General features: G+C 37.8%; 3 protein-coding genes and 1 long non-coding RNA gene across 5 annotated transcripts in view; 2 read left to right on the plus strand and 2 right to left on the minus strand.

Annotated features, from left to right (window-relative positions):
* LOC5571076 (KAT8 regulatory NSL complex subunit 3) overlaps positions 1 to 12,669 on the plus strand; it is a 19,621-nt gene extending 6,952 nt beyond the window's left edge. The window contains exons 3-5 of the mRNA XM_001659467.2: positions 6,039 to 6,863; positions 7,315 to 7,879; positions 11,150 to 12,669. Of these exons, the coding sequence (XP_001659517.1) occupies positions 6,039 to 6,863; positions 7,315 to 7,879; positions 11,150 to 12,580 (2,821 nt within the window). The 3' untranslated portion in view covers positions 12,581 to 12,669. The remainder of the gene's footprint in view (positions 1 to 6,038; positions 6,864 to 7,314; positions 7,880 to 11,149) is intronic.
* A 14,363-nt stretch (positions 12,670 to 27,032) lies between these two features.
* Positions 27,033 to 27,915, minus strand: LOC5571075 (ATP synthase subunit s, mitochondrial). Of its 2 annotated transcripts, none has more exons than XM_021848507.1 (2): positions 27,839 to 27,915; positions 27,033 to 27,737 (listed from the first exon to the last, which is right to left on the minus strand). In XM_021848507.1, the coding sequence occupies exon 2, from the start codon at positions 27,721 to 27,723 to the stop codon at positions 27,121 to 27,123; it is 603 nt and encodes a 200-aa protein (XP_021704199.1). In that variant the 5' UTR covers positions 27,724 to 27,737; positions 27,839 to 27,915; the 3' UTR covers positions 27,033 to 27,120. The 2 variants fall into 2 exon arrangements, with proteins under 2 accessions (XP_021704199.1, XP_001659515.1); XM_001659465.2 differs by having other exon boundaries at positions 27,793 to 27,897.
* A 93-nt stretch (positions 27,916 to 28,008) lies between these two features.
* Positions 28,009 to 53,307, plus strand: LOC5571074 (polyphosphoinositide phosphatase). The gene is made up of 4 exons (XM_001659464.2): positions 28,009 to 28,234; positions 50,240 to 51,836; positions 52,223 to 52,814; positions 52,878 to 53,307. The coding sequence occupies exons 1-4, from the start codon at positions 28,163 to 28,165 to the stop codon at positions 53,197 to 53,199; spliced, it is 2,583 nt and encodes an 860-aa protein (XP_001659514.1). The 5' UTR covers positions 28,009 to 28,162; the 3' UTR covers positions 53,200 to 53,307.
* Positions 47,938 to 48,835, minus strand: LOC110677642. The gene is made up of 3 exons (XR_002501092.1): positions 48,526 to 48,835; positions 48,362 to 48,463; positions 47,938 to 48,300 (listed from the first exon to the last, which is right to left on the minus strand). It is a non-coding gene; the product is annotated as an uncharacterized LOC110677642 (long non-coding RNA).
* Positions 53,308 to 72,089: the final 18,782 nt, after the last annotated feature.

A 72,089-nucleotide genomic window follows, 5' to 3' on the forward strand; every position in this document is an offset into this window, starting at 1 on the left:
TTTGAAATGGTCACAAAATTGTGATAGCTGTTCCTTTTTCTAATTTGGCCGTAACGAAAATGGTATTCGAGTATGCCAATTTTATGTTTGGTAGCGGTAAACGCGTAGCTTTTTAGCAACATCAAGCTGAGGAGCATGCATTCGAATCTCATCGGTCTAGGATCTTTTTGGATTGGAAATGTACTCGACTTATCAGGGCATAGAGTTCAACCCTAGATTAAGTAAACCTATGCATAATTTCTCGAAAGTATTACTGAAGGAATATTTCTTTAGTTGTTATTCTGAAATGACAATTATTTACTGAAGATATCAGTACAACAGAAAGATTTTTTTCAAGAAATCCTGAAAGAATTTCTAGGATAATTAGAGGAGTAATCTTATTGTTGAACTGGTGAACGATTTCCAGTTGCAAATTCTGTAGAAATACCTTTCAACATAGCTTGAGGTATCATTGAAAAATTTTCAAACGGAATCAAACTCACGGTGCTCCCCTGACCGTTATTATCAGAAAAAAATCTCCATCAAATCTGTGCTCATCAGTCGTTTTCTATAGCTTAGTTACATGTCAGGGCAAAATTTAAAAAAAATCGTAGGGCCCGTTTTGAAATTACGCCCTTTTGATTGTATAAGTCTACTAATTCAAAGCAAATCTGAGATATTTAAACGTATTTTTTAACCCTGATTATCAGAAGAAATATAACATCAAAAGTAGTTTCAAAGTTGGTTTGTTTAGTTGGTTGTAACCACCTTGTGGAGTTTCGAATGAGAAAATAGACGAAATTTGGAGTTACGCCCTTTTTGAGGTGTATCCATTGAATACACTAATTTCAAATAGATTAATTAGGCATTATAATACCGATAAGGATGTTCAAATAATTTCAATGACACATTGCACTTATATGTCGCCAAAATATTTCACAATTGATTTTTTTTCATATGCTCAAGCGCTGTAATGCATTACGGAGCCATTTTATGTGACATTATTATTATTCAAAATATATTATTACTAGCTATGAATTATAAAATATTCGTACCCGTCTAAAGGCGGGGTTGGGTATTAGAGGGTTAAGAGAAGTAAGAAAAATGTGTTATTATTTGGTTTCATTAATTTTAAAATATAACACTTGCAGAGCTTAATGTTACATGTTTTCCTTAAGTATCTGAACTCTCTTCCAAAACCCTGATTTTTTTAAAAAGCTCCCTTTTTAAGTAATTAACCGAACTTCAGTTAACATAAAGTTCAATTAAGTGCTTAAATGTAAAGATATTTACCATAAAGTCGAGAAAAAGTTTGATTCGATCTTGTTCTGAACTTTCTAGTTGTTTATAAGTGTATGAGTTACTTTCTGGTGAATCAAGTTCTGTTAGTATCTGTTGTGTTTTCTTAATCAGCAATATAGTTCAATTGGAACTCAAAATCTACTAGAAGTGAACTTTTGAGTTCACTGCTTAAGTAAAATCCGAACTATTTGTTGCTTGGGTTGTCTCGAATATATTATTACCTCGAATGACATTGTCCCGTAATAATGGAATTCGAAGTAATACCATTCTTGGAACTGGAACTCGCGCTGATAGTCTTCAGTTATTCCGTGTTATGCAATTCAAAGTTAAGGTGTATAATTTTAAAAGATACATTAAATATGATAAACAGAGTTGTTCATGGATTAGGTAGAATTCCAGTTTTGGTTACCAGAAAATCGTAAATTGTTTTTCCTTGTTGATTACCTGCTGGTCTACCTACCATAATATGGATTGAATCCTACACAAACTGAAGATTTATATGCTTCGCTTCGATATACTTCTTCTTCTTTCTGGCGTTACGTCCCCACTGGGACAGAGCCTGCTTCTCAGCTTAGTGTTCTTATGAGCACTTCCACAGTTATTAACTGAGAGCTTACTATGCCAATGACCATTTTTGCATGCGTATTTCGTATGGCAGGTACGAAGATACTCTATGCCCTGGGAAGTCGAGAAAATTTCCAACCCGAAAAGATCCTCGACCGGTGGGATTCGAACCCACGACCCTCAGCTTGATCTTGCTGAATAGCTGCGCGTTTACCGCTACGGCTATCTGGGCCCCTTCGATATACAACAGGTCTCGCTTCGATATACAACAGGTATCAATCAGTAGCATGTTAAATAATCTGAATCGTGAGTACATGGGTTCACCAACCTAGCCAGAATATTGTGCTACAAGAACTAATTTGGTTACATGATGAAATTAGCTTCGTAACGCCTTAAAGCTCTTGAGCCTATGAAAAATCAGTTGATAGTGAAAGACTTTTGTAGCATGTAAGTGCAATGTGTCATTGAAAACATTTGAACATGCTCAACGGTATTAGAATGCTCAATTGATCTATTTAAAATTAGTGTTTTCAATGATTACATCTTAAAAAGGGCGTAACTCCAAATTTTGTCTATTTTTTCATTCTTAACTCCCCCAAGAGGTTACAGGTAACTAAACAAACCAACTTTGAACCTAATTTTGCTGTAATATTTCTTCTGATAATCGGGGCTAATGAAAATCCGTTTAAATTTCTCAGATTTCCTTTGAATTAGTAGACTTATACCATCAAAAGGGCGTAACTTCAAAACGGGCCCTACGATTTTTTTTTAAATTTTACCCAGACATGCTACTAAGCTATAGAAAACAACTGGTGAGCACAGATTTGATGGAGATTTTTTTCTGATAAAAACGGTCAGGGGAGCACCGTGAAACTGCATCCCTGAAAAAAAACTAGAGAAATCTTTATAGTAAAATTACTGAAGGGATCTCTAGGAAAGACTTTGAATGTATTCTTGAAGAAAGCTCTAGAATTGCTAAAGCTTTTCCATGATGAATCTATAAACCTATGGAATAGTCGCATAGTAATCTTTGGAGTACAAACATCCATTTTAAACGGCTTGGAAATCAGTTTGATATGGAATATGGCTCACAATAGAAATGTTTCCAAAGCAGCTCAGGCTCAAGTTAGGGAGGGCCCTCGGATGTTTGATGATTTACAGAATAATGTCCCCAATGGGCCCAACACATTACCTGTTCAGTTCACCATGATTTCGGAAACATGACCCCCAAAACCCCCCCTTGGTTGCGCCACTGTATGTATTGTATGTCACTCAAAAAAATCCAAACGTCATTGCTACGTGAAAAATCACGTAGATCATTCCAAATTCATTTTACCTCCACTTCACCTGACTAAGATAAAGATCACTAAACCATTCATAACCACCAAATAGTGACACGGTAATGTTTACTGAGGTTACCTATCGCGCTTACGTGGAATTCACGTAGGTGCCTGAGTTCATTTTGACATTTGCATAGTGTACGTACATTCGGTGTTGAGCTCAGATCCTAAGATGGCGCCCGCCTGATTTTTGAAGAACTTCAGAAGCTGCTGCTGCTGTGTAAGATTGATTTCAAGGTAAATATTCTTTGAATACCGAAGAATCCCTGCATTAATTCATATTTTATTCGTGATTTATAACCTCTATCAATTATAGCACGCGAAGGCTACAACAAGACAGACCAAACTCACAAAATTGGGAAAACAGGATTCAAAATGCTCAGATTGACAATAAAAATATCACAATTTTTTTAAGTTTGTTTACATTTTCCAATTGGGAATTAGTTTTCTTCCAAAGCCTATTGAAAATAAGATTGGTCTTTATTACAGTTAAATTTAATGCAAAACCATCTAGGTCCTATTGAAACGCTTCGTAAAGGCTACCGGAAAATCCACGTAGCTCTTACGTTTAGCGACGGTCGAATGGACGAAGTTCAAAAGTTCATGAGTTCATTCTGGGCTACCTATGATTAACGTAAGAGCTACGTGGAAAGTGCGATGGAAAAAAATCACGTATGTTTTCACGTAACAATGACGTTTGGATTATTTTGAGTGTACCTTCAAAGACACATGGATTACTACAGTCAACTCTTCCTTACTAGAAATTCGGTATCGATATCGAGTCAGAGAACCGCTCTAAAACTTGGATTTCATGGTCACCTCGATAGTCCCGAGGATCGCATTCTCACTAGTTATGTATTCTGTAACTCGATACCTCGCTAATTCGATGGCCCCTTCAATAGAGAGTTATAAAAAAATTAACAGTATAACCGATTGAACGATTTCCTTGGGTTTTCCATAGTAATTTCCATAAAAACTTTGGAAAGCTCGATAATAAATCTTTGAGCTGTTTAGTGGAATACCTATAAGTAGATGAAATATTGACTGTTTAACGATAAACTTGCGACGATCGACCCGCCACCATATTTCATATAACGGAGGGTATTAGAACTAACTTGGAGGTGATGATTTGGAGGTTATTTGGCAAGTTGGAGGTTAAAATCACCTCCAAACACTAGCGATTTTGCGGTGAGATGTTGACGTTTGATCACGAATAGTACTACACCATTTAATTCCACTACAGTTTGTGTCCTTTGACAGATACGCGTAATTCGACCTCAACTGTAAGGCCGTCTTCAGTGTCGTGTACTAGACTCGACTTGGTCGAAATAAGCAGTGTGAGCTTGAGCTTGAGCTTGAGCTTGATTGGCCGCCCGTGGATGCTACACTCAAAAAAATCCAAACGTCATTGCTACGTGAAAAATCACGTAGATCATTCCAAATTCATTTTGCCTCCACTTTACCTGACTAAGATAAAGATCACTAAGCCATTCATAACCATCAAATAGTGAATCGGTAATTGTTACTGAGGTTACCTATCGCACTTACGTGAAATTCACGTAGGTGCCTAAGTTCATTTTGACATCTGCATGTTGTACGCACATTCGGTGTTGAGCGCAAATCCTAAGATGGCGCCCGCTTGATTTTTGAGGAACTTCAAAAGCTGCTGAACTTTAAACCCTGTGTTAGATTGATTTCAAGGTAATTATGCTTTGAATACCGAAGAATCCCTGCATTACTTCATATTTTATAGCTGATTTATCAATTATAGCACGCGAAGACGAACGCTACAACAAGACAGAACCAACTCACAACATTTGGGAAACAGGATTTACAATGCTCAGATTGAATATAAAAATATCACAATCTTTTATGTCTGTTTACATTTTCCAATTGGAAATTAGCTTTCTTCCAAAGCCTATTAGAGATAAGGTTGGTCTTTATTCCAGTTAAATTTAATGCAAAACCATCTAGGTCCTATTGAAACGCTTCGTAAAGGCTACCGGAAAATCCACGTAGCTCTTACGTGTAGCGCCGGTGGAATGGACGAAGTTCAAAAGTTCATGCGTTCATTCTGGGCTACCTATGATTAACGTAAGAGCTACGTGGAAAGTGCGATGGAAAAAAAACCACGTATGTTTTCACGTAACAATGACGTTTGGATTATTTTGAGTGTACTCCAGTATCGCCAGATCAGTTGCACTTACACAAGGAATCAACCGAATGACTGCTTGGGACTAACAGGCATCCTCAGTGTATAAGTGCTGGTGATCTATTTTTAGCGACAATGGTGCCTGCCACGTCAGAATGCAGACCAATGTAGGGAAGGGGGAGGAATTGATGATGCATTATACTGGCTCCCACGTAGACCGTATATACCACTGCATCTAAGCCAGTACATGCGGGAGTGTATGGATTAGAAAGGCATGGCAGAGAGGTTTGCTTTTGTGGTTAGCAGACTGCCTATGTATCAGGCGTAAGGAAAGGCATGCGCGTGGAAGAATGGAAGCGTTAGGGAAACGGTTTCTTGTCCGTCTCTGGTTCTAGCGTTTGCTATGAACGAATAGTTTGAGTGTGATAGATGGAGAATGGAAGTGAGAGATATACAACTACAAAGTACGAGGAAAGGGACGGGCCTGGGATTGAACCCATGACCTTCTGCTTATGAAGCAGAAGCGGTAGCCATCAGACCACCAACCCCGTCTTCTTGGTCGAAATAAGCAGTGTGGAGCAAAAACGGTACTTTGAACCACTTTAGTGTTAACCCTTTTGTGATTCAGCTGTAGTAAACTCGATGATACTTGATAGTAAAAAGAATCTCAGAAATCCTAACATGAAATTTACTCTTTTCAGACCTGGTTGGTCCGTCCAGCAGATTCGATTGTTCAGTAAAATAACCAAGTTGTTGGACATGGATAGATTGGCCCGGTTGACCATCGCCGACAAACAGCACGAACCGGTCCACCGTCGAATGGTCATCGACAAATCCGTTGGGCGTCTTCGACAAGCTCTGGCCAGCGTGTCATGGGAGCCTCGGCTGACCCAGTGGATTCACGGATTGCTGATGGAGAGCTTACCCCCGAGTTATCTGGCCGCCTATCTCGACATTTTGCAGACCTTGAAGGCAAAGCTACCCAATCTGGTGGACAAAATGATCTTTGGAAGAACGCTAAACATCAGCCAAGAACTGCTCGGACCGGTACTCAAGAAGCCTTGGGAGCCAATAGTGGCGCACAAGAACAGAAAACTTCCTGGTCAACCATATATTGTGGTTGTTCCATCCGGACCGAACATGACTTCACCCAGTACCCGGCTGCAAAAGTGGTTTTCGCTGTTCGCCACGATGGCTTCCGTCATTCCGATCACCATGCCTTCACAAGGGAACGCCGTGATGAAACAGTCAATCCAGAACGTTTCGGAGCAAATGGTCGCAGTGACGAGGGCCAAGATCCAAGAAGTCCGCCAGGAAGCGCCCAATCGGCCAATCATTCTGGTGGGATTCAATGCGGGAGCAGCACTAGCTGTTCAAATCGGTCTGGTCGAAGCGGTCAGCTGTATTGTGTGCTTGGGATTCGCCTACAATACAGTGAATGGGCCTAGAGGCGCACCGGATGATCACATCACGGACATTACGGCGCCTGTGCTGTTCGTTATCGGTCAGATGTCGGCGAGATCGAGGTAAGTATCGACAAATTTCAGCTTCACCCGTAAATTTCTACCCAGGACGATTTTACTTTGGTAAAAATGCTATAACTTGGTAGTTTCTCCACATTTTCTAGTACATTTTTTTTTACACCAAGCATATTAGTTCAAGTTGTGCTAATAAATGTATTTTGATATCAATGTGAGTTATGGCTAGGAGTCGGTCCAGTTTTTTAAGATCATTTTTTTGAAAATGGAGCAAAAAAAAATTCAAAAACAAAAAAGTTATGACGATTTAAACATCTTCAAGTCTATTTGAACGGTTTAAATACCTTTACAACTAATTTCATTGATGCCAAAGAAAATTGTATCTAAAATATAAGAAAGACACCAAGTTAAAGCATTCTTATCAAAGTAATCGTTCAAAGTATTCATGAGCCAAAACCTTCAATGTTCTATATGTGAATTTCTATTCTCCACATTACAGCCAAGAAGAAATCGAACTGCTTCGTGAAAGGATGATCGCACAAACTTCGCTGGTGGTGGTCGGTTCCGCAGACGATTGCTTGCGAGTGTGTAAATCCAAGCGTAAGATCGAGGGTGTAACCCAATCCATGGTGGACAACATGGTCATGGATGAGGTGGCCGAATTCGCCACCAACTGTCTGCTAAACCCCCCGAGACCTAAGCAAACCATCAAAGACCCCAACGGACAAAAATCCAACCTATTGTTGTCCAACAATAGCAGCAACTTGGCGGCCACCGGAGGACCCCCTCCGATTCCGGTTGGTACAACTGGCGCGACTCCTACTCATCCACCTCCTCCAATGCCCGGTGCGTACAATCGTAAACGCAAAATGAGCCCATCTGCAGACGCCAACGATCCGTCGAAAGCAGCCCGACCCAACAGACCGCCGCCGCCACCACCACAGGCGGTTCAGAGAAAACCTACCAAGTCTCAGAAACAATCGCGAGCGGAGAAGATGCTTCTGCAACAGAATCAACAGGCACTGGATGCGGCCATTCAGAGCATTCTTCCGTCAACGGGCAAGGTAAATGAAATGTTTTATAGCTCTTTGCCCTCTAATATAAACTTTATAATTTATATTAGTTAACTCATTACGCGTGGTAAAGATGGATAAGTTAAGAGTGAATTTATGAAAAAATTCACGTGCTCAGTGGGATTCGAACCCACGACTCTTGTATGCTTGACGAGTGCTTTGTTAAAAAAGATCAAATAACTCAGAAGGTTACACGTTTCGAATTCAAATCCAAACAGTTCATAAAGACCCTGCTCATAACACATATCCATCCATCTCATGTATACACACACGCGCCGAGTATTCTAACAACTAAACCAGGTCCGTTCACCTTTGCAATTCTTTCATAATTTTCTCTGGGATTCTTTCAGGAATATTTCTTATATTCTTCCAGAAATCCCTCTGGCGTTTATTCAAAAATCTTTCTGGAATTCATCCGAAATTCTTTAGGAAGTCTTCTGGAACATGACATTAAGATTCTTTTAGAATCACTTCTAATAATCTTACGAATCTCCCCTCTAAGGTTCTCCAAAAATCACTGTGATTCTGTCAAATATCTCACATGGATCCTTCCGCAAATATCTCTGGAATGCTTCCGAAAATCCTGCTTAAATTCTTCGAGATTTTACGCGGATTCTTTCGGAAGTTCTTCTGGAATAATCTTAGAGGGAAAATGCAGTAAATAATCTCGAAAGAATTCGAGGAGTTTCCTGAAAAAATCAGAAAAAAATGGAAGTATTCTAGACGAATTTTTCGAAAAATTTCAGGAAGATTTCCGGAAAAAAGGGGGCGAGTCTCAAATGTATATCATTAAGAATCCCAGAGGAATATCTGAAATAATCTTCGGAAGATTTCCTTAACAATTCCAGGAGGATTTCTAAAACAGTTCCAGAAAAAATCCATAAGGATTTCAGAAGATTGTTTCTTGCAAGAATTCCTGAGGAATTTCTGGAAGAATTCCAAAGACATTTCCGGAACTACCTCTGAGAGATTTTTAAAAGAATTCTTTGGGAGATGAACTTCAGAATTACAGAGAAATTTCTGGAAGAATACCAGAGTGATTTTCACAATAATCTCAGAAGTTGTTTTGGAAGAATCCTCGAGGGTTTCTTAGAAAAATCCTAAAAAGAATTCCCTAACAATTCTAGAAATAAATTGACGCTTATATTGAGTTGTTCGGTAACCTAATCCGCATGGTTATTAAATTAATTAACTCATTACGCGTGGTAAAGATGGACAAATTATGGGTGAAATTATGAAAAAATCCACGTGCTCGGCTGGGATTTGAACCCGGGATCCTTGTATGCTAGACGAGCGCTTTACCGACTAAGCTACCGAGCCACTTGGTGACCCAATAACTGAGTTGGTTACAAGTTTAGAATTCGAATCCATACAGACCACGCGGACCCCTTTCATAACCCATATCCATCCATCTAATTTTACTACACACGCGGAAAGAGTTAATTAATTTAATAACCATGCGGATTGGATTACCGAACAGCAAATGCGTGGTCTGTTGGGATTTGAATTCTAAACTTATAACCAACTCAGTTATTGGGTCACCAAGTGGTTCGGTAGCTAAGACTTCTTCAAGGGTTCAGGTGCACTGTCAGAGACCCCCGCTGGAGTTCATAAGGAAGAACTGCAAATTTTATCATATATTTCCTTCAGAAATATCACCATGATTTTGTCAAGTATTTCTTCAACAATTTCTGATATTTTTTACTGATTATTCCTTGAAGACATCCCTTGAAGAGTTTTCCCGGATAAATGTATCGGAGACTTTTTAAAAGAAAAATAGTCAAAGTAATTGCTAAAAATATCTTCTTATTCTTCTTTTTGGCATTACGTCCCCACTGGGATAGAGCACTCCTAAAGATATTAACTTAGAACGTTCTTTGTCAAAGTTGGCATTTTCGCTTTCGTGTCAGGTACGATGATACTATATGCCCAGGGAAGTCAAAGAAAGTTCCATTGTGAAAAGATTCTGGACCGACTAGCAATCGAACCCAGACACCTTCAGCATGGCTTTGTTTGGTAGTCGTGGACTTTACCACTAGGCTAAGGGAAGCTTCAAGATAAATCCTGAAGGTATCCTTAGAGGTATACCTCGTTGATGTCTTGTCGCAATGTCGAAAAGCTCCTACAAAAATTTTGGACGAAATCTAATAACTCCATGGAGTTACTGTACTGTACTGTACTGCCCATAACTGCAAAACAGTCACATTCGACATTTTTGACAAATTGGAGTTAATACCATGGAGAGTCATCAAATGATAAATACTTTCGATCAACTTACTAAAATCTGTGAGATTGTTCTAGAAAATTCGAAAAAAATACCAAGTTGTTTTGTCACATTGGTAATTATAACCGCATAACAGTCACATTGAGATTATAAATGAGCTTCGTGATGTAATAGCAATGAAATTTCTATCAGAATTATTTTCTGACAATTCACCCAGTATGCGATATGAGTTGTACAAAATATCAGCGTCAAATAAGCACTTTTGTGTTCCTGGTAATTTTTGGAAATTTTGGTTTCCTCCCATACTGCCATAAAATGCAAACTTTGTATTCCATTTACTCAATGCCTACTTTTGTCGAATGTTACAAATATGCAGTTATGGGCAGTGTACTGTTGTACTAAATCGAAATCTTGGAAGAAATAGTAGGGAAGTCGAAGAAAAAATAACTTGATAAATTTATCAATGGCAAGACTTTCTTGAGTAATTTCTGAATGAATCTGATAAAAAAACCCTGATTGGATCTCTGGAGTTATCCTTTAAAAAATCCAGGTTGAATTCTTGAAGGTATCTTAACGAAAACCGCGGAGGAATATCTTAGGAAAAAACACTGTATGAAATATTTGGAGTTATATCTCAAGGGAAGCATTAGCAAATATCTGAATTAAGTTCGGATTCTCCTGGAGAAATTTATGATTGAAATACATACAATAACACGAGCAGTAATACTTGCCATAATGTTACGAGGTGTTCCAGTTTTCAGGAAATATCCTTAGAAAAATGACTGCTCTGGTTATTTATGGAGTGCTTACCTAAAACTCTTATCCCCTGGTAAATGTTCCTGTCAAGCATGAGGTCTCTATAGGAACTTTAGGAGACACTCAGTCGCTACCAACCCTGATAAGTACAGTAAACTCTGTAAATTTACCCTCTCTGTCAGCTCTTCACCAACCTTTACTGAGACAGATCAGCCATGGGCTGAAAGTCTCACAAATAAAATAAGTAATAATAATAAACTTGATAACTACTTTCGTTTTAGCCATCTCCTGTGCCCATCGTAAGCAAACCACAGCCACAGATGACAAACTATCAGATTACCAGTGGCAATAATCTGGAAATTCGCCATTCGTCTGGATCTCAAGTGGTATCCGGTGTGGGCAGCTCTCCTATTGTATTGCCCATGATAAAACGAGATACCACAAACCAACCACTATCGACAATTCAGTCTGCTACGCCTTCGACACCTTCTACCCCCGACATTAAGGTGATACCGGCGAATCAGTTCATTCAACTGAAACCTTCGGGATCGACGCAGAAGTTCGTCACTCTCAAATCATCGCCAAAACCAGTCGTGTCGGTAATTCCAAAGCAACCCATTTCGTCAACTCCCAGTCCTTTGGCGAAGCAAACGATGGTACAATCACCAATCCTTCCCCAACATCAGTCCTTCAGTCCTACCAAATTCACTATTGTTCGCACGTCCACTGGTCTTTCAGGACATTCTACACCCTCATCAACTTCCCCTATAAAAACCATGAGGTCCCCTCCAACTCCAGACCTTTCAAACACAAGCATCTTCGATATGCCCATCGTATTTGCCGATAGTGATGGCAACATCCCTGAGGGTTCTCCACAAAAACACATCGACATAACTTCAAAACCTCCCCCTAACATTATAACCATCGGTCCTGCTGTAACCAGCCATCCCATGCTGAAAACGGAACCCATGAACCGCATCATCACGCTCCAGCCCTCAATGAAGCCCAACAAAGTGGTCGTCATCAACAAGAGCAACATGAAACAAGTCCCACCCAACGTCTTGTCTTCGGTGACCCTCAACAAATCGACCTCGATCACCCCGACCGGCGTAAAATACGCCAAAGTGGTCATCTCCAACCCACTGAACAAGGCGACTACTTCTACAGCTTCCGCTCCCACCATAATCCCCAAGAACCTCACTCAAGTCCTTTCCAACCAAAAAATCGAAATCCTCAACAACACGGTTGTGAAGCAAGCACCCATGCCCTCCACATCCCACCAGCAGCAGAAATTCCAACCCGTCATCATCAACGTGGACCCCAGCAAAACAACCACGATGAAGAACTTCGTGCGCGTAGGGGAAACCCAAATCCGGCCAATAGGCAGCAGCCCATCCACCATGACCATCCCGACGAAGGTGGCCTCGCCGGCCACAGTCGTAGCTTCGAGTGGGTCCGGGCAAGCCGCCCAATTGGCCCCCGGTATCCCTGGGACGAACACCATCCTGATTAAGACGAACTCCCTGTCCCAGCTGGCCAGCCGGAAGCCGGCCATTCTGAACCGCAACATCACGGTTCGCAAGGTGAACATTGTGCCACAGTCGCAGGCCGGTAGCGTTGCAAGCACCGTTGTGATGTCCTCGGTACCCAACAAGACGACGACGTCGACCATCAACGTGCAACAGCAACAGCAGCGCCACCAGCAGCAGTAATCGAAGGCACCGTAGTTTTACTGTATGAAATTAATCGATTTCTATTGGAAATAAATCACGTAGTATAACTAGTTCGGTAAGTACACAAACATTTCGTGTAATATATTGATTGTCGAAGTGAACAGCATTCTTTGTAGAGAAATCAAAAATTGTCTAGATTGACTAGAAAATCGTCTAAAAACTCAAACTCCAGTGACAATACGGGGCAGGAACCCATGGTTGAATGCACACGATCGTTTTGTTTGCTTAACCCTCTAATACCCAAATTTTTATTTTCGATTTAAGTATTATTTTTCGTTATCTAAAATCGTTCTAAACACATTCTGGGCAATTTTTTTTTTATTCGTGAATTTTTGAATTTTGGTTTTTGATTTTTATAATTTTTATTTTTGAACATCCCTAGCTTTTTACATTTTTTCTTGAAACCTTTTATGGTTGTTGATTTTTGGCAATAATAAAAATTTAAATTTTTGCGGTACTTTTAAAAATATTAAATTTTCAATTTTTTTTCGGAGCGTATTTTATTTTCCGTGTAACTAACGGAAAAACAGGTTTGAAATTATTTTGATACCATCAGGCTCTTCTTTTGTGATAGGTCGATCATAGAAAAATATAAAAGGTATGATTTTTTATATTACACGTTAAATTAACCCCGGGCATTTATAGGTTATATGAGAATACAATTTTTCAAACAATTTTCAAAAATACAAAAAAGTTTCAAAATTCATAAAAAACTTTTCTTACATGCGTGTTATGAGTCAAGGTTTAAGCCAAAAATAAAATAATTTTGATTTCCGAGCTACGAAAAAATATACAAACATCCAAAGTGTACCCCGTCTAAAGGCGGGGTTGGGTATTAGAGGGTTAAGTAAATTTTGTGTCTGTAGATGTATCAAGGATCATTCTCCTTTGGGGTTGTCTATAATCCACGTGGTGTTTTTTTACGGATTTTCAGTACTACCCCCCTCACAAGGGGTTGTAGTCTATTGTTCTCACAACAATGGTTTTTAGACAAACTTTTCCTCCTGCCATGAATGGTGGAAACATGTTTTTCGAAGTGATAGATGTATTTTTTTTTTATCGGAGATTATATCTGAAGATGTCTTGTGAAGTTTTGTTTTTTACTTTTATTTAATTTGCTTGCGTTTTGCTCGAGAGTGTTCTGTAATGGCACCATCAATTGAATTCGTTTCGCGTGACTTGTTTTTTTTTTCTTTTTTTTTGTCTCGTGCGTGTTGATTCAAAAATTGAATGGTTCGTGGATGCTCGATTCGGGATGGATTAAGAACTGTAGTGCGTGCATTTGAGAGGAGCTACAGATTGCAGCGGATTTTCGAAAAAGGAACTTGGAGAGTTTGTTCTGATCAGCAGCGCATGATCACAATGCGTAAATATTAACTGTTTGTCGGCCAGAACGTCTACCGAACGTATCCTGTGGCACTACCCTTTCCATCAACATTCCACAACATCCCGTAACACCTATGAGAGGTCGTAGAGTTCTCTTCATCTTTCTTAAGTAGGCGTTCAATCAATCATCCTTTCCCATCCCCCAGCAGAGTTAGAGGTTAATCCCAAATTTCTGACTTTGGTAACGGACGGGAAAGAGGCAACCCTCATACAATGGTCTAGGACCTACGAATTAGTGCGAAATGCTTAATACTAATGCTAACTTTTCCTCCTGTCATGAATGACCACGAGGTTTCTGAACGGTCGTTTCTAGTTTCCCTGTAAGTGGGCTTTCCCGATATTCCGCTTGTACGTGAAACGTATGTATGCATAAAGATACTTTGAAGACGTGTTATATTTGAATGTTGTTCTGCGAAGAACAGTGCGCGGATTATGAAAAAAGACGTGCCCTAATTCCGCGCAATACTTTTTGGGATAAAACTCAATAATTATGCTAATATTTGATGAGATTTCATAGAAGCATCATTAAACATACTTACTATAAAGTAGTTCCATGGAATACTGCATCAAAAATAAAACATTTTCAATAAAAAAAATCACGTTTGTTTTTGTCCTACAGTCTTAACACGGACGCTAAGGAAATTAGAAAAATGGCGTCTTGGATGGGACTCCACTGACTTTTTTTTGTACGCCGCGAAAAAATGTCTTATTTGCTTTTATTTGTGATTCATACTTATTTAAATTCAAAGTAGCAGCGAATGGCATGAAAAGTTGCTGCTATATTAATGTGTATTTCCATATATCAACAGTTTTGTATGAAATGCGCGGAATTAGGCAATGCGCTGAATTAGGGCACTTTACGGTACCTGGTTAATCCCTTCCCAACTCGCTGCGCACCATGTCTGCTTGTTCTGATCTAATTTGAACCAAACATCGTTTTTGCAGGGCTGAAGACCCTGCCCTTCGGTTCAGAAAGGGGTATGGGTGCTTTCTGCCAACTCGGTTGAGGCAGATTTCTTGTGTGAGCAAGTTACAACATGGACGTTCTAAAGTGCCAGAATGAAGTGTTGTGCCTGTGCGGAGCATTTGAAGATGGGATGGAAGATCATTACTTCGCGTTCGTGCTTTACTTTTGCTTCTCTATAAAGTTATATACAATAACCGACCCTTAGATTAACTATCTAAATTAACAGTTGCAATTACAATAGTCGTCTATGAACTTACTAACATGTCGTCGCGTTAAATTCATTATAATGATCTTTTATCTACATCCGTCGAACCATTCTGAATTGCCGTTTCGAGAATATCACACAAGACATTTTTACATGCATTAAAGCTGAATTGTCCTACATTGAAACATCAAGGTTTTCGTTCTTCAGATTCATTTCTTCATACGTGTAGTGGAAGTCTAGAGTAGAAGCAAAACTTAAAGAACCTTCAGCTCAAAGTTTTTTTTACTTCATCATTTGTTCCTCAAGCTCATGCGGCATTAGGCATAACGGAGCCTAATTCATTTGTTTTTTTTTTTGGTTTTCAAAATCACATTTGCATCTTAACGTTCTATGTTAGTTTTGGGGAACCGTGAAACTCGCGATTTGGTCGAGGTTAGGGAGTACAATGATTTTCGGGGAAGGATAGGATATTGGGAATGCTCGATGACGTTCAGCAGCGTTATGTAGTGTTTCGCGTTGTTGCTGCAGGTCAACCGTAAAGTGAACAAGACAACCTGTAACGGTACAAACAGACATATTCCGAGAACACAAAGCGGACAGACGAAAACCAAAGGTTGGACGAGGTGGACTGAATAACCAAAGTAGGAAATTAAACAAGGATATCAATTTGCTTCAAACATTTGTGAATTAGCATCATTAATTCGAGGTCCAGCCTACTCAGAACATCTCCAATGTCTTCCTTATCTGATTTCCCTCGGGCCCTGAGGGATTCACATAAAACGGATCTGGCAATGCTGTATACGGAACAGTACCACATCACATGATTGATGTCTCTGTATCCTGCTTCACAATCGCAACGGTTACTGTCTGAGAGCCCTATTCGATAGACGCGCGATCCCAAAGAGTAGTGGTTGGATATCAGCCGACACATTATCTTTATAAAATCTCAAGTTCAACCCTTTATACTACGGCTTCTTGGACACCTGAGTGAGAACCTAACCAAGTCACCATTGTCCCATTTTTGTAGTTGGCAACAAGTTGAGCAAGGTTTGCTGACGAGCAATTGCGAAAAAATCATTGAAGGCGATTTGACAATCATAGATATCGTCTTCCATACCGCCCACCTTGGCGAGTGAGTCTGCTTTCTCATTGCCCGGTATCGAACAATGTGAAGAAACCCCATACCAAGGTGATAAAACACTCAATGAAGATCGTAATTCACGAAGGAAAAACGAGGAGTGCTTTACCGGACTCATTGAACGTATGGATTGCTAACAAAAGCTACCCAAGTAACCACGAAGCTATATATGCATACATTATGTTTGCTCTATAGTGTTCTATCAGATTTTGTTTTAAAGTGACATAACCTTTAAGAGCTTTATAAAGCATAATTAAAGTGGGAAAGGGCCCCACAACAACCAAATTAATGCAATACTTGGTAAAGCAGTTTTAATGCACAAGCTCTACTAAAGCATTTATGTTTGTATATTTAGGGTTCATGATGTATATTAGCTTAAAATAATGTATGTTTAGGGCTTGCGTTAAAAATAAACAAAACAATGAATCCATTGACTCCTTTCAATGGTTTTCTTTACCAGCTTAATGATTTTTTTTGTTGGAATCAGGATTCGAACCCACAACTAGGATGATGGTGTGCTGGATGCCTGGCGCGTTGGTGTCCTGTGCTAAAGCTGCTGATGTAATAAGGTAGGATAAAAGTTCCTTATAAACGAAGCCACTGTGTGTGTTAACATTACTATTCGCCCAGTTATTGCGAATAGAAAGAATTCTCTTTCGCGATTGATTTCCTTTCCTCACCAAATGACACATCAATAGAAAGAATTTGATCACCATTCTTTCTCGTAGAGGAAATAACAGAACTTAACCCACAAAACAAAGCCCTAGCACATTAAAAAGATTTCAGGGGAGAGAAATTGATCGACATTTCTTCTCGCTCCTTATGAGTAAAAGAGTCTCATAGATAAAATACAACAATTATGATTGAATACATATATACTTAGATCATGAAATGGGGGTTCGAGGTGAAAGAAAGTCATTTCATTATTCTTCCATATCCCACAAAACGTAATGAGCGAGTGCGAACGTGCTCGATCGTCTTACTTATTTATTACAGATTCCAGTGCGTTTAATGAGGTTATGCAATCTTGTACGACAGCATAACTGTATATTCACTCTAAACGCTTAGCATAATGCTATATTAAAATAATGCTACAAAGCATTTACAATGTTAATCAAATGCATCATTGCTTGACAGTTATTGAATAAATGCATGATAACATTATTAATGCAAAAAATTTTGACTTTCGACCAAATTAATGCAATAATATAATGCTTGTGGTTACTTGGGAATATACAGTTATGCTGTCATACAAGATTGCATAACCTCATTAAGGACATATAGGATGGAATCCCTGTCATGGCAGTGAAGATGGCTTCCTCACGCATACAAACACATTTGCTAGCGATTCACTTTTTTTCTCGAAATATTTCACTTACCTACAAGTAATTACTTCCAAATTGCTAACGGGACATTAGAACACTGTAACCTTACCATTTTCATAGTTTGTTATCTAATAACTAGTCAAAATTTCACAAACCGTGGTAATTTTCAAAACGCACGAAACACTTTCCTACGTTTGTTTACACTTATTGACCCACGAACGAAGGGCACTTTTCGTCTAAATTCATCATTTTCGGTACACGTAGAGCATCCATCACAGTTTACTTTCACTACTTGTTCGTTAAAAAACACCTTCTAATTGATTTCTTATGGAAACAACATAAAATTTTACAGAACGGTGCTTAAAACAATCGTCCGATCACAACTTTTCGCTTTTTTTATTTTTCTAATTTCAAGTCAGCTGCTCGTTTGCAGTGTTGTCAGGAGTGTTGAAAGTTATGACGACATCATCCAATATTATTCAACTGGAATGAAAATGACTCAAATTGATGCAATGATGACTGGCAACGATGTCTTATTCATCATATGTTCACTATTACCAGCAAATAAGAGATTATTTTCTGTGTACAACTACTTGTGCACAGAAATTTGTGGATTCCACGGAGTTTCACCTTAAACGCACTGGAATCTGTAATAAATAAGTAAGACGATCGAGCACGTTCGCACTCGCTCATTACGTTTTGTGGGATATGGAAGAATAATGAAATGACTTTCTTTCACCTCGAACCCCCATTCCATGATCTAAGTATATATGTATTCAATCAGAATTGTTGTATTTTATCTATGAGACTCTTTTACTCATAAGGAGCGAGAAGAAATGTCGATCAATTTCTCTCCCCTGAAATCTTTTTAATGTGCTAGGGCTTTGTTTTGTGGGTTAAGTTCTGTTATTTCCTCTACGAGAAAGAATGGTGATCAAATTCTTTCTATTGATGTGTCATTTGGTGAGGAAAGGAAATCAATCGCGAAAGAGAATTCTTTCTATTCGCAATAACTGGGCGAATAGTAATGTTAACACACACAGTGGCTTCGTTTATAAGGAACTTTTATCCTACCTTATTACATCAGCAGCTTTAGCACAGGACACCAACGCGCCAGGCATCCAGCACACCATCATCCTAGTTGTGGGTTCGAATCCTGATTCCAACAAAAAAAAATCATTAAGCTGGTAAAGAAAACCATTGAAAGGAGTCAATGGATTCATTGTTTTGTTTATTTTTAACGCAAGCCCTAAACATACATTATTTTAAGCTAATATACATCATGAACCCTAAATATACAAACATAAATGCTTTAGTAGAGCTTGTGCATTAAAACTGCTTTACCAAGTATTGCATTAATTTGGTTGTTGTGGGGCCCTTTCCCACTTTAATTATGCTTTATAAAGCTCTTAAAGGTTATGTCACTTTAAAACAAAATCTGATAGAACACTATAGAGCAAACATAAAGTATGCATATATAGCTTCGTGGTTACTTGGGTTCACTCTAAACGCTTAGCATAATGCTATATTAAAATAATGCAACAAAGCATTTACAATGTTAATCAAATGCATCATTGCTTGACAGTTTTTGAATAAATGCATGATAACATTATTAATGCAAAAAATTTTGACTTTCGACCAAATTAATGCAATAATATAATGCTTGTGGTTACTTGGGTACCGTATTCGAGGACCGACAAAATCTTTGTTCGATATAGCTTTATCAGACAGATATACAGATATTTAATGTGCTTTCCCCAGGTGCATTTTGAGTCGAACCAGACCCCTAGATTTTATTTATTTAGCTAACATCTAAACAGATAACACTGAATCAACAATTTCACGCCACACTACTCGGCTCGTTGCCGCATCTCTCCATCCTCGGTTCTGCCCCACGCTCGCCAAATCGATACGCACTTGATCCGCCCACCTAGCTCGCTGCGCTCCACGCCTTCTTGTACCAACCGGATCCGACGCGAACACCATATTTGCAGGGTTGCTGTCCGGCATTCTTGCAATATGCTCTGCCCATCGTATCCTTCCAGCTTTGGCCACCTTCTGAATACTGGGTTCGCCGTAGAGTTGAGCGAGCTGTGGTTCATCCTTCGCCGCCACACATCGTTTTCCTGCACACCGCCGAATATCGCCCTAAGCACCCGACGTTCGAAGACTTCAAGTGCTTGCAGGTCCTCCTCGAGCATCGTCCACGTTTCATGCCCGTAGAGGACTACCGGCCTTATGAGCGTTTTGTACATGGTATATTTGGTGCGGGTGTGATTTTTTTTTGACCGCAGCTTCTTCTGGAGGCCATAGTAGGCCCGACTTCCACTGATGATGCTCCTCCGTATTTCACGGCTAACGTTATTGTCAGCCGTCAGCAAGGATCCAAGGTAGACGAACTCGTCGACCACCTTGAACGTATCCCCGTCTATCGTAACACTGCTACCTAGGCAAGCCCTGTCGCGCTCGGCCCCACCAGCTAGCATGTACTTTGTCTTGGTCGCATTCACCACCAGTCCAACTTTTGCTGCCTCGCGTTTCAGGCGGGTGTACAGGTCTGCCACCTTTTCAAATGTTCGGCCGACGATGTCCATATCATCCGCGAAGCAAACAAATTGACTGGATCTCGTAAAAACGTACCCGGTTGTTAAGCCCGGTTCTCCGCATAACACCTTCTAGCGCAATATTGAACAACAGGCACGAGAGTCCATCACCTTGCCGTAGTCCCCGGTGGGATCCAAACGAACTGGAGTGTTCGTCTGAAACCTTCACACAGTTTTGCACATCTTCCATCGTCGCTCTTATCAGTCTCGTGAGCTTCCCGGGAAAGCTGTACTCGTCCATAATTTTACATAGCTCTACGCGATCGATACTGTCGTATGTCGCCTTGAAATCGATGTAAAGGTGATGCGTTGGGACCTGGTATTCACGACATTTTTGGAGGATTTGCCGTACAGTAAAGATCTGGTCCGTTGTCGATCGGCCGTCAACGAAGCCGGCTTGATAACTTCCCATGAACTCGTTTACTACAGGTGACAGACGACGGAAGATGATCTGGTGATCGCTCGAAAGTTCGCACAATCTAACTTGTCGCCTTTCGTGTAGATGGGACATATCACCCCTTCCTTCCACTCCTCCGGTAGCTGTTCTGATTGCCAGATTGTGCCAATCAGACGATGCAGACAAATGGCCAGCCTCTCCGGGCCCATCTTCATTAGTTAAGCTCCGATACCATCCTTACCAGCAGCTTTATTGTTCTTGAGCTGGTGGATGGCTTCCTGAACCTCCCTCAAAGTGGGGGCTGGTTGGTTTCCATCCTCCGCAGTACTGACGAAGGCATTTCCTCCGTTGTCCCGTCCTTCATTGCCTGTGCTTTGAGCGCCACTCAGGTGCTCGTCGAAGTGCTGATTCCATCTTTCGATCACCTCACGCTCGTCAGTCAAAATGCTCCCATCCTTATCCCTACACATCTTGGCTCGCGGTACGAAGCCGTTGCGGGATGCGTTGAGCTTCTGATAGAAATTACGCGTTTCTTGTGACTGGCACAGCCGTTCCATCTCCTCGCTCTCCGTCTCCTCCAGACGGCGTCTGCTGTTGCCGTTTCCGTCTATAACGTTCCACGTTCTGCCGGGTCCCTTGCTGCAGCATTACCGCCCGCGCTGTATTATTCTCCTCCAAAACCTCCTGGCACTCCTCGTCGAACCAATCGTTCCGTCGACTCCGTCCCACGTACCCGACGTTGCTCTCAGCTGCATCGTTGATGGCTGCTTTCACTATTCTTCAGCAGTCCTCAAGAGGGGAGGGGGGCTTCATCCGGCTCACCCTCTTCCGGTAATGCAGCCTTGAGGTGCTGCGCGTATGCAGCTACGACATCCGGCTGCTTAAGCCGCTCTAGGTCATACCGGGGCGGCCGTCGGTACCGTACGTTGTTAACGAAGGAGAGTTTTGGGCGCAGTTTGACCATCACCAGATAGTGGTCAGAGTCAATGTTAGCGCCACGATAGGTCCTGACGTAGATAATGTCGGAGAAGTGCCGTCCATCAATCAGAACGTGGTCGATTTGCGATTATGTCTGCTGTGGTGATTTCCAGGTGTATCGGTATGGAAGGCTGTGCTGAAAGTAGGTGCTACGAATGGCCATATTCTTGGAGGCGGCGAAATCAATTAGTCGTGGGCCGTTTTCGTTCGTCAGCCGGTGGGCGCTGGCACCAACCCCCTAGATTTCCGGTGGACCATTCCCCCTAAATGTTCGGAGGACCATAGTGGACAGTTTAGCTTAGAGTCCTTCACTGGCACTCGGACGATGATCAGCCGCCCCTGACATGGGGAACAGACGCTGTTGTGAGCCGCTCCTAACATGGAGTACAGACGCTCAAGGTTTGCACAAGCAAACCCCCCCCTTCCCTGTCAGCATACGACCAAAGTTCCCGAAGGTTGGTTACCCGATCTTCCCTAAGGTTACTCGTACTCCGGTCAGTACCGCGAAGAGGTAGGGATAGGAGTTGCTGGGCAAGAGGCTAAGGACCGCACAGAGGGGTTTATTTTATTCCTGCAGGTACGCGAGGTACCAATGGTACGCCATGCCCAGCCATTTACCAACCAGACCCCTAGATACATATGTGAAATACCCCTGTAGTAGGCTGAGATGAGGAATAATGTAACAGTAGGCTAACAGAAAGTAAACGTACAATAAATGTCATTAATATTATAGTTCTCAACTGAACATGTTGTGTTCTCACATTACTACATTGGCTACGAGGATTTGTTCGAACTCCCGTACCGGGTTGAAAAAAAGAGAAGGTGGACGAAGAAGAAAAATATTGACCAAGTTGAAAAACATTTGTGCTAGTACTAGCCAAATCGGGAAGTGGTTGAAGAGCTTTTACTGAAGTCTGAATTTCCGGCAGATTTCCAGACTTGATTTTGGACTAACGCTGCCTTATGTAAAGAAACAGCGGTCATTTGTGTGGCGGATGGACGATTGTTCTGGTGAGTTTTGTGATCAAATGTGTTACTGGTTGTGTGAATTTTATGTGCGCAAGTGAACCGACTTTATGCACCGAGGATCCACCGATGTAAAGTAAAATGAACTAAATTATGAGCTCATTGATTGTTGTATTGGATGTTATAATAATAATTGGAAAAAAAGAATCAAGAAAAGGTCGTATCAGATACATAATGTGAATATTATTTACATAAATCTTGAGTTGACTAAAAAATCACATTTTTCTACGGAACTACTTCAATATAAAATGATCTGCATTTTGATAATTTCTAAATCATATTTGTTTGAATACGCTAAGCAAATTGACAGACAACTATTTCAATTCCATGCTTACTATGATAATATTTTGAAAAGGTAAAAAGACAACGTAAATATTTAATCACACTAAGACTTGAAATAAAAAATTTAATTTCCAAATATACACTTTTATAATAGTCTTCATGGATGCCTAGCTCGATTCATCATGGAAATTTTCCTAAATATTTTAATTGTGCATTAGAATTAAGAAAACAAACTTTGTGGCTAATCTGCACTGAAACAACGAGAAAAAGAAAGATTCTTATTTTAAGATTATTAGGAAAAGTAGTACTTAGCGAACTGAATACGAAATACGGTCTTTCATAAATTGTTATCATTAAACATTGTTTGATATGCATTAAATTAGTCGTTGTTAATTAACATAACTTTCATTTTCAACTTGGAATAGTATCATGAAGCCTCAGTTTATATATATTATTTATATTTAATAATTTAATTACTAAAGGATTCGAAGAAAAAGTTGAAGATAAATTTCTATCTATTTGATACATAAATGAACTGATAGTTTTATTTATGGAAGTTTTGAACACTTGAGAATTTATCTGATGTATTGTTTACAGAAAACTGAAAAAAGTCAAGAAGACAACTAACCATAACTTAAATAGATTGTGCAGTTGCGTTATTAATTTTAAGCTATGTTGCTACTGTCTTGAATCTGTTATTGAATTTTTATTGATTTTTTTATGAACGTGTACCATTCATAAAATTTATTCATTAGAATAGTTATCTAATTTTAACTTTTATGTACTATACCGACCTTTACGTCATCGCATACTATTTATCCAAATGAAGACTATTTATAATCAACAGTACGATTTAATTGACTTTACTTGGGTCAAATCGAAATATTTAAAACCATATCTTAAGGACGAAAGTAAAGCAATTGAATGTTACAATTAAACTAGCGCATTAAATATTATCTCTACCTAAACGGTCTACAAACTCGTGTGACATAAATAGATGAATAAATATATATATTAATACATTGTGTTATTCAAAAAAAAAAAAAAATAGTGTAATAATCTTTCACGTGAATAATCGTGATTTCATTGATAGCATGAAATATAGAACTATACATCTAAAGTTACAAATTCCCAGATAATGTGTGTGACTAACTTGAAATTACAAATAATTCGTGAAGAAAATAATAGCATCTGAATTGAAGAGCAAAGGTTATGAAAGCTGACAATGCACAATGATGTAATATGTATGGTAACTAAGATATGATCAGTATACTTTAGAGGAAAAAGTGGCCATCTCAAAAAAAAAAAAAAAAAACAATTGGTTGAATCAAAGATGAAATAACCTAGAGATTTCACGTATAAGTTACAGTTTAACAGTGAATTTAAGAAGTAAATGGAGCGGCGAATTTTTGTCCAGCAAGATAACAAGCAAAATAAGGAGTTTAGATGAGTTTTGGGAACTCAACTCAACACTCGGATTTCTTATGAAAATAGTAGATAATCTGATAATAATCCTAGCCTCTTTCTGTATCCAAATATAGGGGATAAAGTTATCCTAGTCTATTTGGAGCTGAAAATAAAAAATACAAGCGAAGGGAAATGTTAATTCTAGTTCGCTGTATACAAGGAATTAAAGGAGGTTTACGCAACCTTAGTCTAATTCCTATAAAGGAACGTAGGGAACTTAACTGAAGTTCTAGTCCGTTTCTGTATCCAAATATAGGGGATTAAGTTATCCTAGTCTATTTGGAGTTGGAAATAAAAATACAAGCGAAGGGAAATGTTAATTCCAGTTCGCTGTATACAGGGAATTAACCCTCTAATACCCAACCCCGCCTTTAGACGGGGTACACTTTGGAATTTTGTGTATTTTTTCGTAGCTCGGAAATCAAAATGATTTTATTTTTGGCTTATACCTTGACTCATAACACGCATATAAGAAAAGTTTTTTATGACTTTTGAAACTTTTTGGTATTTTTAGAAATTGTTTGAAAAATTGCATTCTTATATAACCTACAAATGCCTGGGCTTCATTTAACGTTTAATATAAAAAATCGTACCTTTTATATTTTTCTACGATTAACCTATCACAAAAGAAGAGCCTGGTGGTATTAAAATCATTTCAAACCTGTTTTTCCGTTAGTTACACGAAAAATAAAATACGCTTCGAAAAAAAATTAAAAATTTAATATTTTTAAAAATACCGTAACAATTTAAATTTTTATTATTGCCAAAAATCAACAACTAGAAAAGGCTTCAAGAAAAAATGAAAAAAGCTGGGGATGTTCAAAAATAAAAATTAAAAAAATCAAAAACCAAAATTTAAAAATTTGCGAATAAAAATAAATAAATGCCCAAAACGTGTTTAGAACGATTTTAGATAACGAAAAATAATACTTAAATCGAAAATAAAAATTTGGGTATTAGAGGGTTAAAGGAGGTTTACGCAACCTTAGTCTAATTCCTATAAAGGAACGTAGGGAACTTAACTGAAGTTCTAGTCCGTTTCTGTATCCAAATATAGGGGATTAAGTTATCCTAGTCTATTTGGAGTTGGAAATAAAAATACAAGCGAAGGGAAATGTTAATTCCAGTTCGCTGTATACAGGGAATTAAAGGAGGTTTACGCAACCTTAGTCTAATTCCTATAAAGGAACGTAGGGAACTTAACCGAAGTTCTAGTCCGTTTCTGTATCCATATATAGGGGGTAAAGATATCCTAGTCTATTTGGAGTTGAAGCAGATATAAGAATGAAGAGGATTTCGAATCCTAGTCCATTCTAGATTGAGCTTAAAAAGACCTCAGTCAATAAAAGACCAAAATGAAGGAAGGTATTTCAGTTCATTTGGCATATTATCTAGCATAACATCTCCTTAAATAATAAAGAGATATGCAAAGGGAATGAAATGTTCTAGTCTGCAATAGAAAGACCAGATGAAGGAGATACGTCTCAGACCATTTGGCAATCCAGTCTACCACAAGATAGAGAAATTGATCTAAATCATAAATTTAATTTTATCTTGTGGTAAAAGGGTACAAAACATTTAAATAACATAAAAAAATAATATTTTGAAGTTTCTTTTACAGATTGTTATTTTTACTAAATTTCAAGAATGAAGCTATACTGCGTAAGAATGATTATCAAGAACTAGAAAAAAAAGTTTGATGATCAATTCAAAATGTCTACGGTATAGGTCAAAAAATCTCTGTTTGGAAAAAGAGATAATAAGTATTGAGAATGTCTAAGTATATAATATTTTAATTTCACAAATGATGATCAATTTACTGCGTATTTATTTCCAACCACATTTAGATTACTGCGCTATGAAGAGGGCATTACAACAGAAGGACCAATGGATCAAAACCAATGCTGGAAATACCGTCATCAATCATAGTGTGGCTTTGCTGATCACACCACTGAAGCAACACAACAAGCAAGAAATCAAAATATTCGATGAGACTTGGAATTCGATTTTGAGATAAAGTTTTAGAGATCTTTGTCATGTATCTACTAAAAATAGGGTATACTAGTTACGAAGGAAGACTCTATGAACGTTTTGTATATTTCAATTTGATTCTGTTGTTATATAAAAAAAAGTTATTTCATATCATATTACTATTTGAAGAAAGGGAGAGATGTAGTAGGCTGAGATGAGGAATAATGTAACAGTAGGCTAACAGAAAGTAAACGTACAATAAATGTCATTAATATTATAGTTCTCAACTGAACATGTTGTGTTCTCACATTACTACAACCCCGTGCAAGCTTCTTACCCATGAGTTGAAGCTTACGCTTTTTAGAAAAGACAATCAACTCAGTTTTCTCCGGAGAGAATTCGATACCCAGCTTCAAGGCCCAAGTAGACAAATTGTCTAGAGCACCTTGCAGTGTTTTTTTGTAAATCATACGCCCCTGGTTGTCCTGTTACAGAAACAACGGCATCATCCGCAAGCGGGTCAAAGGTTACCTACTTGCCTACTAGGTGTGAGTTTTCAAAGTAATCATGGAGACATGGGTCAGGGACCCTTGTACATCAATAAAAAAAAAGGAATTATTGTTACTAACTTAGAACTCAAATAGAAGAGTGATTAACTATTATAAAAACCGTATGAAAACATTTTGTTAACGTATACATTACACAAATAAAATTTATATTTTCGAGAAATGACTAGGAGGTAGCAAATTGTACAGACTATTATTCAAACAAATTTTACGGCTTTAAATCCATACTGCAATTTGGCAGCGATTTCTTCAACTCTTCCTCGACCTTCTGCAGATTCTTCACATACGGCAAGTTGTGCGTGCTGAGCTGTTTAAGCTTTTTCAAATCCTTAAGCGATAACAATCCAAAGTCCGTTACGTTTTTGCAGTTGGACACTTCCAGCTCCTCGAGCGTATCGGCAACGAAACGCAATTTGGCCAGGGCCTGATCCTCCAGGTAGACGCAATTGTGGAGCCTAATCTTCCGGAGCCGTGTTAGACCTTTGAGGTGATCGAACCCAATGTGCATGATTCCGGAATCCGTTCCGTCAAATTCTTCGATCAGTACCGAAACCTTCTCGTTGGGCAGCAGATTGTAGTTGACTTGTTCGTGCGGAATGTTAACAAATTTTGCCCGGGCACCGTTTCGAAGAAGCCATTCCGCACAGAGCCGATCTGGGCCAACCACTTTGAGTCGTGCGGTGTCCACCCGGTTGAACATCATGTTGATCCATCCCCAAAAGTTACGGCTTGTTGTTACAGATGCGAGGGAGGTTTTCGCTGTCCCGGAGATTGCGGGCGCTATGTGGCGGAGGGTTCTTAAGGCCATCATGTTTTCGGGAATCACTGGCAAAAGAAATTTGTAATTATAATGTTAATGTAACAGTAATATCAAACTTACCAAGATAATATTTAAATATTAAGAATTCTTAAATCATTCGCTGTATCGAGAAATTCCGATATTACGTTCTAGGTCAAAACAGCTGGTTGTTATGATACTGAACACGAATATTGCAAGTTGCTCGAAATTGAGTGAATGAAATATTTCAAGCGCTGTACACTGTTGTGTAATAAAGATACATCTCATTACGGTTGTTATGCTGTCAGTTTCTACAGCAGCTGAAATCCAAAATTTGTTATCAACAGCAACAGTGTTTATCATTTGTATCAGAAAAAAAACCGCAGTGTAAACTAATAATTTACCTTAAATTTGGTCAATAATCAAACTATCATAGTATTCACAAGACAAGCTAAAGTGATACACATGTGAAATGGATCCAAACACAAAATTCTTTCCCTTGATTAGCTCCATTCAGAAGGTTGCTTTATTTGAAACGAAATCGGTGAGTCATTTAATGAAACATAGGCGCAAAATTACTGCAATAAAAGTGACCAGACGGTTCCCCGGACAGTTCCAGGACAGTCCCGAATTCAAATAATCTGTCCTACACTATCGAGCGTCCCTGAAAACGTTCCAGATTTTACAAACGCCTTAAAAAATTTAATATGTAAGGTACACCGGAGCAAGTAAAAACGGCTAGGTGAGATAAAAAAAAATGGCAAAATATCATACACTAGGGTGCCGGTGCCATTAGTGGACTACCTAAGCTATAAAAAATCATAAGGGTTTATTCACAAATTTCATAACGCCAAAAATGGTTATTTTTGACACCCACCCACCTCTTCGTAACGCACTTTGTATTAATATTCTACAAATTTTGTATGAGCTTTAACATCACGAGGACACCCACCCACCCCCTTCAGCGTTATGAAATTTGTGAAATGGCCCTAACATAATAACGAAAAGCCTTAACAAAAATCTTTCGGTGTCAACAGAAAGATTTCAAGATTGGTTTTTTATTTATTTTAACGTGTTATTCATAATATGTAAATAAATTAAATGTTTTGCTAGAAAAGTAATATTGTAATGGATCCTTTAAAAATGCATCATGCGATTAAATCGATCGGAAACATAATATAGAATTAAAATTACATTCGCTAAACTTCAAACCGATTTTACTGAGAATGTATTAGTCTTCACATTCGCCCTAATTCTAACTCTGTATAGACTTGTTCCAGTAGTTGCGCTAGTGATCCAGTAGTAGACGTTCGGGTATGATACAAGGAATTTTAAACAAAATAGTTAATTTTTACACAGGTTTAACATTTTTCCCGCGGAACAGCAACTAATATCTTTCGAATGAAGCATAAAGATCATCTCTGGGACTTTTCTTCATTTTTATACATCCATTTTAAAAATTTAATCCATCCGTTGATCCACTACTGGAACAGGACGGCAACTACTGGTGGAAGGGAGCATTTTTTTTGTGAAAACTTAATTTTAATATATATGATTTTTTGATAAAATGTTTGATATAAATCTGAAATTTGGCAAATCGACTAAACTAGAGGCGATTTATAAAAAAACGGATGTCGTTTTTTTATATTCGCATACAGGGCATGTTTAAATGCCATCCAGTGTTTTGACAGATACACCACGTGCTTTGTGTTTGCATATAGTGGTAAGAGGGAGTCAAACATAAATCTTCTCACTATTACAATTGCAGGGTTTATGACAGGGAAAAGTGATGGTTTAAATTGGTCACTTTTCTTTCCAATACTATTCATCTGATGTGGCCGAAGGAGCAAAGGAGCAGGACTTCAACAACTCATCAATACGGGTGTCGCAGGTTCGAGACGCAAAATGAGGAATTTCATTATCATAAAACGACGATCAAAATGTAGCAATTTGCAGGTCCTCAAAAGGATGAAAACCACCAAAATGAGGTGGTAAGCACCAACGAAGTTAGTACCAGATTTAATCCGGATTTTCAAAAATCCAGGATTAAATTTAGTACTCCGTTCGATAAGCACCAAAATCGGTATTAACTTAAAGAACGCAGCCACGCGAGAATGTGTGCGTGTGAGAAAAGAGCTGCAAGAGAGAATGAATTAAAATGACATTTCAATCGCTTGTTTGTTTTGATTTCATAATTCCTCACCAAAAAAGTGTTCTCGCGTAACAGTTCTAAAGGGCCAATGATCAAATTGTAAACAAATCGGGTTTTGATACCATTCGATAGCATCTCCCAACACCCACAAACTATGCAAACATTGTCAACATAATCATAAAACTTACCGTTATAAACTCGGTTTTCAAAACGGCCAATAACCGCTTTTTTCCAAATCATTCATTGGCCCCCACTCGAAAAGGCCAATGATTGGTTCTCGCTCCATCAAGAAGGCCTACAATCGGAAAATTTCGCAAACTGTCATTGGCCTTAGCATGGTGAGAGGCCAATGACTCTCTCTTGCTCATTCATTGAAAACCGAAAAGGCCTAGCCTTGGGCCAAGCACGCTAATAAAATTCTATTTTGGCCAATAAAAAAGGCCCATGCCTTGATGAAAATCGAAAATGGGCCAAGCATTTAAATATATAATTTTTTCCACATTTTTGTCAGTTTTCAGAATAAAATCAATTATTAGCGTGTAGTAATAGTAAATCGTCACTCAACTAGCAAGAAATCACATTGATTTAATTGAATACTGAAAAATAGGAATTGAAAATGTGGTGAATAATATTCAAATCGAATTTTCTCAGAGTCAACGATCTGAGGATTGGCCCTTTTGAATTGTTACGCGAGTGTTGGATTTTGGATTTGTCTGCAGTTTTAGCTTTCCAGCAGCTTTTTGATGTGCGTGAAGTTTAGATTAAACATATTAAAACTATTCGGCTGTCATATAACTAGCAACGAACCATAATGTATTCCTCAAAAATATCCTGCAAATGAATGGTCTCTGCCGGTTTGCTTCTGGATATCCAGCAAAACTGGTTTGTGGCTGTTGCTGCTGCTGTACTGGAGGAACAACCATCCATTCGAGCTTCAACATACCTAAACCTCAACATTTCCTGGGCCGTTTCACAAAAAAGTTTCTGCAGTTTGTAAAAATTCCTGCACAATTCCTGGAACAATGAATTGGCGAGTGATATGCAGTGTGTTTGCATGGCAATACGACCTACGTCTGTTCGATCACATTTGGAGCGGCTGATCGTAGTGGGATTTCTCATTTGACCGGAATTTCCATTGAAGGCCACAGAAGTATGTTATCCTTTGGTCCTAGTGGTAGAATAACGTATGAAGAGTGTCTCATAAATGCTTACCGGTTGAAAATGGTACCGATTTTCTCTAGGCGTCCATTGGCCACGGTTCTTATCGAGCTGAATGCTAACGAAGCTTCAGCTGCAGCAAATGTGCGATTTGGAAGTTCTCAGGATTAAAACAACCATATGTACATGTAGGAACATTTCAAGCTGGACGTGTTCACTGTTCTAGTTTTTGAGAGGAAATGCATAAGGATTAGACTGGCTCAGCTTAGTATGGGATGATCTGCAGCCAACTTCATGAAACGAGTGCCAGGAAGGTTTTCATCATTTCCACGGAAAACGTGGAATTGGTGAAAAAAATCTCTGCAACACCAACTTTTTACGCCTATACAATATCCGTGGTGGAACGAGCTCAGATACCGAGGTGTGAATGTTCCAACGCAGCGTCACTTCATTCCTCCCTCTGCAATTTCACAGCTGTTTTCAATTGGATTAAGTTGATTTTTCGATTGTGACTGATGCAAATTTTGAAGTTTCTGCTGCCCTATGCTTAAACGATGTCCATTATAATAAAAATCATTTTCCCAAAATTTGAAGTGATTTGGAAGAAATTTGGTTGTGCACACGCCATTTGAAGTTTATATGGAAATTCCTATGGAAAAGGCAAACCTTTTGTGTTCAGTTTTCTAACTGCGAAATGTGGTCTTACGCAAAGTTGTTGCTGAAAGGATTTCACATAAGTTTGTTCACTTTTCCATAAAATATTTTGACGACGAGATAGAGGGCTGAACACAAAAGTTTGGCGTTTTCAATAGTAATCACCATGTTTATATGGCGTGTGCACAATCAAATTTCTTTCGAATCACTTTTAACTTTGGGAGAATGCTATTAGCCATAATAAAAATCGTTTAAGCATAGGGGAGCAAAAATTTCAAAATTCACATCACTCTACCGAGGCATATTAACCTGTCAACATTTGCTAGAATCAATTGAACGACAGCTGAGTAATGGCGATGGGTGTGAAGTGGGTGGCAGCGTCTAATAGGAGACCTGGCTGTAGATTGAAAAGCCGTAACGATAAACACACAATTATTCAGTAAGGCCATTTGAGGGTCGCAAGTTAAAATCTCATGGTCTTGGTCTAGTATATTAGGATTGGAAATTAGAAAGGAAGAGCAGCTCACGAATCATTGGTAGAAGTCGACGCCATAAACAAGTCACTCGAAATATTGTTAGTTGCTGATTGGTATACTCGAGTGGCAGGTCTGGAAGCAAACAATTCTGTAATTTTTAACACACGAATTCAATCAACCAATTACGCGCCAGATAAAAGAAAAGAAATTGAAAATTCTTATAAAAAAAAAACATGTACAATAGTTAATTGAAATCTATTGAGTATATGTTTGTAGATTTATAATGAGCTACATTACAGACATATTATTTTGATTTTTATAAATATGTAGAATACTCTTCATACAGTCATTACCATCTATGCATGGATACTCGGTACGTTATGGAAAATCCAGTGAATCATGATCCCTTCATGGGAAACGTGATCATTTAGCTCCAGATAGGATTGGGTAAACTCGTCCTCGAATTACTTCAGCATTTATCCAGATATTCCCTTTTAGTACATCAATTGCCTCTGAGATTCTACCACGAATTCCCCGGGAATTCCTCCTGAGATTTTTTCAACAATTCCTCGTGGGATTCATTCAAAAATTTCGCCTGGGGTTGCTCTAGGAATTATCACTGGAATTTCTCCTGAACTTCCTCCAGAATTTACTGTCCACCAGATATTTCCCAAGATCACCTCCTGGGGCTTCTTCAGGAATTTCAACTGAGATTTCTCCAAGATTGAGTTACTTACATCGGCCAATTCGCTACTCACCGCATGGTGCTAGGACATGCTAGTGTCTATGTGTCTAATGCAAGTAACAATTTTTTTCTCGAAATTTAGAACTGTTAAAAAATAAAATTTGATACCGTTTGTACATGATACAAAATAGTTTTCCCCAATGGGATTCCACATTAAAATTTCTCCAGGAATTAGTACATATTTCGCTAAACACAATATTTGTGTGGCAAAATGCTTTGTTTTATTTTTCGCTCTAAAAACTATTAAAAAAATATATTTGGTGCCCTTTCTGCATGATGATGATGGCTGATGCCTACCATATTTTTTCTCAAAAATAGTATCATTTTTCGAAAAATTCGAACTGAGATGCCATTTCTCGTTACAAATAAAATGATTTAATTTCTGCTGATCAACTGTGGACATGAAAGAAGCAGGTAATACATTGCTCTTGCGTTTCCTCAAGAGTTTTCCAGGAATCCCTTCGGAAATTTTTATAGGAATTCTTCCTGGGATTTCTCAATTAATTCCTCCTGGAATTCCTTCTGAGATTCATTCAGGAATCCCTTCTGAGATTCATTCCAGAATTTCTCCAGAAATCCTTGCTGGGATACCTCCAGGAATTTCTCTTGGGATTCCTCCAAGTATTCCTCCATGAAATCCCTCCAGAAATTCCTCCTGCAATTCCTTCTGGAATTCCTCTTAGAATTCTTCCTGGAATTCCTTCGGACTTCCTGCAGTGATTCCTTCAGAAACTCCTCCTGCAATTCTTTCTAGAATTATTCCTGGGATTCCTTCAACAATTCCTCTTGGGATAGCTCCAGGAATTTCTCCTGGGATACCTCCAGGAATTCCTTCTGAGATTCCTTCAAAAATTATTTCTTGGATTTTTCCAGTAATATATCCTGAGAGTTCTCCTGGAAGCCCTCCAAGAATTCCTCTTAGGACAACTGCAGGAATTTCTCCTTAGATTCCTACCAGAATTTCTCCTGGGACTTTCCCAGAAGTTCTTCCAGGAATTTCTGCAGAAATCCCTCCTGGGATACCTCCAGGAATTCCTCTTGGGATTCCTCTCTGAAATCCCTCCTGCAATCCTTTCTGGAATTCTTCCTGGAATTCCTTCGGACTTCCTCCAGAAACTCCTGCTACAATTCTTTCTAGAATTATTCCTGGGATTCCTTCAACAATTCCTGTTGGGATAGCTCCAGGAATTTCTCCTGGGATACCTGCAGGAATTCCTTCAAAAATTATTTCTTGGATTTTTCCAGCAATAATCTCCTTTCCCAGAAGTTCTTCTAGGGATTCCTCCTGGAAGCCCTCTAAGAATTCCTCTCGGGGATGGCTGCAGGAAATTTTCCTGATATTCCTTTAAGAATTTCTCCTGGGATTTTCGCAGAAATTCTTCCAGGAATTGCTGCAGAAATTTTTCCTGGGATACCTCCAGGAATTCCTCTTGGGACCCCTCCCTGAAATCCCTCCAGAAATTCCTCCTGCAATCACGTAGAAGAATTTTTTTTATGTTGCGATTACTATCCCGTTAATTACTTATACCTACTCACAAATAGTTGTTTCGAAGTAAAACTAACTTTCACCAACACTAAATTAACGTCAGATCAAATACACACACTTCATTGATTCAGCTATCCACTTGTACCTATATCAATTATAATTTGGATAATTACCACTATCAGAAAACATTCACATCCCCCATGCTCACAAATCTAGTTACTTTTAACTTTCAAGGAACAGGGTAGGTGATAAGAAAACCAACTCTCACGCAGGAGACCACATATCAAGTTTGCCAACGTACACTTTATTTTGATTTTTGCAATATTTTTTTTAGATCGATAAAGCAGCAGCGAATCTTTTCAGATATGTTGATAAAGCAGAACAAAATGCTAAGCAAACATTGCAAAATATTTTGACGTTTGACGACTATAAAAAATATAGTTTTTAGCAACTATACGGTATAGTTGTTTTTAACTATATTACAGTTTATACTATATTCATAGTTATCTTTAACTATATTTATAGTGATCTCTAAATTAACCATAAAATATAGTTGACTTGACCGGAAAAATGATTACGAACACTATATTTTGTTCTCCGTGATCCCTCCAAGAATTCCTCCTACAATCGCTTCAAGAATTCCTTCTGAAATTCTTCTTAGAATTCGTCCTGTAATTCCTCTTAGAATTCTTACTGGAATTTCGGAATTCCTTCGGACGTCCTCCAGGAATACCTATAGAAATTCTTCCTGAGATTCCCCCAGGAATTACTCCTACATTTTTTTTTCTAGAATTCCATCTGGGATTTCTCCAGAAACTCCTCCTGCCATTTTTGTTTTCTAGAATTATTCCTGGGATTTGTTTAAGAATTCCTCTTGGGATTGCACCAGGAACCTCCTGAAATTCCTTCAAGAATTATTTCTCGGATTTTTTTTCAGGAATTCCTCCTGAGATTCCTTCAAAAATTATTTCTCGGATTTTTTCAGGAATATCTTTGAGAGTTCTCCCAAAATTCCTCCTGGAAACCATCCAAGAATTCCTCTTGGGATTGCTCCAAGAATTTCTCCTAAGATTCCTGCCAGAATTTCTCTTGGGGTTTTCCAGAAGTTCTTCCTGGAATTTCTGCAGAAATCCTTTCTTGGATACCTCTAGGAATTCCTCTTTGAAATCCCTCCTGCAATCCCTCCAAGAATTCCTTCTGGAATTCTTCTTAGAATTCTCAGGGCTAGCTTCGATAACAATCGATACCGTGATACAGAATTAGGACTATTTCACAAGTTTATCGAAATTATGAATATTTTCGGAAGTTCTGAACTTGGGGTTTACTCATTCAGAAACAATAATAGAGGCTTAAACAAATCCCAATCAATGCCATTCTGCCATTTAAGTAACGAATTTTTAAATATTTGATTTACCCGTATAGGCCTGAGTGAAAGCAAAAATTCTTAATGGATTCAAATGATTTTTTGTCAGTATACTGGCACACATATCTTGTTTCTAGAAGAGGACAGAGGAACGCGGAAATATTTTTGTGGCCGGAGTTATTCCGATGGATCACTGGGTCAGGTCGGGTGAGAAGGTTATTGTGCGTGTGTGCCCCTGAAGGTAGGCAAATTTCAAGTCACAGATAATTTCCGGAATCGGCTATAATGTGACCACTACATGACAGAATTTTAAGAAAATTGCATCAGTGTAAACCTTTTGAGAAACGATTGAATTGGATAACTATGAGTTTTGCATTGGATTAATCCTACAAATGATTTTTTTTTTTTTTTAATTTCTTTATTAGTATCATTCCAAACATTACATTCATTTCTTATATCTAGGTGTTCTGTGTTATTTGACAACACTATCATCCTAATTTGGTAAAACAAATTTAAGATTTAATTAACATTTTGTTAACAACATATTACATTTCATTTGCCGTAGCAGTTTTTTACAGGTGAGTTGATTTCACCTGCTTATATGAGAAAAAAAATGTTTTTAATATACTTAACCTAACTTAACCTAAACATATAACGCATTAATCGTGGCAATAGAAGATTGTAACGATTTTTGCCTGAAATTATTAATGATTGTATTTGACATTTGTTCCAATGTTTCAACATTGGATATTCTATGTAACTCATTGGTACTATACCAGGGAGGAAGCCTCAGAATCATTTTCAAAATTTTATTTTGAATTCTCTGCAGAGCTTTCTTCCTGGTATTACAACAGCTAGTCCATATTGGTACAGCATACAACATGGCTGGCCTGAAAATTTGTTTGAATATCAACAGCTTGTTCTTAAGACAAAGTTTTGATTTTCTATTAATAAGGGGATAGAGACATTTTACATATTTATTACATTTGGCTTGAATGCCCTCAATGTGATTTTTGAAAGTTAAATTCTTATCTAGCATGAGCCCTAGATACTTAACTTCATCTGACCAATTTATTGGAACCCCTCTCATCATGACAACATGTCTACTTGAAGGTTTCAAATAAAGAGCTTTTGGTTTATGTGGGAATATTATTAGTTGAGTTTTGGAAGCATTAGGAGAAATCTTCCATTTTTGCAAGTATGAAGAAAAAATATCCAAACTTTTTTGCAATCGACTACAGATGACACGCAGGCTTCGTCCTTTGGCGGAGAGGCCAGTGTCATCCGCAAACAAAGATTTTTGACATCCCTGAGGTAGCTCAGGTAAGTCAGATGTGAAAATATTGTATAATATTGGTCCCAAAATGCTGCCTTGAGGAACACCAGCTCTTACAGGAAGTCTTTCAGATCTGGAGTTCTGATAATTAACCTGAAGTGTACGATTTGACAGATAACTTTGAATTATTCTAACAATGTATGTTGGAAAATTAAAGTTTTTCAATTTTACAATCAAACCTTCATGCCAAACACTGTCGAATGCTTTTTCTATGTCTAGAAGAGCAAGACCAGTAGAATAGCCTTCAGATTTGTTGGAACGGATCAAATTTGTTACACGTAAAAGTTGATGAGTGGTCGAATGTCCATGGCGGAATCCGAACTGTTCATTGGCAAAAATTGAATTTTCGTTGATGTGGGCCATCATTCTGTTCAAAATAACCTTTTCAAAAAGTTTACTGATGGAGGAAAGCAAACTGATTGGACGATAGCTAGAAGCTTCTGCAGGATTTTTGTCTGGTTTTAAAATTGGAACAACCTTAGCATTTTTCCATTTGTCAGGAAAATATGCTAATTGAAAACATTTGTTAAATATATCAACTAAAAATGATAAGCTACTTTCTGGAAGTTTCTTGATGAGGATGTAGAAAATTCCATCATCGCCAGGAGCTTTCATGTTTTTGAATTTTTTAATAATAGTTCTCACTTCTTCCAAATGCCTGGGAGACTGAGGCATTTTCGAAAACGTTCTCTTGATTGAGAATATTTTCGAACTCCTGAGTAACTTCATTTTCAATTGGACTAGTAAGTCCTAAATTAAAATTGTGCGCACTTTCAAACTGCATAGCAAGTTTTTGAGCTTTTTCGCAATTAGTTAGTAATAATTTGTTTTCCTCTTTCAATGCCGGTATTGGCTTCTGAGGTTTTTTCAAGATTTTCGATAATTTCCAAAAGGGCTTAGAGCCAGGGTCCAATTGAGAAATTTTATTTTCAAAATTTTTGTTTCTTAATTGAGCAAAACGTTTCTTGATTTCTTTCTGCAAATCCTGCCATATAATTTTCATAGCAGGATCGCGAGTGCGTTGAAATTGCCTTCTCCTCACGTTTTTAAGACGGATCAAGAGTTTAAGATCATCGTCTATAATCACGGATTCAAATTTTACTTCACATTTTGGAATTGCAATGCTCCGGGCTTCAACAATGGAATTTGTTAAAGTTTCAAGAGCATTGTCAATATCAAGTTTAGTTTCTAAAGAAATGTTAACATCAAGATTGGAGTCAACATACGTTTTATATATTCCAGTCGGCTCGTAAATAATTGAAAGTGGAGCTGATAGGTTTGAGAATCGCTTCTTGGGATATTTGAAATGTAACAGGGACATGATCAGAATCAAAATCAGCATGAGTAATCAGTTGGCTACAAAGATGACTAGAGTCGGTTAAGACCAAATCAATCGTAGATGGATTTCTAGAAGAGGAAAAACATGTGGGGCTATCAGGGTATTGAATTGAGAAATATCCTGAAGAGCACTCATCAAATAAAATTCTGCCGTTGGAATTACTTTGAGAATTATTCCATGACCGATGTTTGGCATTAAAGTCACCAATGACAAAAATTTTTGACTTATTGCGAGTCAATTTACGCAAGTCAGTTTGGAGCAAATTAACTTGCTGCCCAGAGCATTGAAAAGGCAAATAGGCAGCTATGAAAGTATATTTACCAAACTGTGTTTCAACAGAAACACCCAAAGTTTCAAAAACTTTAGTTTCAAATGATGAAAACAGTTGATGTTTTATACGCCTATGAATGATGATTGCAACTCCCCCACATGCCCCATCAAGTCGATCATTACGATAAACAAAAAAGTTAGGATCTCTTTTGAGTTTAGATCCAGGTTTTAAATACGTTTCGGTAATAACTGCTATATGCACGTTATTAACCGTAAGAAAATTAAACAGCTCGCCCTCTTTACCATTCAGAGAACGAGCATTCCAATTTAAAATATTTAAATTATTATTTGGATCCATTAGAAAAACGTAATCCAATAACAATTTGATTTGTAAATTTTACACCTACTTGGACTGCTTCAGTCATAGTGGTGGCTTTGAACATTGCATCAATCATTAGATTCAATTGTTCAGTTAGAAAATTAAAATCAGAGGCAGACATGTCATGTGATTTCTCATTGGAATTTTCGGTAGACGAAGAAGCGGAGTTACCTGTGGCGGTAGGGTTTTTTCCATTTGATTTGAAACAAGTAGAATGGGTACCCATGGATCGAGCAGGGGAGGAGTTCGAATTTCCTGCTACGATATCGGCAAAGGATTTACCGTGGGTAGATACATTCGAAATAGAAAGATTCGAACGGCTACCCGACGGATTAAAATTAGTTTGTGAATGAGCATGATTATGATCTTCCTGATGGGTATGATTCATGATCAAGCGATCGTTAACTGAAAAATGAGCATTGTTAGATACTCTACCAGGCAAATTCCGGAAACGACCGTTATCGTAACGGATATTATCTTTCATCTGCCTGGCACGAGCCTCAATGACCTTTTTGCGTGAAGGACAATTCCAAAAATTGGACTTATGGTTAGCCCCGCAATTACAACATATGAATTTGGTGGTATCTTCCTTCACTGGACAGACGTCTTTGGCGTGAGAAGAACCTCCGCAAATCATGCATTTAGCATCCATGCGACAATTTTTTGTACCATGACCCCACTTTTGGCACCGACGGCACTGAGTGGGGTTCTGGTAATTTCCTCCAGGTTTCTGGAAATGTTCCCATGTCACACGGACATCAAACAAAAGTTTTGCTTTTTCTAAAGCTTTAATATTATTTAGTTCTTTTTTGTTAAAGTGAACTAAATAAAATTCTTGAGAAAGCCCTTTCCGAACAATGCCAGATTGGGTTCTCTTTTTCATAATGATTACTTGGACTGGGGAAAATCCAAGTAAATCATTTATTCCATTTTTGATCTCTTCAGGTGATTTATAGTCACTTGAGAGACCTTTCAAGACAACTTTGAACAAACGTTCAGTTTTGTCGTCATAAGTAAAAAAATTGTGCTTCTTCTCTTCAAGATGTTTGAGAAGAAGCTCACGATCTTTAAGAGTTTCCGGCAAAACGCGACAGTCTCCTTTCTTTGCGATTTGGAAGGAAACCTTGATTGGGGATGGAGTTCAAGATCTCCTGCCTAAATCCCCCAAATTCGGAACAACTGACCACGATAGGCGGCACTCTTTGCTTCCTCACTTGAATCAAAGAGCCTGGGCTAGAGGCTGCTTCGATTTGGTGTTCGGAAAATTTGTCTAGAGCATCGAACTGATTGCTCATTTCGATACAATTATTCATTTCACCCTTGGAAGAAAGTTCGCATTCCGGGGAAGCGTCCTTTCTTCCATTCTTGCCACGTGTAGTGACAGTTTTAAAACCCACTTTTTTGGAAGGAAGTAGTGAATTCAGAGATTCACCCTTCCTTTTGTTTGTTGTTGATACCATGTTTAATTAATAAACGAAAGAAGACGTGACCTTCGAAAGGTTTTTTCCCAAGACGGTGTCCAAGAAGGATTACCACCGCTAGCTTTCGCCAACGGGTCCAACGAAAAATCGAAGGCACGGGTCCAAACAAGGATCGTAAAGGGATCAATAGTAGAAAAAATAGTACTGAAAAGTACTGTTTTAGTAGCACTGAAAAGTACCGTTTTTAATTTTAGCACTGAGAAGTACTGTTTTTGTAGCACTGAAAAGTACTGTTTTATTGCTTTAGGTAGTTTTTAAGAAAACTTCCAAGAGCAGAGAGAATTCGTGTACGCACAGCACGAAGGTACGATGCGCACTGAATCCTACAAATGATCATTTTCGGATCCCGGGACGCCTCAAACTTATGATAAAGTGGCCAATTTGTATCTGAACATCTGTGCCAAGCTTATGGGAACGCATTTTAATGCACAATTATGTTTGATTTCTACTTTTCGAGAATTGAATGTTGAATATCAGATCTTATTGATTTATGCAAATTAAAATGATTGTCATTGCAAATAAATAAAGGTAACTTGGTATGTCCCAAAAAATAGCCCTTTTTTATCCGACATGACCCAGTGACCCACCGGAATAACTCCGGCCATAGGAATATTTCCAAGCTCCTCTGGAAACTAGATATGTAGTCCAGTGAACTGACAAAAAATAATTTGAATCCGTTAAGATTTTGTTGAGCGGTGAGGGTTTCAGTATTTTTGCTTTCACTCAGACCTATACGGGTTAATAACCAAATATAGTTTAGTTAAGATGCCTAATTGTCACAGTTTAAGTTTAAAAATGTTTGCTCAATGAAATAAAACAAATATTTATATTAGGAATAAATTTGAAAAAATACAATTAAAATAAATGAAGATTGACTAACATAAATCTTACTTCACGATATTCGTAGGAATTATCGATTAAATGTAAAAAATCCTGATTCCAAACGAAGTGATAATGAAGAATAGGTGCTCTACGCAACAATTTTGTTTCAAAAAGTGCTCCGCGAACCAAATGGATGGAAACCCTTGGTCCATGAGTTCCTTCTAAGTTTTTTTTGGAATTCCTACAGGAGCTCCTGCATTGATTCCACTAGGAGCTCCTGCAATGATTCCTCCAGGAGTTCCAGGAGGAATTCATCTAGGAGTTTCTCCTGTGATTCCTTCGTGGAATCCCCTGTAAAGGTTTATTGTGATTTCTCGTGGAATTCTTTTTAAACCACCCTTGAAATTTTCTCAGGAATATTTCCGAAAAAGCTTTTGGCGATTCTACTTGGTTTACTTCCGGTTATGTTTCTGTTATTCGTCATGTGATGTCTTCAAAAATTCCTCCAAGTACTCGTGCAGAATTTTTGTCAGGGATTTTCCAAAAGATTCGTCCAATTACTCCTTAATGGGCTTTCAAAAATTGTCAAAGAAATCAAAGTTATAAAAAAAAATAGTGAAAAATAATCTTTCAGTTTTGTTGTTCCTCTGTTATATTTTCCGGAATTCCTCCAATGGATTCTACTAAGGGTACCATATGAACCTGCAGCAAGGAGACCTCTTGCAATTATTGGTAGTCTTGAAGAATTCTATCGGAGATTACTTCAGTAGTTCCTCCTTCGTTCAGAGATTTCTCTGCTTAGAAAGTCAAAGTATTACTAAAATAATAGTGAGCTTCTAGTATTCCTTGTAATAAAATCCTTGGGGATTTTTAGGGATTAATAAGTGTTGTATGCAAGTTCAATATGACATTCGGTAAAATAGGAAGACACCGGTTTCGAACATAGAATGTAAATCAAGAATAGTGAGAAAGAGAGATGCATGCGTAAAAGAGAAAGGTATAAAGAAAAGGGAAGATAGAAGTGTAATGATAAACAGGAGAAATATATCTGGTCAGAAATCATTTGGTACTCAACCGAACTACTTGTGTTTTAAAAACCCCTTTGAGAACAAATTGATAGTTCCCTGACTTAAAACCCTGTTCACGATATTTTACAGTGGCGACGAGGATAAAGTTGAAGTAGTCGCGTCGCGAGTGGAAGTTTGTGAAAAGTGAAATTTTGTGGAATACTCGGCGTAAGTTGAAGCAAAGGTTTTAGGAAGTGGTGGCTACTGGGCCAATTTTTCTTGAATTTTTTCTGACAAAGCCATTTTGTCACACATTTTCCTAATCTCGACCAAATTTTATAGAGCATATGTGGCGTGCTATATCGGTCACTGTTTAAGTGAATTTTGTTTGGGTTTAGTGCTACGCATTATTTAAAAGGACTATTTAGTGAGTTTTCAGTGCGATTTTAGTGAAAGCTAGCGTGAAAATCTCTGGGAAATCACATTTTCTTTGGTGATAGAGAACACCATTTTGTATTACGGCTCAATTTTTCCATTTATATTGAAACGGCGATCGATGCTCATTGTTTTATTGTATTCTTTTCATTCTTTTGTTCGTAGCGCCGTGAATAAGCCATTTTTGTTTCCATCATTTTGAGCATCATTTTTCTCGGGGTGCAGTAAAGAAGAGGGAAGCAGTAGCGCTGTTGTTCCCAAGCCCTTTTGTTTCATCACCGATTTTACCGCCCGCAGTTGCAAAGACGAGCTGTCAGTGAGTCAACTGTGGTAATTTGATCGACGAAGGAGACAGCCGAAACAACCAATTTTGTGTATCGAGAGGCAAAAAAAGTGCATTTTGTTGTTTGTTGCCTGCCGTGCCAGCCGGCGGAGTAAGGTCAATAAACCTGATCGAAGGTCAGTGACCCAGTGTTTTGTTTATGCAGAAGAATTCCGTAGTGAAATTTGATCACGGAGAAGATCGACGGCGAAGAAACTGAATTGTGGTGTTGGATAGGCGTTTTGGAGGTTGCTGTTGCCGTGCCGGTGCTACTATTTTTCCCGTGGAGTTCGGAGGAGTGCTGGTGCTGCCATTTTTTCGCGGATTCCGGAGGTTGCTGTGCTGCTGTTGGGCTGTTGCTGCTGGGAGTCGGTTGCGTTCTCGGGCTAAAAAGCTTTCAGTATGTTGCAAACCACTACTGAGCCTTATTTGCCTGGTACCATACCATTTGCTCAATACCAAGAGCAGTTAGAATGGCTGTTTTTGCATAACAATATCAAGGAAGACCAGTACAAAACTTCGTTCTTGGCGGTATGTGGCCGTGAGGTTTTTACCCAATTAAAGCTTTTATTCCCGGGTAAAGATTTTAAAGACTTGACCTACAAGCAAATGACTGAGGAGTTGACAAAGCGTTTCGATAAAAAGGAGTCAGATGTCATACATAGCTATAAATTTTGGACTCGTCGCCAAGGACAATACGAAAAAGCAATCGATTTTGTCCTTGCCGTCAAGCAATTGGCCGAAGAGTGCGATTTTGGTGGTTTTAAAGAGAGAGCTATTCGCGATGTATTAGTAATCGGTGTTTTGGATCGGCAGTTGCAAAAGCGATTATTTGATGAAGACGATCTCACTGCTTCCAAAGCTGAGCGTATCATCGTCAATCAGGAGATCTCTAGTGATAGGACGCGTTATTTGAAGGAAGACGATGATAAAAGGACCGGTACCCGAGGTAACGTCATTGCAAGACTTGGTGCTAGGGTAGATCGTTCTCGCGTTAGATTTGAACGTAGAAGTCGAAGCAGGAGTAGGAGTTACAGCAGAGATAGATCGTTTTCTAGAGGAGGCCGGAGAAACCGCAGGTTTGAAGAGCGTCGCGAGAACAATGGTGGGAAACCATCATTTTTATGCTCGTTTTGTAAAAGACGCGGGCATACTAGAAAGTTTTGTTACAAGCTGAACCAAAAGAGCCCAAGCAAGGAAAGAAGCAGTGTTAACCTTATTCAGTCGCCTAAATCCTCAAAAGCTTCTACATCCGCGTTGTTTAAGAGATTAAAGACGGATTTACATGACACAGATACAGAATCGGAAGATGAATCCCCTTGCATGATGATTTCGGCGGTTAAGAAGATTAGCGAACCGTGTTATGTTGAAGTTTTAGCAGACAGGAAGAGGCTAACAATGGAAATTGATTGCGGCTCTGCAGAGAGCGTCATTTCGGAAAATTTGTTTTTGAGAAATTTCAGTACCCGTTCCTTGAAACCTTGCAACAAAAAGTTAGTAGTCATAGATGGAAAGCGTTTGGCGATTTTAGGAAAAGTTTTCGTCCCAGTACAGGTAGGAGACATCAGCAGAGAACTTTCTCTGGTAGTACTCCGGTGCGACAACGAGTTTGTACCATTGATGGGTCGTACGTGGCTGGACGTTTTTTATCAGGGATGGAGAAATACTTTTGCTAGACCTTCGACACCATCAGGGAGGATTAATGCTTTGACGGAAGAGGAAACGGTTGACGACATTAAGAGTTTCCCTCGGTGGCAGGATGATTTGGGCGCACAAGCGTCAACTGAAAGTGCAGCCTGATTCATACCACAAAAGGGATCACAAAGTAGTTTTTCGAGGAGAGAGTTTGATGGGTGCAGTTGATGCAGCGCATCGGCTGCACGCAGATTGTTTACAGCAGCAGGAAGGAGATGAAGAAGAAAATGTAGAAGATAATAATAGAAAAAGAAGAAGAGAAGAAGATGAATTTTCAGAATCAAGTTCGTCGTTCTACGGTTACCCTGCCGATTCGTCTATATTTCAAGAACAAGATTTAGAAGGTTTACGTTTTGAAGATGAAAATTTAGAGATTCAACAGAATCCTATCAGAAGAAGTGAAAGAAGATCGAAGAAGAAAAGGAAGAAAGATTTAGTTTATTATTAGATAAGCTATCGGAAATGCTAAGATTGATGAATTTTAGTTGAACAACTGTTTGGATAATTGTATATACAAATGTTTAGTAATTTCTTAAAGGGATGAGGAGTTGTTGTATGCAAGTTCAATATGACATTCGGTAAAATAGGAAGACACCGGTTTCGAACATAGAATGTAAATCAAGAATAGTGAGAAAGAGAGATGCATGCGTAAAAGAGAAAGGTATAAAGAAAAGGGAAGATAGAAGTGTAATGATAAACAGGAGAAATATATCTGGTCAGAAATCATTTGGTACTCAACCGAACTACTTGTGTTTTAAAAACCCCTTTGAGAACAAATTGATAGTTCCCTGACTTAAAACCCTGTTCACGATATTTTACAATAAGGAATGTTCTGGAATATTTGGTTGACTTCTTCGAATTGCTCAACGAACTCATAATACAATCGACTGAGCTGGTTGGTTCATTCAGTTGAAATAACATTAAACCTCAATGCCGATAAGTCAATGAAGCAATATGCATGTTGTGGGTCAGTTCTATACTTAAATAAAAAGAAATAAATAATGTTCCAATAGACTGCTCATATTGCCCCGAATGGCTCTTTTAAATTTCATTATTTTAGAATGGTGATACATACTTGACTATTAGAATGTTCTTGAAAAATTCATATTTTTGCAAGACGTTTTTAAAAATACTAATAACTTTCATGTGTAGCGAAAAAAATAGTTGAATTTTTAGATTTTCTGACATAATTTGACAACCCAAAATAGGGTGCTCATATCACCACATCCATCGTTGAGAAATCGACTCGAAAAATGACAAATTTTTGAGAATCATTAATTCATTTGTAAAATTATAAGACAACGGAAATTGTGCGGAGTGTGCAAATGCAAAAATCCGAAGATTCCATAATATTTGTACTTATTCTGCGCGGCGTGTGATGTGACAATTGTCGACTCGCTCCAATTTGAAGACTAATATCTCACGTCACCCGAGATGAGAGCGACTAGTCGTGACTCACATGCCGTGCAAAATAAGCACAATTCTCGCTTAAGGTGATTATAGAACGAAGCCAGACCTCAAATTTTCAAGACCACAATATTTGAGAATCAAACAGCGCTCCGCGTTGAAAATTTATCCCATTGGTCACACCCAGCAAGCAAGCAATTTGATTAATTTTCAACTGTTGTCAGATTCTCAAGTCTTGTGCACTTGAAAATTAAAAGTTTGGCTTTGTTTTATAATCACCTTAATACATAATCTTGCCCTAGAAGCCACTGGTAATCAAGTGTGTAGCTTGATGGTTCTGGGCAAACGAATTAATTTAGACGTTATTTAATAATGCTATGATGAAGAGAATGTCCTCATCTATCTCCCAATCGTGACTGTTTTAATTTTGATGCATTCGTTTGCTTGAAAGTGACAAGCTACACACTCGGTTACCAATGGCTCTTAGGGCGAGATAAAGTTTAGGGCTGATGGCAAAAAGTGGTTCCGAAAAAAGTTATTTTAGTGACAAGATTTGATAATGTATTTCATTAGAGCTTATTCTAGGCGATGTGAAGAACTTGTTAAAAATGTTGCCAGGGGCCCTCCGTAAACCTTGTCAAATATCCGTGAATCGTCGAATAACAAACTTATTTTCATTTTCAAGCTCACATAGAACATATTCAGAACAGATGCGCTTTAAGAATATCTGGCTTTCAATCTCTTATCAAATGATATTGGAAGCATTTTATCAGTCTTTGTATTGTATTTTGTCTTTGAGAAGTCATCACGGGCCCCGAACAATCGGTTGGGAAACCATGCACTAAAGAGACGTATAAAGAAGCTGGGCATTATAAATTTGCATGAAAACCTATCTGTGGAGAAAGCCAATTAAAACAAGACTCGAAAGTAGGAACTTTTGATCGGCAAAAATTGAAACATTTCGTGCGAAATGTTCCCCATACAAAGTATATTGTCTGGAATTTGAAGCTATCCGTAATATGAATCAAATCAAAACGGTATTTTGATACTGAAGTTGTTTTGTGATGACTTAACTACATAAAAAAAGAACGATTCATAAATTTCTCACGAAATTTGAGCTCAAAATAGTTGAAAAAAGTGCCTTTAGTTGAAATGGTTTGAACAAAGAGACTTAAAGTGACTGGCTTCAAAATAGTGATTAAGTCACTAAAAAGTGACTCGCTCCCAGCCCTGTAAATTATGCGAAAATTTTCAGAACTTTTATCGACTTTTTCTTAAGGTGGCCAAACTGCTTCACTTTCCCCTAAATGAATCGGGGACTCGTCGCTTCCGAGTCGAGATTTATCACTTCGCTGCGAGACCTAAATATTATTCTATTCGTAGAATAAGTTTACGCTTCTTTACGGTGCCCAAAAACACCCCGAATTTTATTCCAATAATAAATGTTGCATACAATTTGTGCTAAAACTAACCTATTAGCTTCCAGAATCCAGCTACTGTACGTTTTCTGGGGCCCAAATAGCCGTAGCGGTAAACGCGCAGCTATTCAGCTAGACCAAGCTGAGGGTCGTGGGTTCGAATCCTACTGGTCGAGGATCTTTTCGGGTTGGAAATTTTCTCGACTTCCCAGGGCATAGAGTATCTTCGTACCTGCCACACGATATACGCATGCAAAAATGGTCATTGGCACAGTAAGCTCTCAGTTAATAACTGTGGAAGTGCTCATAAGAACACTAATCTGAGAAGCAGGCTCTGTCCCAGTGGGGACGTAATGCCAGAAAGAAGAAGAAGAACGTTTTCTGGATGGTCCGGAAGAAGTGGCGTCCTGAGGGTGCCAAATTTTCATAGAGTTAATATGATCCAGTCACCGTCGTTGAAATGCTTCAGCAACAGGTCGATTGGAATTCGTATTTCGATGCTCAAGTGGCATACTCATTTCCTGTTTGACGAGTTATTCGATCCAGGTGTAGCAGAAGGTTTACCGTTCAATAACCTCAGAACATTTTCTTCACCTGATCGTCCTCTTACGGATCTTCAACGATTCGATCGTTATTTGAATTAGGCACTGCATTTGCTTGTTCGACTGTAATCAGACAAAAAACGTTAGAATAGGTGTATATTTCCATTACCAGCTTTTCTTTTACCTGTGCCGATGCTAATGTTTTAGAATCCACATTACTTGCCCAATCGTTTAACCTTTGCATCAGCTCATTCCTGCTCAACCCGGCGAGTATTCTTTTATGTTGCTGCAAAGAAAGGTTTAACTATTTTATTTTAAAGTTACTCAAGAATTACTTGAAAAACTTACCTGAAGAAAGAAAATCTGCACTCCTAGCGACAAATTACAACTCAACGACGAGATGTTTTTGTTTTGATTATCATTTTCTTCTGACGTTTTCGATGCTAATACGGTATGCGTGAATTCTTGTTACAAGCACGCAGCCACTTTACACAAAATCTCGGATTAACTTTAGTGCCCCAATATCGGCGCACTAAAGTTAATACCGGGATTAAAATCAAGGATAATACCGTTCGGTGCTTAAAAAAATCGAGGATAATACGTGAATGGAGTATCATACTCGATGGAGCTTACCACCATAAGTCTGATACGGAGAAGTACTACCGGGTGCCCCCGTTGGTTTGACCACTTTCAATCTGAACACTTTTTAATTTGTACCCCGCTAATTTGCACATCGTTCAGATTAAAAATGGTTCAAACGTCATTTAGCCCATGGAACAAAGTAAAGTGAAAAGGAACTCTGTGGAACGGAACGCAGAACCAAAACAAAACAGTGAAAGAGGTAACCAGAAACACGTTTCTAGGGTGACTAGATGTTCAAATTAAAAATGAACCCCGATGGTTTGCATGGGGTACCGTTCAAATTAACGGGGGTGTACGGTATCTGAATCATTTTATTACATTTTTGCATACTATTCGAGGTTTCCGTTTTCATTCATTCATTTATTTATCTCAAGTACCAGTTGCTTGGCCGCATACGCGAAAGCTCTCTGGTTGCGTACGCGAAGCACAACATATTCGCCCTAAAAACCTGGCGAAAACAATTGACGTTTCTCACGTGGTCTTATATCAGTTTTAGTGGTGCAGAGATGCACGGTTATATCTTTGCACTATAATGGCACGCTATTTCACCTTTTCTGGCATATAATAGCATTATATGCGTATATAAAACTGACATGCATCAAATGATTACCCTATATGCGCATATAATGCTGTTACCGTGCAGCATTATCGTGCTTACTGGTTACTTGGGTAATAATCAGACCGAATATTGCTTGTAAATCTGGTTAACATTGATCACAATTAATTATCTAAAAGATATATCGTCTAGCTCAAACCTCTGTAGGGGTATGTGAGCCCCGCCATCATCATAATTGTCTTGCTGACTATTATTTGCTTATTTATTCCCCAAAGGAGTCCAATTTGGGAAACTATGCTCCGAACATTCTCTTCCTATTGTCTTAAGTTCACATAAATGTTATTTGATATTTAATAAAATTTCTGTCAGTATTATTAGAGTTTTAAACATAATGTTCAACTGTATTAAAAAATGAACATCCGGTTTTATTCTGAATGTATTCTGGTAAGATTGATTCAGTGCTTAGGTTTAGTTCAGAATTTTCTTAATATTTATCAAAGGATCAATTCGGCAACGTTTAGCGGATTTGTATCGGAAGTTTACACTAGCTAACTTCAGAGGAAAGTATTTAATATCAACAGGTATAGAGATCGTAGAGATATGCTGGTCAACTTTGATTGTAAAAGCTTAAATATCTCAGGACTTGGCTCTATCACAAAGATTGCGTCCCTCATTGAAACTAAATATATCTGGTTACTTTAGATTCCAAATCTTTTTTAGATCAATGGTCACTTAAGATTCTAAGGGCCGATTTCTTCACAATGACTTAAGCCGTAAAGCACGCTTACCCATATAGTTAAACTAGGTTTTAGGTCTAAGCGGTGGTGAAGAAACCGCTTATAAATCCTCTTATTTGTTTCATAGAAACTCTACCTGGTGGGCAGCAACAGCCAGGAAACCCGTTTCCGTCTGCTGGAGATTGATCGCAAATCGCCGGAACTGTCCGTTCACGAAAATGCCAACGAGCTGGAGAAGAGCGACATCCGCAAGTTTGTCCAGTCCAGGTCCTTCGTACGTTCGATTAGTGCTTATGGAGTTCTGGGATTTATCAAATTCTTGGAAGGGTTCTATCTCATACTGGTGACCAAAAGAACGCGCTGTGCGTTCATTGGAAAGCACATCATCTACACGATCAAAGACACGGCCATGATCCGGGTCAATGAAGCACCAGTGGGAAAACAGATTCACCCCCTGGAGCAACGTTACGTGAAGATGTTCAACAACGTGGATCTGAAGAGCAATTTTTACTTCAGCTACAGTTACGATTTGACCAGAAGTTTGCAGTATAACGTTTCTGCGCCCAAGTTCGTAGGAAGTCGAAGCGATATCGAGCGAGATGAACCTCTGGTGTGGAGGAACAATTCCGGAGAAAGGACTACCTACGCATTTCGGGGTGTTTCTCGGGATAGATTCGTCTGGAACGCGTATCTTTTGAAATCGATGGATGGAATCTTACATAAAGATTGGAAATTGGAAGTTATACATGGATTTATTAGTCAGTCGAGCATAAGCATCTTTGGTCGACCCATCTACGTTTGCTTGATTGCTAGGAGAAGCACGCGGTTTGCCGGGACTAGATTTTTAAAGCGAGGCGCCAACTATTTTGGCGACGTTGCCAATGAAGTTGAAACGGAACAAATCGTGCTGGATGGAGTGAGAATGTGTAGCTTCACACAGCTTCGAGGATCAGTTCCTTCCCATTGGTCGCAAGATGTTAGCAAAATGGTTCCCAAACCGCAGATAGCTCTCGATCTCTCTGATCCTTATGGTGAAACTTCTGGAAAGCATTATCAACGGCTGATGTTCCATTACGGCGCTCCTATCATCATACTCAATTTGGTTAAGAAACGTGAGAAGCGACGGCACGAAAGTGTGCTTAGCTCTGAGATGGTGAGCAGCGTAGATTATCTCAATCAGTTCTTACCGCCACAGTTTCGCATTAAGTACATCGACTTTGACATGGCCCGGAAAAGCAGAGGCAAAGGAAGCGTCATGGAAAGTCTAGCAAAATATGCCGAGAGCGTTATTCAGCAGACTGGAATGTTCTTCCTGGATGAGGAAACTACAAAACAGCAAACGGGACTTGTGAGAGTCAACTGCGTGGATTGTTTGGACCGTACAAACACGGCTCAATTTGCAATCGGTAAATGTGTTCTCGCTCATCAGTTGTATGAGCTGGGATTTCTGAAAGAACGGAAGCTGGAGTTTGAATCTGACTGCGTTACCATGCTGGAGAATCTCTACGAAGATCATGGGGATACTCTGGCGCTGCAATACGGTGGCTCCCAGTTGGTCCATCGTATTAAAACCTACCGGAAGACAGCGGCTTGGGCTTCTCAAGGAAACGACATCATACAGACCATCAGTCGATACTGCAGCAACACGTTCAGTGACACGGAGAAGCAACACAGCATTAACCTGTTCTTGGGTTACTACATGCCTTCGGAATCTGAAGTCAATAGTAAGTAATGTTCACATACTGACTGCGTAACAAGAATGGTAGCAAATATTTTCTTAGAGGCTTGGAAACTGTTTTAAAGGTTCCTCAATAATTCCTTTACAGATTTGCGTAGACACATCTTCAGCGATTATGCAGACATACGTTTAGATAACATTTAGAATTTTGTTTCTAGGAGTTCGTCCTTAAATTGATTTGTGACTTCTCATGGGACGTTTAAAGGATTTTTTTTAAGAATTACTGATGTTGAAGAACCGGCCTTTGATCCTCAACTTGCACATTTTATCATCGATCTTTTGTTATAGAATCAATCCGTTCGCTTTACATTTGTATTTACTTGTAGCCGAAGAGTCTTCCATAGAGTATCTGATACTATTTTTTTTTCTCAGAATCAACGCACATATGGGATCTGGAAACCGATTTCTATATCCACAATTCACGTGTAGATGTGATTCGCGAAATTTCCCCCGAACCCCTGACACAGTGGATTCGGCCGTTCGTCATGAAACACCTTCCGTACTCCACCAGCGACAACAACCGCGTCGTCAATGAGCTCATCAAAATCCACTCAACCGATGCGGAAATAATCGATTACTATTCCAACTTCTACTACGACTTCAAACTCACATCGTTCGAGGAGAACATTGCCTACCAGCTGTCGCTTCTGGCGCGAAACTTTGTGCCAACATTCCGAACAAACTTCAGTCCGTTCGAGCCGATCCGAAGGCGTGAAAGTGCAGCCATTAAAAATCCTTCCCTAACTGGGCAATCGTCGACCGGTTCTACCAACAGTTCATCTTCGAGCTTGGACGAGAACTCCGACTCGGAGGATGATGACCGTAGCATCCGCAATACAGCCCCGACCAGCAGCGCAAATAGCAGCCGGGCGGAAGACCCGGTCACAATCAGCAATATGTTCCCGATGACCGGTGACGTTTATGGATTCGAAATAAAAGCCCCTAAGAAGGCGGACATGATCAAGTATTAATTGGATTTCAATGTATTTTTATACTAAATGCTCACTGAAACATTATCTATTTTTAGGTACCATAAATACGTCCAAATGAACAGAATCTTCAATCCGCAGAATTATGCCGGATTGAAAAACGAATCGAAACACAACCAGCAACAACAGTCATACTTGCTAAATAATTCTACAACGGATGCCATTGTCATACAAAATAATGAAATTCACTATCGAAATGACCTTAGCCGGATGTCAACGGCACAGGAGGATATTCCCATTCCAACGGTAAAATCAGAGAGCATAGCCGTTTACGAAAAATATTGCCAAATGCGACAATCTATTATGGAGCAGAAGAGTGTCGATCCGGTTATTGCACAATATGTAAACGCTCTCGGATAAAACGAAAGATGAATAACATTCGATTGAAATTTGTTTACTTTCATAATTTTTATCCATTCTACAAGGGCCAAATGAAATAAAAATAAAAGTTAATGTTATTCAAATATATTTGTAGATTTTTGTTCATTGTTTCTAGAGAATTTTATATGTTATGTGCATTGTAGTACTTCTCATTCTATTTTTTCTTTACTTATTCTTAAGGCTAAGTAGCCCGTCATTCATTGTGGTAGACATATTGACTTTGTATCTCCCAATTTTAAAGTAATAAAACTCAATACTCAATAACAACATTGTTTTGGAAAAGTATTTCGATAAGCTTTTACAATCATGGGCATAATTGATCGCTTGCAGTTGCTTCTCCGTCATTTCAAGAACAACTATACTTGCATAGTGAACCAACGGATGCTACTTAAGATAAGTTGCTCCATCAATGTGTAAATATTCTCATATTTTGTACTGAGCTATGGGCAGTGCCGTAGCGTGTGGTTGGCCAGGTTGGCATTCGCCAAGGGCGCCAAAATGCGTCAAGTAGGGTCAGGCGGGGCAAGATGAGCACCCTAAGGATAAGCGCGATTTTAGCCTACTTAAACGTTCTTATTTTGGTAAAATTGGTAACCATCCTTATGTTTCACTTTATTACTTTGACCTCCAACCAATAAAAGTTTTAAAAAGTGATACCGTGAACGTACCATATTTGACGCGGGTCCAAACTTGACGCATTTTCTAATTATTTTTATTATAAATTAATTCTAGTTCAGAATAGCATTCAAAAATTTATTCCTTAATCTTAATTTACATGTTATTGTAAGATTTCAATCAAAAAAAGTTTATTTATGAGTAAAAATAGGCAAACAATAAAAATTATTTGAAAATGCATCCGACAAGTGCGTCAATTTTTTCATTCCTTAGTGAATGTGCTAAATATTGTTAATCAATTTTCATGAAAATATTGTGCTGTTTTACAGCAATATCATCAACAACAGTCAGTAATATTCTTTTATTCATAAATTGACGTCGAAATTTTTCTATTTTTAAGGTTTAAGACATATTTTTGTATGAAAATCTTGTGCGTCAAATTAGGCACACAATGTTCCTAATTATTTGCTATTTTGTTCAGCACGTTTTGTTGAATCGAAAATAGGAAAAGAAATATTTATGGTGATTGCATTCAAAAAATCCGTCCGCAGAACAACCCAATGCTTTATGTAATCACATGTAAAGGGTCATCCATAGATTACGTCACGTTTTTAGGAAGAGGAGAAGGTTCAGGGAAACGCAACGATTCATACAAAATATTTGCACTTTTCATAAAATAAATGTGGCCGAGGTTGAGTGGGGTTGAAAATTGAACAATTTATCGCGGTTTATGGACGTCCCCTAATGTTTCAAGGAAGCTTCAATAAATGCGTCAGGAGGTGAGGTGTAGGTTCAATGGTTTGTTTCGTATAATTTATACAATAGGGGGTGTCCATGAGATACGTGTCACAAAAAATACCATTTCTAGAAAAACCCCGCCCATCGTAGGGTCACGCTTTTTATATGGAGCCTTAAAAAAAACTTATATGATTCGTCACATCTTGAATAGAAGAAAAATTAAAAAAATTGAATTGAAATTGAAGGTAGAACATCTCCCACCCCCTAATAACATGACGTACTTCATGGATGGCCCCATATATGGTTCTCGATGTATTCCGAGGCCCATACTGCCGTTAGTTCTACGCATATTTGTCCCGCGGTCCATAAGGGTGCCATAGAACATGGGGCAAGTAGGCGCGCGTAGTTCACGTGTTATAAGTAACGAAGATTCTCAACCGGACATTTTTGGAACCGGTTGTTTTCGTTCTAGATTTTGACCAATTTGTCCTTATTTTAGCAACTACCTTCCCCGTTCCAGCGCAACACAGTTTTCAAACCTTGCCCTTGTCTGATATCGCGAAGAAAATTCATTAAACTAAACAATAATGCTTAACTATGGATTGAACTCAATCGCCGGTTTTATTTTCTACACTAACTAAACGCATAGCAAAAGTACTACCGGATGACGTCATTCAAAACTTTTTCCAAAGGTTCTAACTTTTATGTCCACTCTAAAGCGCTTTTTTCAATTAATTGAACTATTGAATACTGAAACTCTTGTATACTTTAAACTTTAGCAATTATTTGTAAGTGCGTCAAATAAGGAACATAGTGCGTCAAATTAGGCACATTGAAGAATTGATGCGTCAATTAAGGAACCTAATGTGTTCCACAAAAAGTCAATCAAACATAAAGAAAAAAACGTTTAATATTTTTTTACTGATTTTTCCTTAATTCTATAATAGTTGAGCTAGCATATGTTCAAATTTCAACAAAATCGGAAAGATTTAGACGATTTGACAAGTGTTTGAATTTAGAATTTTCTTAACCGCGTCAAATATGGTACGTCCACGGTAAATAGTTTTCAAAATATCACGTTAGAAAATAGCTTTTTTATCATCGGTCAAAAATACTGCGGGGCAAGATGGGCACCCCCATAAAAAGATGCAATTTACTAAAGAAAAATTTTATTTTGCAATGCTTGTAATATCCGAAGATTCTATCTTTAATTTCTGTTCAACTAGCTTAGTTTTTAAAACTTTAATCAAAAAACAAATAACTTTTCATAAATTACTAAGATTTTACTTAGAAAATGATTAAATTTGTTGTTTGTTTATATATTTTTTAGAAAAAAAAAAAATAGTTTTGAGCAAAGGGGATACCGTAAGTCAAGCCCACAGCTAAATGTGGTTCTATAATTTCACAGTTTTACTTAATTTTGAACATGGTGCTCATCTTGCCCCAAGGGTGAAAACTTATTGTTATAATCAAAATAATTGGAATATTTTTTTAATTTGATAAAAATTTGGCTCCTGGTTATCTACAGAAGATCATACTATAACTATACGGCCAAAAATTTATGAATTAATTTGTTTACCCAACAAAAATATCACTTTTAGATGATCAAATCTTATATGAAAAGGTAAACTTTTGGACTACTATGTATTTTTGACAATATTTACGTTGTGCTGTTGATTTTTTAGTTGAAATTTGTGGCCGTCATATCAATTTGATGATATTTATCAGAACCCCAAATAATTTATTGAAAAAAATCGGTAGGAACGACACAAACTAGGGGTGCTCATCTTGCCCCACATTCCCCTATTTTGTAAATTTTGAAAGGCATTTATCAAACAAGGGCGCCTCCCAAAACAAATTTCCAAAAGAATTTTTTAACATTATAATGGAAAATTTGAACAATTCCTGAATTGCTTTCAAAGACTTTTTAGTATTTTGGATGATTCCCATACATTAATTTCAAAATTTAACATTATGGTTACTTGCTTAATCTCTAAGTGTTTTTAATAGCCATTAAAACTGGTTTGAGCAAAAACCAAGTTTGTGGTATTCAATTGGAGGTTCTATTGAAAATAAAAAATAAATTTTCAAATAAACTTGATAAGAATTAGCCTTTTTGAAAGCCTAACAGAATCTTGAACAGGGTTCTCAGTGTACGGTAGATCCACAGAGAAACAGACGTAACACTTAGAACAAATCGCGATCAAAATCATAGTCGCGAAAACATGTACGCCCAATGCTAAAAACACTGTAGGTGGACGATGGACCAACAGGTGGCGGTAGTGTGTAAACGTCAAACACGAACAAAAACGACGCGAGCGCTGCGGGTGGTCGATTGACCACCTACCATATATTCGAATCGAACGTTAAAAAGTTGGTCGATGGACAGCAGTGAGAGTGTGACGTCTGTTTGTCTGTGGTAGATCATTATGACAGATAATCTTGAATAGGCCTTTCACATGATGCAAGATGAGTTGCGGACGGATATCTTTTGTAAATTTCATTAGAGCTCACAGTGTTTTATTTCCATACAAATGCTATAGAAAGTCTTGAAATGGATTTTTCATGCCCAAATGAAGATCCCTTACTATGAATGACCAGATAGTTGCCGTCTGGAACTATTTATCTTCATCGCATGATAGACTCTTCTTTGATCTTGATAACCAATATCATCATATCTGTCAAGTTATATGATGCATCAGCCAAGCAACAACAAAACATGATATGAAGACCTTCAACTTATTTGCATTAGAATTTTTCAAATGATTTGTAAATGTTCATTGGATTCATTTGAACATTTTGGCAACTCAGATTTGTAGCACCTAAATTCTTCAACCAACCGAAAATTATGGTGCGCAAGATATACCTTTGATTTTCTGAAGGTTGGTATAACAATCTATAGTTTAATCGGAGTATGTGTGCGAGTTTGTGCTCACATTTGAAAATTTAATCGTAGTTGATTATGATTCCCCATACATTTTACTGGGGTGCACAAACACAAGAATTTTGATAACGTTCTTTGAGGAACCGTAAAAAATCAGTTTTTATTTAAACTTAAAAAAATTCTGGATTTGAATTTAGAAGAAAAATACAAAAACAGAATTGTTAATGAAAGTTATTTTTAACTTTTCCCCGCCTTGGCATCACTGTGCAGCTGGACAGAATATTCAAAAATTTCTACACATGGGAGGAACTCTTACAAAATCCTGTACAACGTTTTCAGAGAATTTCGTGTCAGTGATAAGCAAACATGAGTTAAAAAAAATGAATTTATTTTTTCCCTAGTATGAACATATTCCACGCTGACTGACATTTTTTTTTTGATTCGCTGGAGTTGATTTAGCATTAATAAACTTTAGATCACATTAAATACCATTTCTGAAATACAACCAAGAAGGGAAAGTGTTGGAGGTTCTAGAACAGTTGCAATTTTCTTTAAGTAAATTACTAACACGAGTATCACAGAAACAAGGCTATTGAGTAAGGGATGCTTATAAATTCGTTGCAAATTTCATGCACTTTTCATTAATTAATAAAACAAATTCATATTTTTCCAAATTCCTATTTAGGAATTGAACTTCTAAATGGTATAACGATGGGGCCCAGATAGCCGAAGCGGTAAACGCGCAGTTGTTCAGCATGACCATGCTGAGGGTCGTGGGTTCGAATCCCGCTGGTCGAGGATCTTTTCGTAAAGGAAATTTTCTCGATTCCCAGGGCATAGAGTATCTTCGTACCTGCCACACGATATAAGGACTGTTCATTTTATAAAGTGGACACCTTGTGCATGCTGTATCTTTCTTATTAATCAATGAAATTTCAATCGTTTTTTTGCACATCGTTCGACTAGTATTGTACAATGTTGTGATAATAAAAATTCTCCAAAATAATTAAATTTCACACGAATATGGAACAACGATTAGATCGGTCGATTTTTTGAGGTTATCAAAATCAATGATTGTAAGAAATTGGCTGGAAAATTCGATAATTTATATTTTCTATTTTCAAAAAAGGCTTGTTCTTCGAAAGCATCATCAATCAGAAGCCTGATGGAAAAAATCAAGTTATTTTTGGAGCAACAATTTTACAGATATAATAAAATCAATTGTCCCGTATATTTTTAAAGAAATTTTTTTAAATTTGATGGGAATTGATATGAGTAGAATTTTTTGTGTAAAAGTACGCCCTGACGGAAGTCCTAATATAGTATTAATATGAAAAATAACTTACGCCTTCATAGAGTTACTTAGTAAGTCCCCACGTCACATTCAAAGCACAACAGAAACACAATTGTTTTATTCTTAGAAGACCTATCAAAGTACATTGACAATCATCAAAATTGGCAACACTGCTGTAATAAAATCGATTTTATTTTCCACATATTATTTTCATAATATGTTATTCTGAGATTACCAATTGAAAAATTCGGAGAAAACTGTTTACAATTCGCTGTAGATCGATAAATATGCGTACATGATTTTAAAAGTATGAGACTTTTTAGTAAAACTACCATAAACAGTAAAATTTATACTTAAGACTGTAGTTTAATCTCACGATTTAGCTTTCGTTTATACTAATATAGTTTCTTTAGTAATCCAAACTAGTTTTGAACACGCTTTTTACTTTTCTCTTTTGCTGGGAGTGAAAGGATGGTGTATCAGCAAATTTGGCCATAAATGGGTAAATCACTAAAGTTACCTAATGTCATAGAATGGTGGAATATAATTGATATTTTTAAAGCTTTACCTTTAGTAGAATAGTAAAGGATACAAACATACAATTTGTTCATAAAAATTAGGATTTTTGTTTTGCGAAAAATAATGTTAAACTTTGACGGACAGCTTTTTTTAAGAGTTTTTGGAAAAACTATTTAGCTCTTCAACCAAAAGCATTTTCGAAGATTTTATATTTCCATAGCATTTTAGAATAATAGGTCAACGATACACAGAAAACCGATTACGATTTTATCAATAAATAAAAAAGATATAGCATAAACAAAGTGTCCACTTTATAAAATGAACAGTCCTTACACATGCAAAAACGGTCAATCGGCAAAGAAAGCTCTCAGTTAATAACTGTGGAAGTGCTCATAAGAACACCAATCTGAGAAGCAGGCTTTGTCCCAGTTGGGACGTAACGCCAGAAAGAAGAAGATGGTATAACGAAACACATATTATCTCATAATTTCCTATGATTCCACTAAAAAAATGATATCAAGTTTTGTATTGCATTATATTCTAAGAATTTGGCGAATTTGCTTCCACTTATTGGATGACTCTTGGGAAAACAACTAAAACAATGTTTTCTGAAGGAGTTGTTAGGTAAAATCATTACAGAATATCTAGAAGCCTTTGCATTTTTCAACAAATGAAAATATAATTACAGTGAAACCTCCATGAGTCGATATTGAAGGGACCATCGACTCATGGAAATATCGAGTCATGGAACAGCTATTCTTTGGAAAGCTGCTTCTAGGGACCATCATAGTAACCATGAAATTATGTTTTAAGTATGGTTCCATGAGTCGATATCGAGTCATGGAACAACGACTCATGGAGGTATCACTGTAGCACATCGTATTCAAGAAATAAAATTGTATTCAAGAAAAAAAAAATAAAATCCATCGATTTTAAGAAGAGTTTCTTCAATGCTATGCTCAATTGTTTCCGCAGAAGTGTCTCATGAACAATAGATTTCTTACAAATTTCTTCAAAACATATTTTATAAAATCTTACACAGTTTTCAAGAAGAACTGTATTGTACACGTTTCATTGATATTTATTAATTATATTAATGTACTCTAAATTAGTGAATGCTTGAGTCGCAATTTAATATATGCATTCATTTAAGAGTTGTCCTAGTATTTTGAAAAGGATTTTTATGGAAATTGTCTAGTATCCCAAGCAGAAACTGCAATCAATGCATATAAACGGTATACGTTAAGCTAGCAATACTGCATAACTACAAAAAAAGTTTATTTAAAGTGGAAACGGGACCCTCTACAGCAGTGGTCCTCAGCATAACTGATTATACGGGCCACTTGAATGCTCCTAAAACATAGCGCGGGCCGCAAGATAAAAATAAATTCATTTGAACGGCTTATAATGGAATCGCAAAACAAAAAAAATATGTCGTTACGGTGTGTTGCATGAAAAATTCTTGTACCGAAGATCTTCAAAATAACTTGTAGGTTTTCGCAATTATTCAGATATTCAGATATTCAATCTTATTCGTATCTTGTGAGAGAACTTTCTTTGGACAATTTGTAATAATCATCCAATGCTGAAATCTACATACATGGAGTTTTTTAAATTGTTACCGGACTACACGGTATGAACACAATGGTGAAATCTCCGGGTTCTCCCGGGCTTTTCCCATAAGTAGCCATTGAAGAGGGCAAACATCTGGATTATCATGAAGTACTCATAACTTTCAAAATCTTCCAATATTATCAACAAATTCAAAATGAAAAAAACAAGCTTCGATGAAATATATAAGATTTTTGGACACCATAATTGATAACTTAATTTAAGCGTCCATGAAACTCAGGAAATAAAGTTTCTTCGATAGAACTTGAATGACTTTAACAAGCAGAAAGTAACAGTTTTCACAAAGCCAATCAATATTTGAATATTTTACCCTCAGACTACCACTGTAGATTCCAGAAAATTTTGAAATAGGACCCAGAGGGCCTTAGACAGATTGCAAGCTGTTCCTGAGCTGACATATAAAGGCGTATATGCAATTTCCAGATAATCATTCAAGTTTTCAACATGGGCAACGCAGAGCACACTGGTTCGAAAGACAAGTTTTCCGAAAACTTAGTTGATGCCGGTCAGCATGTAATTACAGCTCGCGGGCCACATCACACGACTATTCAAAATCCTTTCGCGGGCCGCACAAAACCTTCACGAGGGCCGCATGCGGCTCGCGGGCCGCAGTTTGGTGACCACTGCTCTACAGGCATTTTTGTGTTTTATTTTATAAAATTTACTTGACCTTTGTGAAGCCTTTTGACACCTTAAAGTAGTTATACAGTAGATGCTAGCTTTTGTGTACACCATATATATGCATGAATTATAGCTTGAGCCGCTAACCATGCGGCTGGGATGTTCAACGAAAACTTTAATCACATACAAAATTGCATCATGAAATACAATTGACTTAGGGGCGCCCAACGGGAGGTTTGCCAAGGGCGCTGTGAGGCCACGCTACGGCTCTGGCTATGGGTATGGATCTTTTCGTAATGGAAATTTCCTTGACTTCCCTGGGCATAAAGTATCATCGTACCTGCCACACGATATACGAATGCTAAAATTGCAATTTAGGCAAAGAAAGCTCTCAGCTAATAACTGTGGAAGTGCTCTTAGAACCCTACGCTGAGTAGCTGGCTTTGTCCCAGTAGGACGTTGTGTCCGAATGCAGGTCAATTTGGGATGAAGAGGAAATGTTGACGTGTTACTCGCTTTAAGGAAGTCGTTGAGTCCTCTGCACTTCCACGAGAAAATAGTGGCCTGTGTTAAAAGTCGTCTTGAAAGGTCTGTTAAATGACTATAAGTCACCCGAAGAGATCAAAATTGGAGATTTACTTGAATTTTCCCCAAACCAAGAAACCATTAAGGAAAAGAGAACCCAATCTGGCATTCTTCGGAAAGGGCTTTCTCAAGAATATTATTTAGTTCACTTTAACAAAAAAGAACTAAATAATATTAAAGCTTTAGAAAAAGCACAACTTATGTTCGATGTCCGTGTGACATGGGAACATTTCCAGAAACCTGGAGGAAATTACCAGAACCCCAATCAGTGCCGTCGGTGCCAAAAGTGGGGTCATGGTACAAAAAATTGTCGCATGGAAGCTAACTGCATGATTTGCGGAGGTTCTTCTCACGCTAAGGACGTCTGCCCAGTGAAGGAAGATACCTCCAAGTTTATATGCTCGAATTGCGGGGGTAATCATAAGTCAAATTTTTGGTCTTGCCCTTCGCGAAGGAGAGTCGTTGAGGCTCGTGCCAGGCAGATGAAAGATAATATCCGTTACGATAACGGTCGTTTCCGGAATTTCCCTGGTATAGTATCGAACAATACTCATTTTTCAGTTAACGATCGCTTGATTAGGAATCATACCCATCAGGAAGATCATAATCATGCTCATTCACAAACTAATTTTAATCTGTCGGGTAGCCGTTCGAATCTTCTAATTCCGAATGTATCTACAAATCCTTTGCCGATATCGTAGTAGGTAATTTGAACACCTTCCCCATTCTTACTATGAGTACCCATTCTGCTTATTTCAAATCAAATGAAAAAAACCCTGCCGCCACAGGTAACATCTACTCCGCCTTTTCGTCTACCGAAAATTCAAACGAAAAATCATCAAATGTACCCACTTCAAGTGATATGTCTTCCCCTGATTTTAATTTTCTAACTGAACAATTGAATCTAATGATTGATGCAATGTTCAAAGCCACCGCCACCACTATGACTGAAGCAGTTCATATAGGTGTAAAATTTACTAATCAAATTGATATTGGATTACGTTTTTCGAATGGATCCAATAGATAATAATTTACATATTTTAAATTGGAATGCTCGTTCTTTGAATGGTAAAAAGGACGAGCTGTTAAGTTTTCTTACAGCACGTTATTAGCATATAGCAGTTATTACTGAAACATATTCAAAACCTGGATCCAAACTAAAAAAAGATCCTAACTTTTTTGTTTATCGTAATGATCGACTTGATGGGGCATGTGGGGGAGTAGCAATCATCATTCATAGGCTTTTATACGCATCAACTGATTTCGTCATTTCAAACTAAAATTTTTGAAACTTTAGGTATGTCAGTTGAAACACAGCTTGGTAAATATACTTTCATGGCTCACTATTTGCCTTTTCAATGCCCTGGACAGCAATTTAATTTGCTCCAAACTGACTTGGGAAAATTGGCTCGCAATAAGTCAAAACTGTTTGTCATTGGTGACTTTAATGCCAAACATCGGTCATGGAATAATTCTCAAAGTAATTCCAACGTAAGAATTTTATTTGACGGGTGCTCTTCAGGATATTTCTCAATGCAATACCCTGATAGCCCTACATGTTTTTCCTCTTTTAGAAATCCATCTACGATTGACTTGGTCTTAAGGCTAAGTAGCCCGTCATTCGTTTTGGCAACAATGATGACTCTTCAGCTTGCATTTCAAAGTGATAAAACTCAGCCTTAATAGTTTATATTGACTTGGAAAAGTATAACTGTACGCGCTAACATGCATAAAGTACGCTGATACTTTTTCAGATGTGCCCGTGAAAAACCAACTGATTTTCTTTGATTCGAAATCGTGAGATGAATTAGCAACAATCATCAACGACGCGTACAAATTTCAATGACGGCCTACTTACTTCGCCTTAACCGACTCTAGTCATCTTTGTAGCCAATTAGTTACTCATGCTGATTTTGATTCTGATCATGTCCCTGTTATGTACATTTCTAATATCCCATGAAGCGATTCTCAATCCCATCAGCCCCACTTTCAATTATTTTCAAGCCGACTGGAATATATATGAAACCTATATCGATCATAATCTTGATGTTAACATTTCTTTACAAACAAAACTTGATATTGACAATGCTCTTGAAACTTTAACATGTTCCATTGTTGAAGCCAGGAGCATTGCAATTCCAAAATGTAAAATTTGAATCCGTGAATATAGACGATGATCTTAAACTCTTGATCCGCCTTAAAAACGTGAGGAGAAGGCAATTTCAACGCACTCGCGATCCTGCTATGGATATTATATGGCAGGATTTGCAGGAAGAAATCAAGAAACGTTTTACACAATTAAGAAACAAAAATTTTGAAAATAAGATTTCTCAATTGGACCCTGGCTCTAAGCCCTTTTGGAAATTATCTAAAATTTTGAAAAAACCTCAGAAGCCAATACCGGCATTGAAAGAGGAAAACAAATTATTACTAACTAATTGCGAAAAAGCTCAAAAACTTGCTATGCAGTTTGAAAGCGCGCACAATTTTAATTTGGGACTTACTAGTCCAATTGAAAATCAAGTTACTCAGAACATCGAAAATATTCTCAATCAAGAGAACGTTGTCGAACATTCCTGGGAGACTGATTTGGAAGAAGTGAGAACTATTAAGCCTGATTTGCTGCTGAACAGGAATCGCTAAAGAAATTTCTCGCCGATTCCTTGCAGAAATTTCCTACAGCGACTCCCGTTTGAACTGACATCTCTTTTCAACTGCGTACTGCGATCAGAAAAAAGCGCTTCCTTGATCGATTCCTTGCAGGAATTTTCCATGCATCAAGATAGGCCAAGAATATTCGTGTCAACAGCGAATCAGGCTTTATTAAAAAAATTCTAAAATATGAAAGCTCCTGGCGATGATGGAATTTTCTACATCCTCATCAAGAAACTTGCAGAAAGTAGTTTATCATTCTTAGTTGATATATTTAACAAATGTTTTCAATTAGCATATTTTCCTGACAAATGGAAAAATGCTAAGGTTGTTCCAATTTTAAAACCAGACAAAAATCCTGCAGAAGATTCTAGCTATCGTCCAATCAGTTTGCTTTCCTCCATCAGTAAACTTTTTGGAAGGGTCATTTTGAACAGAATGATGGCCGACATCAACGAAAATTCAATTTTTGCCAATGAACAGTTCGGATTCCGCCATGGACATTCGACCACTCATCAACTTTTACGTGTAACAAATTTGATCCGTTCCAATAAATCTGAAGGCTATTCTACTGGTCTTGCTCTTCTAGACATAGAAAAAGCATTCGACCAAGTTTAGCACGAAGGTTTGATCATAAAATTAAAAAACTTTAATTTTCCAACATACATTGTTAGAATAATTCAAAGTTATCTGTCAAATCGTACGCTTCAGGTTAATTATCACAACTCCAGATCTGAAAGACTACCTGTAAGAGCTGGTGTTCCCCAAGGCAGCATTTTTGGACCAATATTATACAATATTTTCACATCTGACTTACCTGAGTTACCTCAGGGATGTCAAAAATCCTTGTTTGCGGATGACACAGGCCTCTCCGCCAAAGGACGAAGTCTGCGTGTCATCTGTAGTCGATTGCAAAACAAGTTTGAATATTTTTTCTACATACTTGCAAAAATGAAAGATTTCTCCTAATGCTTCCAAAACTCAACTAATAATATTCCCACATAAACCAAAAGCTCTTTATTTGAAACCTTCAAGTAGGCATGTTGTCACGATGAGAGGGGTTCCAATAAATTGGTCAGATGAAGTTAAGTATCTAGGGCTCATGCTAGATAAGAATTTAACTTTCAAAAATCACATTGAGGGCATTCAAGCCAAATGTAATAAATATGTAAAATGTCTCTATCCCCTTATTAATAGAAAATCAAAACTTTGTCTTAAGAACAAGCTTTTGATATTCAAACAAATTTTCAGGCCAGCCATGTTGTATGCTGTACCAATATGCACTAGCTGTTGTAATACCAGAAAGAAAGCTCAGCAAAGAATTCAAAAAAAAAAAAATTAAAAATGATTCTAAAGCTTCCTCTCTGGTACAGTACCAACGAGTTACATAGAATACCCAATGTTGAAACATTGGAACAAATGTCAAATAAAATAATTAATAATTTCAGGCAAAATTCGTTACAAACTTCTATTGTCACGATTGATGCGTAATATGTTTAGGTTAAGTTAGGTTTGGTAAATTGAAAACGTGTTTTTTTTTCTTATAAGCAGGTGAAATCAACTCACCTGTAAAAAATCTGAACTGCTACGGCAAATGAAATGTAATCTGTTGTTAACAAAATGTTAATAAAATCTAAAATTTGTTTTACCAAATGAGGATGATAGTGTTGTCTAATAACACAGAACACCTAGATATAAGAAATGAATGTAATGTTTGGAATGATACTAATGAAGAAATTAAAAAAAGAGAGACGTTCTATTGAAGCATTCAAGTCTATCCAACCTGAAAAGCATGCATCTTATAAGATAAATGGTAGAAACGTTAAGATATAAAAGTCAATATTTCATTCGCGTGATGCCAATATTTATGTCAATATTTAATAGTTAAGATGAATCGAGGCCAAACTTCAAATTTTCAAGAGCACAAATCTGGAGAACCGAACATCCGTTTGAGCTGAAATCCTAATCGATTGGTAACCACCAGCTGGTGACCAATCGATTAAGTTTTCAGGTTAAACGGAACGGATGTTTGCTTCTCCAGATTTGTGTTCTTGAAAATTTGAGGTTTGACTTCGATTCATCTTCACCTTCAACGCTAGATGCACTTTCCCAGCTTTTTTGTCGGTGTTTATAAACGGAACATTGCATTGATGTTTCTGAGCAAAGGATGCTGGTCTCGCTAGATGATTGCATCATAGAGTCCAAGAGACCCTGAAACACTCGGGGTAATGAACGATGACAAGCTCTGTCTGTAAAAGCATATATGGTTATGGCAGTACTTTCGAGAATGATATCTGAGAGTTTGATGTAATTTCCAGCAAGAGTATACGGTATAGGTTTGTGGGAAACAATCTGGGCAAAAGCTCTTATAACGAATAGAAACTTGAAACGGCTGGAACGCACTTGTAAGATCATGTGCTTGAGAGTAGCAAGCGAGTACCGTAAAGTGCCCTAATTCAGCGCAGTGCCTAATTCCGCGCATTTCATACAAAATTATTTATATATGGAAATACACATTAATATTTCAGCAACTTCTAATGCTATTCGAGGCTACTTTGATTAAGAATAAGTTTGAATCACAAATAAAAGCAAATAAGGCATTTTTTCGCGGCATAAAAAAATAATCAGTGAAGGCCCGTCGGAGTAGACGTTATTTTTCTAATTTTCTTAGCGTCCGCGCTAAGAATGTAGGACAACAACAAACGCGATTTCTTTATTAAAAATGTTTTATTTTTTATGCAATATTCCATGGAACTACTTGCTACAGATATGGTTCATGGTGCTTCTATGAAATCTTATCAAATATTAGCATAATTATTGAGTTTTATTCAAAAAAGTATTGCGCGGAATTAGGCCACGTCTTTTTTCATAATGCCCTAATTCCGCGCACTGTTCTCCGCATAACAACAGACAAGTAAAACATGCTATATCCGTCTTCTTACTGTCTATTTCTCTGAAAAGTAACTTTATGCATACATACGTTTCATGTACAGGCGGAATATCGGGAAAGGCAGCGTCCATAAATGACGTAGCATCTTTTGACCAATTTTTGACACCCCTTCCCCCTTCGTAGCTTATTTTCCCATACTTAATACATGGTTCGTAGCAAAATCGTAGACTCCCACCTCCCCACTTAAATGCTACGTCATTTATAGGCGGTCCCTTACAGGGAAAAATACCACGTGGTTTATGCACAGCCCCAACAAAATAGTCTATACACACTCCACTGTTCCGAATTGGCCACATCCCCCGGGGCACCTGGAACCTACTATAAAGTGGTTATGGCAGCCGGTAATGCTGGAAATGCTTCGGAAAGCATAACCTTTGAAAATAATGAAGTTTGATGCCCATATTGATATGGTTCCGGATATGTTCCTAATTGACCACTTCCCCCAGGGCCCCTGGAACGTTCTATAGAGTGGTCTGTGCATCTAATGGTTCTGAATACGCTGCAGGAAACATCATTTTTAAGGTTGGTGTCCGCTTGGATATAGCTCCGGATAATATTTACATGATTGGAAATACAAACATGACTGACCATGCTTTCCGGAACCAGTTTTACGGAAATGGTCATATTTCTGAAGATTTCCAACCAATCTTAATGCGTCCGGTGGCATTCAACTTCCTATTAGTTCTGGACCAAATTTGCCGTCGACTGCTTCCAGATGCATCCAATTTCATCCATTTTTCATAAAGTTATAAGCATTTGAATTTGGGCAAAATTTTGCCTATCTCAATCATTTTGCCTATCCCCTGTATCATCGTGCATGCCACACGATATATACGAATGCAAAAATGGCAACTTTGACAAAGAAAGCATCAGTTAATAACTGTGGAAGTGCTCATAAGAACACTAAGATGAGAAGTAGGCTCTCTCCCAGTGAGGACGTTAATGCCAAGAAGAAGAAGATGGGGTTTTTTTCTCGACCGAATTGTCTAAAACTATGCAATAAGAAGCATATTTAAGCCAAATATAAGCTCAGTAGATTTCGAAAGAGTATTTCATTTCTAAACTTTCCAGTTCAGTGAATAAAATAATTAAATTGTTATATTCTATGGGATAATTTCACAACATAAAATAGGGTGCTCATATCACCCCATCGACAGAAGAATCGACGAAAAATTCATTCGTGTTTTGTTTTTAAGACGACAGAAACCGTGCGTATCTAGTGTATTGATCTAAAAATTTCAATTATTACGACTTTTCTTAAGATGGCCAAATTGCTCCACTTTCCCCTAGACGAAATTCACACGTAATAATGCCACGGTTTTGGTTATCTTTACTTCGTGTGATAGACAAAAAGTTAATAAAAAAAACTGAACGTAGACTAAAAAGTTACGGTTCATACAAAACTCTACGTTTTCTCATACAAAAAGTGTTACGGAAGGGGAGGGGGTTGAAAATTTTCAATTGTAAGTGTTACGTAACTAATGGATGCAGCCCCTTATCAAAATTAGTGTTAATTTGATTGTTTCATGAGTGCGCGGAATTAGGCATTCTTTTGCGCGGAATATGGAAAAGCGTTTAAAAAATGCGCGGAATTAGTGAACTATTTCGAGTGAACTATTTCAAAAAAATCACAATTGTAAATTATGAATACAGTCTAGTTTATATTTTTCCCATAATCTTGAATAGATTTGCTAGCGATCCACGCATAAAGCTTTTTTGTTGATGCAATACTAATTTTTAATTAATAATTTGAATAGTGTTATTCCTTAACTGCGCTGAATTACGGCACTTTACGGTACCAACAAACGTTTTCTAAAAAAGCAGCGTGCTGCATGGTAGCCATCAAGTGACTCCTTTTGAGTTGGTGAATGAGTTTTTTGCCCAGAGTCTTTGCTGATTAGTCTGCCAAGACAAGTCAAAATCAAATCACCCCGGGCTGTGAAAAGCTAAATGCGGTCATCTAAGTAATCAATATCGTCATAAATTTCACCAACAACTTTATTTAGTGTTCCCCTTTTTTGCTTGCAGATTGTACATACATGTTTTGTGTTGTCTTTTTAAATTCCGATAATATATCTGTAACATTTTCATACACTTGGTTTTGTTAGCTTCGTACACCTATCACTTCGTTTTATGTTGTGTATTCATATTTTTATCGTATATTATTTTTTTTTGTAAATCTTGCTTTACCACTTGTATACAGTTATTGTTTCTTGATTATTGTAGTAGATTTTTCCTATCCGTTATGTTTTTTTTTCCTCATTTTGTATGTGTGTTTGTAGATTTCATATGTAAATATTTTGGTCATAGTTCAGCTACTTATATTAAAAACATCGTTTCATTAACATGCTAGTTGTTCACTTGATTCGGTTTTTTGTTCTGAATACTCACCCATAAATACTTGCATTTCCAACATTCCATGATGCTGCCTTTTTGGCCTTTTATACAATATATATGCGTGTATAAAGCTTTGTTTAAAGGTTCTCTATCATACCAAAATATCATTTTGAATATTTCGTAAACTACATGCTACAGTGGGTTTCAGGTCGGAAAGCTTTCGCCCTATATGTATGTTTGTGTCGTTTCTTATTTTTGGTTTATTAGCTTTCGCATGGGTCTATCGAATATACAATCAGACATAAAGGTATCTACTGACCAGAAGGTTGGCAACCTACCGTATGAACCAATAGTTTGTGTGGGCTACAATCAGTCAGCGGTAAAAATGATTCAGCATTCACATTCGATTGATTACAATACTTCACTAAATGTTAGGCTAACTTTATGGATAAGAGTACTTTTTAATGTGTTTTAGTGTTTTTTGTTATATGTAGTGAAATGTTTATATTTGTCATTCTAATACTTACGCAAAGTTCTTAAAATCTCTACTAATTCCTTGATGTGTGACCCCATACCAGCCTCTAATAAAGTACATTTGAAAGATTGCTGCTGCATAAATGCCGAAAAACGAAAGTCATCATCGGTTTAGATAGATTTTCACATGAACATCATTGTTTTCATTGTATTCTGTCACGATCCTTTTGTTTACGGTTAGGTAGCTTGCATAGCCGAAGGTAATGCAGAATTCTAAAGATTTTGTCTTTGTTCCAGGAAACGTTCAATAGTTATTGTCTAATTCACAATAACACGGCGCAAGTAAGACCGAATTTTTCTACATTTTCGTACGATGGGTTAGCAAATGGTTAAGGGTTACTTTTGACGCGATACAGCTAGGACCGATTATATCATACTGCAGTAAGCCGTACTATCGACGAGTACTCGAGTAAACTATCAAAAAATAAATTGGACACAACTTAGGTTTGACCTTGGTAGATTTCCTGTACAACGCATTTTGATTGAGTCAGCAATTCATGATTGTATAGATTGAGTGATGATAGATTAAAAGTAGATTGTTGGTTTTGTGTATAGATTGTTTGGTATTGTAAAGCCCACATTTAGTACGGCTACAGTTTTTTTACTCTTCACAGAACACTGGTTATACCTTAGGTGCTAACATCAATTGCCTAACTGTTCATTCTGATATTGCACTTTTGCACATATTCTAGCTTTTTCATAGATTTTCTTTATAAGAATATGTAAGTTCAACATGGTTGTCAACTCTGGGCCCGCTAGCGACAATTAAATCAAAATGGCCTTTCTATCGCTAGAACGTATAAATTCATGTCGTATTGCTATGGATACTTGTTTATTTCTTCTCTAGAATCATAAACGAAAACAGTTGCTTCTAATATTTTTGTATATGCTGGACGATAGACAGCAAAATTCGCAGCCATTCGAATTTTGCGTGAATTTCCTCCGGAAGAACGCAAAAAACTCAGTTATATATTTTGTCTTATAGTCTTCTAGTTTGTTAATATGTTTATCTATTTGGACATACCATGTTGCTAAAAGATTCGATACAACCAACTTGCAGCCAAAACTTGCTGTTTGGTGTCGAGTTGTCAGTTTGACAAGTTTCCTGCACACAATAGAATCACTTACTTCACTTGTTAGTTAATACTTTCATTTTCAATAAATGTTAATATACAGCTTCATTGTTATTTACTAAACCGAAGTATATAGGATATACGATAGACATGACGGGACGATCCATGATTGTACAAAAGTGTATGATCATCATTTCCTGGTTATTTTCGAGTAAAATATTCCCATCCTGTGTCAGATTTTCCATTTCGTGTTTTACAACAATCATGGTGTGTGTGTAATGATAGCAATGATAATCATAGGAAAGCGGGGATAAATCTTTGTTTGTATCCAACTCGAGAATAGTTTTTACATTAAACATGTGTTAAAATTGAATTGTTCCTAATGATGAGCGCAGATCGGTGCCGTTTAATTCCGTTGAATTATCAGATTTTCTA

The sequence above is a fragment of the Aedes aegypti genome, chromosome 3 (assembly GCF_002204515.2).
Source record: "Aedes aegypti strain LVP_AGWG chromosome 3, AaegL5.0 Primary Assembly, whole genome shotgun sequence".
Lineage (NCBI taxonomy): Eukaryota > Metazoa > Arthropoda > Insecta > Diptera > Culicidae > Aedes > Aedes aegypti.

What these genes read in the sequence shown, in the direction of transcription:
- LOC5571074 (XM_001659464.2), top strand. Translation starts at nt 28,163, where the DNA reads ATGGATCCAAACACAAAATTCTTTCCCTTGATTAGCTCCATTCAGAAG. An exon ending in CTTTATTTGAAACGAAATCG is followed by an intron (nt 28,235 to 50,239) that starts GTGAGTCATTTA and finishes TTTGTTTCATAG; the next exon opens with AAACTCTACCTGGTGGGCAG. An exon ending in TTCGGAATCTGAAGTCAATA is followed by an intron (nt 51,837 to 52,222) that starts GTAAGTAATGTT and finishes TTTTTTTCTCAG; the next exon opens with AATCAACGCACATATGGGAT.
- LOC5571075 (XM_021848507.1), bottom strand. Translation starts at nt 27,723, where the DNA reads ATGATGGCCTTAAGAACCCTCCGCCACATAGCGCCCGCAATCTCCGGG.